Here is a 72,089-nt window from a genome sequence, read left to right as displayed (position 1 = left end):
ACTGCAAAACATATAATTTAAATCGCTGTAAAATGCGTATCATGTAAACATGGAGGTGATATCATTAAAAAAATTTAAACTTACAGACTTGAGGCTCGAAGACTGAGCTGCAGAAGCTGGCGATGACACAACCCTATACAAGACCCTTGCTCTGATACCAACTGTAATGTCCCAGATTCGATGATTGTCCCCACTATACTAAGACTAGTCTTTCCAGCGTTCTTATGTTCTCACTCACATGCATCCTAAAAAACTTTTCAGGGGGTCACCGATCCCAGAATTGCCTCAAGTCAAAAACGCTTAACTTTGGAGTTCTTATGTGATGAGCTAACGAAAAGAAGATGCAATTTCTTGATATGAGTAGTACATATCAAATCTTTTAAGCCTTCCTCAACTGTACAGTCCCATACCTGAACAGTTTTGGAATCCCTCTCCTTCCGGGGTAAGATCGGTTCATTCATGTTCACTCTACCTAGAAGCCTGCCAAGAACCGCTCATTGTTCGTGCAACCTCATGGCACCGGCGGTCACCCCCTCCCCCCGCCCTCTTCGACTCCGGTCTCACATGCCCACCAGCTTCCGCTTGGTTTGTTCCCGAACCACACTGTACTAGGAGAGGTTGGCTCTAATACCAACTGAGACGTCTACTACTTAAAATACTGCTAGAATTTTTTTGAAAGATAATCTCGAAAATTAAATCTAAATGCATGCATGCAATACCGCTGAAAATTTACATTTATAAAATAATAGCCATCAACAAATAGGTAAAAATATTGTAGTTTAAAAATAGACAAATCGTCAACTCTCAACATGCGTTTTAAAAATAAATCAAGTATGAAGCATGTAAAAATCCCGATAACCAATAACGTAATAAACTGAACGAGCAAAAATATTCATGTCCACTCCTATCTCATAAACATGATTAGCGGAAAATATGGTCCTCGGGTTCACGTGCGCACATGCAACTCCTCTTACTCAGTCTTCGGCACCTCCAGTCTCCTAATCAAAATGTGTTGTAACTTTTCAAGTTCGCAATCTTGATTTTGTTGTTAACAAAACTTGTTAATTTGTATTACTATTAATCTACCTTAGTGTGCATAAGCTAGGATCAGTCACGAGCTGTTTACATCGCAAACTGAGGACTCAACTGATCGCACAAACTGAATCAGTCTAACCGTTACGTCAATTGAGCAGTCTGGCTGATTGTTCAGTTGATAGGTGGTTCAGCAGGAGAACCTCGAAAGCCTGGCCATCCGAAGGAGTGTTCAACTGATGAAGAAACCCAGCTGATCAGTTCAACTGAACGAGAGTGAAATCAGTTCAACTGGCAAGTCAACTGATTTGACCAGCCCAACTGAAGATCAGTTCAGCTGACCAGTTCGCAGCATCAGTCAGAATCTTTGAGTTGTATATGAAGACAACTCTTTCAGTGGATTCCACCTATGCGTGAAGGTACAAAGCCATTGTCCAATCAAAGGACAATAATGGACGTTGCGTCAGAACATTAAATACAAAAAGTTTCAGAAAGAAAGTCGGAAATTCGAGACACAAAGTCCAAGAAACGAATTCAAGATGCAACAGATACAATAAATGAGTCTTACTGATATCTGTTGTTGTTTAAAATATGCTATTGTTGTAACAATTTTTCCTTTTCAACTGATGTATGTACTCAGACGTAAATACAAGGAAATTTATTTTAATAAACATCATGCTTGTTAAGCTTTGTTTCGTTGTGATTGAATTGATATTTCCAGATTTCTTGTCTATATTGCATGAATGATTATAACCTCTGAATGAATGATTATATAAATATTTTTCAAATACGGGCGTTTATTCAGTCTCTGAGGGGGAGTTTTTTTTACCCTCAAACTGAAATTGTTTTCAATCAGTTTTTAAAATTTAGTTGTTGAGAAAAATTCTTCATTTTTCATCAACCGAAATGTATTTTCTTAACTATGTTTATTTTTATTTTTTATTTTGTTTTCAATTCAGTTTTGGAGGAGGATTTTTTTCCTAAAAAATAGTTTTCAAAACTTCTTTAAATTCAGTTATAAAGGAGGAGCTTTTAACAATGTTTGAATGTACTAACCCTTGAACTAAATATATTGCGCTTAACTGCTCAAGTTTTGTAATCATAAAAAAGGGGGAGATTGTTGGAACTTTTCAAGTTTGCAATCTTGATTTGGATGTTAACAAAACTTGTTAATTTGTATTACTAATAATCTACCTAGCGTTCAGAAGCTAGGATCAGTCATGAGCTGTTTACATCGCAAACTGAGGACCCAACTGATCGCACAAACTGAATCAGTCTAACTATTACGTCAATTGAGCAGTCCAGCTAATTGTCCAGTTGATAGGTGGTTCAGCTAGAGAAACACGGAAGCCTGACCAGCCACATGAGTGTTCAACTGATTAAGAAACCTAGCTGATCAATTCAACTGAACGAGAGTGAAATCAGATCAACTGACGAGTCAAATGATTTCACCAGCCTAACTGAAGATCATTTTCAGCTTACCAGTTCGGAGCATCAGTAAAAATCTTTCAGTTGTAGATGAAGACAAACTATTTAAGTGGATTCCAGCTGTGCGTGAAGGTACAAAGCCATTGTCCAGCCAAAGGAAAATAATGGACGTTGCATCAGAGCATTAAAGACAAAACATTTCAGAAGGACAGTCAGAAAGTCGAGGCACAAAGTCCAAGAAATGAATTCAAGATGCAACAGATAAATAAATGAGTCTCACTGTACAATCAGTTTTTCCCGCCTATATAAAGAGAAGATCAGTGAAGACTCAACAACAACATAAAGAGACAAGAAGCTTCAACGCAAATAAGAGAGAAAAGAAAGGGCACGCACATTGCACAATCAGCTTACAATAGCAATCAGCCCAGAGGAACACTTCAATGTGTTATCAACTTAGTTTAGAAGCTTATTTCCCTCAGTGCGTGAGAACATCCTTGTTCAGTTCTCACACCCAAACACTCTCAACCACTTAAATATTGTCTTGCACTCTCAACTTGTGTATGTAGTCTTTGACACATAGCCGTAAAAAAGTGTTGGCCGGAAGGTGCTGCCTACAGTCGTAGATAGGAGTTCAGTTTAGGCAGTAGTATATGTCCTAGCTGAGTGGGTTTGTACAAAGTGTTGTAAATCAAAGTCTTCTAACGGATCCTACCCGAGGCGGTAGAAGGGGTGACATAGGAGCAGTTGAAGTCTCCGAACATCCATAAACATATCTTGTGTATTCAACTGATTTACTACTGTTTTCAAACTGTTAAAATCAGTTAGAGTATCCGTCATTTCAATTGTCACTATAACTGAAATGATGAATGCAAAAACTAATCTACTCTATTTTAGTTATTCAGTTTATATTAGTTAAAAAATTTTCTAGTATAACAGTCTTCTTCACTAAGGATTACTTCGAGTTTCTTCCGCTTGGTTTTACACCAAAGTAGATTTAATTCATCGTTGTTAACATTCTTAGAACACGAGCTATTGAAGCTCATTGGAGAATATAGTGTTTGAAATGCCTTCAAAGGCACTAGCACAGTCGATCCTTCAAAATGTTCACTGCATCATTCACACCTAGTGAGTCTAAAGACTCAACACACCTGTAACATTATAACGTACATATACATAACAAACAACAGTGAAATGTACCGAATAAATTACAATTCATGATCTTAAAAGTCATATGCATAATAATGACATGTCAAAGCATAATCATTTTCATAACATATATAATTATATCAAGATATATGTGTTTGTTTTCTTAATTTCAAAATCGTTCATTAGTTGTGACTTTTGTATCATCGTATTAGGCGATTGATCCATCTACGTTTAATCGCGATACCCGACGGTGGGACATCAGCGACAATATTACCCATCCACTGAGCCTTGGCCTTATATATCATCGTATTATCATGTCATCATATTAGTCACAACCAACTCTCATCCTTCAAAACATGTCATCATATTCATCACTTAATAAAATCATGCATGTACGTAAATTTTCCTTGGAACCAAGCATTCAACATATTTTTCATGTTTACATAAAAATTCGTATTCTTGATAAAATAAACATTTAAAAAGATGACAATTCATGTTTAGGGCGCTGCCAGGACTGCTAATTTGACCAGGGTGCAAAATGACCATTTTGCTACTGGGAACCCAAAATGACCCTTTTACCCCTGGACCTCTAAATTTCGACCCGAAGCCTACCAAAGTCCTTTAAAAACCTCAAAACGTAATAGAAAGCATTTATTAGACGTAAAATCGAGCATGTTTCAAAACTTATATGATTAGTTTTAAAACTTGGACCGAGGTCCCGGTTTTAACCCGAATCAACCCAAAACTTAACCAAATTTTTCCCAAATTTTTACCACACCTTATACACATCCTACCAGCCCCTAGACCACCGATACCAGTCCACTTAAGCCCCTCGAACCACCATACAAGTTGCTGGATTTTTCGGCCCTTTGATAATCCACAAATCCTAATGCACCAAGCCTTCAAACCTTCGACCCTAGACCCAACCAACTCGAACCAACCTGGAACCAATGTTAACTTGGACCAAGATCAAGCCAAGGACAGCCTTCTGGACCTATCTTAACCTCATCTACAGCCCCATGCACGCGCCTTGTCGATCTTGCCAAAGAGTGACACAACTAGCCCTTAACCCTACCTGTTCCTTATACCTTCACATCCAGTTGCACATGCACATTTCCCAGCCTAGTCGACCCAATAAGGTCTGATACACGGCTGGAATCAATCCATGCATGGCTGCACCAACCATTTCCCTTGATCAAGCCACGAAAACCCTATTTCCTTCACCCAAAACCAATCGGCCCTCCCTCAAGCTGACCATATCTCGACTCCAGCCCGTTGTAACCTTCAATCTCATCATATGCAGCCCCCTAACATCTCAAAATCTGTAGCCCCTTACACAAACACAAGGAATCATGAGTTATGAGTCAAGAAATTGCATATTTCATGCCAAACCTTTGCAAAAATGGCACCACATGATAAATCAAAGGAGTTCTCATGAAAATACATATATATCAGCATATAAATGGTGTAAATGATGAGAAAAAGAGATACATGGCGTGCCTTAACGTTTACGTGCTAAAAAACTCGAAGATATGCGCGTAGGACTTGCACCGGAGAGGCGGAGTTTTTACTTGAAAACTATGGAGGCCGATGGTTTTGCTGCTGAAAATGAGAGGAGGCTGCTGTTGGGAGGGGAGGGAACGCTGCTAGGAAAATTTAGGTTTAGGGTTTGCTTAATGTTGGGTTTAAGTAGAAAGCTTTAGCATAAATGGGCCTTAATTAAAATTAAATGGATAGAAATGGTTTTGGGCCCATTAAGCAAAAAATTAAACACATCAAGCTCAATAACACTCCAAAAAAATATTTTGTTTTGGTACGTTTTTCAATATATTACTCGAATCCTCAAAAAGTCCCCTGAATCGCTAAAATTTGTGTACCGGTTAAAAATATGCCTTGACGAGTAAAAATATCCAAACACGGCCCATATTGGAAAATTACCTTTAAATACACCATATATTAAATAATTAAAATTAATTACTTAATAAAAATATTTTTCCTGATTAATCCTGGTCTCCGTTACTCGTTCGAGAGCGAAATGAAACTTAAACCCTAACACATGAAACTTTAAAATACGCATGAAATAACACATATCCATGCAATATTAATGCATTAAAAATGCATAAAAATAATTAAACACATATTTTAAATAAAACCCTAGATTGCATGCAGTTAGGTTACATAGTTCGAATTTCCTAGACTTTACACAGTTATTATTTAATAAATTTAAAATCAACTAATTATATTATAGTGTTAGTAGTGGTGACTTTAAATATGTACAAGATTCTAATAGAATATTCTAGAGGAGTCTAGAATTGATAAATTAACTAACATTTAATTAAAAATTAAATAATGTTTATATATATAATGCATTAGCAAGATACGAATTTGCGTGATATATAAACATGAGAATAATTAATTACTTTAAATAAATTAGTTCTAATGGGATTAGGATTATGAATAATAATAAGAGTGAGATCGGTAGACCTAAATTAATTGTGGCGATGAAAATAATAACCAGCAGCATTCGTTAAGAACGGTAGACAATATGAAAAACACTGTGTCAAAAACAGAAGCAGTAGAACAGATAGAATATCAGAAACAGAAGAAGATGTTTTCTAACGGAACTAATATTAAATGTTACCGTTAAGGGTCACCTAGTACTAGTATTAATTGTAGCATTAATTACTGTACGAAGTCATTTAATTCGCTTTACCGATTTTAGTATAAAACAGGACTGATTGTTTTATAGCTTTTTTGCAGGAACCTATTTCGGTAATAAAGCTGATTCTATCAGAAGTCAGAAGACATATTCTGATTATAGACGTTGAACTCTGTCACCTATATATATGGAACAAACCCATATAGAAGAATGCGATAAATCTTTCTCAAGAATCAATTGTATTTCACAAAACAAAAAAACCACGAATCTTTGACATCTTCGAGTTCAACATAAAGAAAAGTAGCACACGCTTCATAGCAGATATCTGATCTATTGAGATCATTTTGTGCTACTGTTTCTTACACTCTTCATAATTATTCACAGTACTCATATTTTATCAAGAAGAGTTTGTAATTTGAAAAGAGTCTTTTCAGAACTTTGTTGTATCGTATTTTCACTGTGTTGAGTAACTAAGAGTTTCAGTAGGCAAAGGGTAAGCCCTGCTAAAGTGGGTGTGTACAAGAGTTGTACCGTAAAATCCAAAGTCTTTTAGTGATACCTTCTGGAAACAGAAGAAGGGGAGAGGTAGAAGACTTTATCTTCGAACTTCCATAAACAATTGCTGTCTATTGATATTACTATTTTCATTCACTCCATCGGATTGTTTCCGAACTTAATATTGTAATCTGTTGGAAGTATTCTCGACAAGATCAGCTACTATCTCTAACAGGATTCTAGCACCTTCTTTATCCGAGAAAGAAAAGAAGAGATTGGAGAAGAGTTCATTTACCCCCCTCTAAACTCTTCCTCGATCCCCAACAATTGGTATCAGAGCAGGTTATTCTTGTCCCTGAAAATACATACAGATGGCACACTTCAGCAAGGTTCTCATATTCTCGAAAGAAGATTTTGATGATTGGAAGATCCGTATGCAAGCTCACCTTGCAGCGCAGGATGATGACATGTGGTATGTCATCACAGACGGACCATTAAAGATCTTAAAGCCAAATACAGCTATTGCTGTTACTGAGGGTGCACCTCAAATGGTTGAAAAGCCACGAAACGAATGGACTGACGAAGATAAGAAGAAAGCCAATCTTGATAATGTCGCGAAGGACATTCTTTACAAAACTCTTGATAAGAACACATTCAGCAAAATCAAGATGTGTTCTACTGCTAAAGAAATCTGGGAAAAGCTCATTCAGATATGTGAAGGAAATGAGCAAACAAAAGAAAATAAACTGTCTGTAGCAATGCAGAAGTTTGAGAATTTAAAGATGAAGGCTGGTGAAACTCTAAACTAGTTTGATGAACGTTTTAGTAGCCTAGTCAATGAGCTAGCAGCTCTGGGCAAAGAGCACGGCAATCGAGAAATAGCGCTCAAAGTAATGAGAGCATTACCCAGGGAATGGGACGTGAAAACAATGGCTATGAGAGTCTGTAAAGATCTAAACAAGTTGGAATTACATGACTTGTTTGCTGACTTAAAAGTCTATGAGTTCGAACTAGAACTAAAAGGTGGAGAAGATCCCTTAACAAATCTGCCAACCAAGGTCCTTGCTGCTACTACTGCTATTACTTCTACTGCCGCTGCTGCAGTCATTTCACAAGCAGTACCTGTTACCCTTACTGAAAGTACTTCTGAAAAGACTGCTGAAAAAATCAGCAATGAAGCTATGTCCTTATTTGTGAAAAAGTTCTCTAGATTCATGAGAAAGAATCACCGAGCCTACCAAAACCCTAATCGCAACTTCAAGAAAGATTCACCATCTGGTGATATGACGTGCTTCAACTGTGGAAAGATTGGTCACTTTATTGCTGACTGTCCAAAGCCCAAGAAAGATGACCAGAAGAAGAAAGAGTACAAAAGGAATGACAAAAAGTTCAGAAAAGATCGCAAAGCGATGATTGCTGAAGAAAGCAAATCTAAATGGGCGGATTCCAGCTCTGAGTCATCTGACTCAGAAAGTCATTCTAGTGAAAGTGATGCAGAAGAGATTAAATGTCTTATGGCAGATGTTGAATCAAACTCAACATCTGAAGAGGTATTCGACTTCGACTCTGACGAATTTACACGAACTGATTTAATTAAAGCATTACATGACATGGTAGGGGAGTACTCAAGACTTTCTCAATCATTCGAGAAAGTTAAGATTGAAAATCTAAACTTAAGAAATCAAGTCAGTAGATTCACTTGCTTGCAAGAGAATAGCTGCGATGATTTGAAAGTGGAGATGAGTAAGTTGAAAACCGAGAATGAGAGAGTAAAAGCAGATTACCAGAAAATGAAATCTGAAAATCTGAAACTGTCTGTTCTGGTAAATGCTTGGAATAAGTCTTCCATTTCATTGGAAAAGATGCAAGAATTACAGAAGCAATCCGGAGATAGAAGTGGTCTCGGATTCAGCAATGATGAAAGCACTTCTGAAATCAGTACTCAACCAGAACTGGATACCAGCAAAACAAAATAAATTCGATTTTTAAATCCAGTGTGGCATATGAACCGGAAGTACCGACTGTTCAAGTTGAAAGAAATGTAAATCAGATGAACAGAAGAAAGAATTATGATCTTGGTTATATTGAACCTAAGGGGAGAGTTGACCAAAGTTCTGGATCCAGTAGAGGATTCAACTCAGGAAGACAACCCCCTATGAAGGTTAAAAACTACCAGTACTATAATTATAGACCTGTTCAGAAGAGATACAGGCTAGACAACAGGAACAGAATGGAAGAACAACATTCTGAGATGCATAAAAATAATAGACCCTCTGATGCACACACCTCTATGGATACCCGAAGTACAAAATCACCAAAAATTGTACAAATATGGATTCCTAAGGGAATAATAAGGTTGGACCCAAGTAGATTGTGTACCAGATACTAAAATTTGTGTTTGCAGGAACAGGTAAAGAAAGCTAAAGTAAGTAGCTCCACATGGTATCTGGACAGTGGATGTTCCAGACACATGACTGGACAGAAAAATCTACTTTCAGAAGTAATGAGTTGTATTGGACCAAAGATAACTTTTGGGACAACTCAAAAGGCAAAACCATGGGTAAGGGTAAGATTATCTATGGTAACATAACTATCAATGACGTACTACTGGTTGAGAATCTCTGTTATAATTTAATAAGCATTAGTCAACTGTGTGATAATGGTTATTCTGTAGTTTTTCAGAAGCACACATGCATAGTTAAAGATTCTGCTGAGTCTACTGTATTAACTGGAAAGAGAGAGGGTAACACCTACAGAGTTCTTGGAACTTAGATCATGTTAATACTCCTACATGTTTAGTTGCCTCTCTTAGTGATAAATATTGGCTCTGGCACAAGAGGTTGAATCATCTGAATTTCAAATCTATCAACAATCTCAAAAAGCATAATATAGTCGATGGTTTTCCTGGCATTAATTTTGTTAAGATTCATGTTTGTTCTGCTTGTCAGCTTGGGAAACAGATAAGATCCAGCTTCAAGAACAAAGGTAGCAAATCAACTTCAAGATGTTTGGAATTGCTGCATATGGACTTATTTGGTCCAATCCCTATCATGAGCTTAGGGGAATGAAATATACCCTTGTTGTTATTGATGATTTTTCTAGATTTACTTGGGTAATATTTCTTGCTGGAAAAGATCAAACCAGTAGCCTCCTGATCAATCTTCTGCAAAAAGATTCAAAATGAAAAATCCTTTTCTATCATTAAAATCAAAAGTGATCGGGGTACTGAGTTCACTAACAGAATTCTTGAGTTGTACTTAGATAAACAGATGATTCATCATGAATATTCAACTGCCAGAACGCCTCAACAAAACGGAGTAGATGAGAGGAGAAACAGAACCCTTAAAGAAGCTGCTAGAACAATGCTAGCAGATGCGGACATTTGTCAGCGCTTCTGGGCAGAAGCAATCAACACTGCATGATATACGCAAAACAGAACAATGATCAACAAAAGGCATAACCAGACTCCTTATGAGATATGGAAAGGGAGTAAGCCTAATATAACTTATTTTCATGTTTTCGGCTGCAAATGCTTTGTACTCAATAATGGCAAAAACTATTTAACTGCATTTGATTCAAAATCAGATGCTGGACTATTCCTTGGTTACTCTGCTGTGAGCAAAGCTTTCAGAATCTTCAATAATAGAACTCTTACTGTTGAAGAATCGGTTCATATTGTCTTTGACTAGGACAGCAGTGCTCCTGAAATATCTAATATGTCAAATTTGAGTAACAGGTTAAACAAAATTCAATTGGAACTGGATAGTGAAGATGATGCAGAAGCTAGTATAAAAGATGTTCAAAATCCAGAACTAGACATTCCATTAGCAGAACCAGAAGTACAAATATTAGACATACCAGTACCAGCAGCTGATAATCCAGAACCTGCTACTGGTTCAGAAGAGATCAATCCAAATATATCAAATCAGGAAGAAATCCCTTTAAACCCTTTTATTTGGAGAAAATCTCATCCTCCCTCTTTGGTTATTGGAAATCCAGCAGCGCCTTTGAGAACCAGAAGGCAAATGATTAATGAATATATGCATGCTGCTTTCATTTCTCAGGATGAACCAAAGAAAATTGAAGAAGCCCTTATGGATCCTAGTTGGATTGAAGCTATGCAAGAAGAGCTGAACCAATTCAAAAGAAACAAAGTTTGGTTTCTAGTACCTAGACCATCTCACCAAGCTGTCATTGGAACCCGGTGGGTATTCAGAAACAAACTAAATGAAGAAGGCACAGTGATCAGAAATAAAGCAAGACTGGTGGCTCAAGGTTTTAGACAAGAAGAAGGAATAGACTATGATGAAACCTACGCACCAGTAGCAAGGCTCGAAGCTATCAGAATATTTTTGGCCTTTGCTGCTTTCAAAAATTTCAAAGTCTATCAAATGGATGTAAAGAGTGCTTTTCTAAATGGTCTACTACAAGAAGAGGTCTACGTCGAACAACCTCCAGGTTTAATTGATCATTTCTCACCTCATCATGTCTTCAAATTACACAAAGCCTTGTATGGTCTAAAACAGGCACCTAGAGCGTGGTATGATACTCTATCACAATTTCTTGTCAATCATGATTTTACAATTGGGACAGTAGACAAAACTTTTTTCACTCTAATCAAGAATAAACATATCCTATTAGTACAGATTTACGTTGATGATATTATTTTTGAGTCAACTAACCCCAAACTATGTGCAAAGTTTGCTAAGTTGATGCAGGATCAATTCGAAATGAGCATGATGGGAGGATTAACATTCTTCCTAGGATTACAGATCAAACAACTTGATATTGGAATTTTCATAAATCAAGCCAAGTATACTAAGGAGCTTCTGAAAAAGTTTGGTATGGAAGCATGCTCTGCTGCTTCCACTCCAATGAGCTCATCTACCAAGCTTGATAAAGATGAAAGTGGAATTCAAGTAGAGGTAACTCAGTATCGTGGTCTTATTGGCTCATTGTTATATCTTACTGCCAGTAGACCAGATATTCTGTTTGCTGTTTGTATTAGTGCAAGATTTCAATCTAACCCTAAACAATCTCATTATATTGCTGCTAAACGTATTTTGAAGTACTTGAAAGGAACTCAAAATGTCGGCTTATGGTATCCCAATGATTCATCGTTCAATCTTATTGGATATTCAGATGCTGATTATGCAGGTTGCAAATTAGACAAGAAAAGCACAAGTGGTTTCTGTCAATTCCTTGGTGATAGGCTGATCTCCTGGTTTAGTAAAAAGCAGACTTCTATAACCACATCTACTGCAGAAGCAGAATATCTGGCTGCTGGAAGCTGCTGTTCTCAAATACTATGGATGCAACAACAATTAAAAGACTACGGAATTCAGGCCTCCGAATCACCTATCTTATGTGACAATACCAGTGTCATTGCAATCACACAAAATCCAGTACTTCATTCCAGAACGGAGCACATAGATATCAGACATCATTTCATCAGAGATCACGTGCAGAAGAAGGACATTCGTCTGGAATATGTCCCTACTGATCAACAAACAGCAAATACCTTTACGAAACCTCTGCCTGAGAATAATTTTTCTTATTTTCGAAATACACTTGGATTGATAGACTTAAATTAATTATTTGTTATCTTCATTCCATTGATGTATTGTGATTTAGTCCTCTCTTGTGATTGTTCAGTTTTAGTTTGCAGACAATAAAAGCTATGCGAAAGAGACAATCAGTAAACAAAATATAAAAATTTCATTAATGATAGAAGCGGGGGCGTACATTCTTTATTTCTTTTTTAACGTACGCTCTCCAGATTGCCAACCAAGTGGACAGCTCTCCGGTAGAGGTACGCAGAAACTCCTCTGAAAAAGCAATCTTTTTCAGAGTCCTCTGCTTCTTTAAGAGCATGAGGATGTAGACGCCATCTTTAGAAAAGACGTCTGCGCTATCAGCACTATGAAGACGTCGATAATACTTCTCCATTGCTAACAGCTCCTTGGAAGACTACACCAGCCCACCTTCAAAGGCGGACTGAAGCTCCTGGACCTTAGTCCAGGTAGCAAGTGCCTTTTCCAGCACCTTGTCTTCAATTGCCTCCTTCCTTGCAGCTATCACTTCCTTCATGAACTCCTCGGCTAAATCAGGACTATTCTCTCTTGCCATATTCTTTCTGTTTAAAAGTGACTATATGGCTAACCTCTATGCCTGTATTAATAGATGACAAACCAGGTACAAAAGATGGAGGCAATCATGACTGCAGTAGGAAATGTGAAGCGTTCTGTGTCAAGCTATCGACGATTCAATTACCATGAATTATCATTTAATAATTGCATTAATTTAGGGGGAACTTTATTCTGATTATACTTGATTTTATGTCAGATGCAGAAGGTGATTTGTCTTTTCGATAAAACAAGACATTCTTTTCTTTCTTCCAGTAGAAGGTATCATAAGACGACAAATTCTCTTCTGAATTATTTTTTTATTTTTATCATTTATCAGTTATATATTATTCAGTTGACATTGAGTTATTTGCAAAAAAAAATACAAAAAAAAAATATAAAGAAACATCAAGTACTTCAACTGAAATTTTATTAAGGAACCATTTCGGTACATTAAACGATGAAGAAGTGGAAAAGTCTCAAGTCAACCGAAACGTCTTCTGATTTACCAGACTAAGATTTTCTTACTCAAACTATTTTATTATTCAATGAAAGCAGTAGAAAAACAAAAAGATGTCAAAATATTCTTTAACCAGAAGCTTTACATTGAGTTTATCTACTACATTTGTTGATATCAGCAGCTTGAAGTACTTTTCTTGTTGCAAAGTACTTCAGCAGGAAAATGATGGTCTTCTTCGAAAAGATTCCAGCAAGCTTGGGTCTTATAAGACTATGGCAAGCTTGGGTCTTGTCAGCACTAATGTATTTGAAAAATATGTCTTCAAATATCTGCTTACGAGAGACTGAAAGTTGACTTTGGAATTCCTCTGCTGATTCTGACTCTGGAGAAGACTCCGAGAGATCACTTGCACCTATCATGTGTATTGGTTTGATAAAATAAATCTTAAATGAATTAGTTTGTGAACTTGCAGGCACTTATATAGAGTCCCATGAAGCTGAAGAGACGGCAATTTGGTTACACGAATACCAAGATTCATCCCTCTTGTCCTCAGATATCACATCTTTGCATTTATTGGTCGCATTTATCGAGGGGGAACAGTATCTTAGTCAGACTAAGATTTTCGTATCTTTTTCCGAAAACAGATAAAATGTTTGTCCTTTTGAAAAAACAACAAGTCTACTTGTTTTATCAAAGTGCTCAATTATTTCAGTACTTTAAAAACTTCCAGTAGACGTTATCATAAAACGACAACTTCTCTTCTGATTATTTCAAAAGTAACCGCTTGGACAGCCCGCTATTTTCACTGAGATTCAAAATTTTTAAAATCATTGGTCAGTCTGACATGATCTGGCTATCATTTCAAAATACTCAACTGTAAACATATTGACACGTGTCCTTGTATTTACATTGACAGCTGTACATTCTTTTAATATATCATCTTCTTACTTTTCACCGTTACTGCTTCAAAACTTTTGCTACTGCTTTCTCTTAAATATTTCTTCTCTACTGCAAAATATATATGATTCATTTCTACAGAAATGGCCGGAGCATATACTTTAATGCCTATCAAGTCAACTTTACTTCAGTTCTCAATATCAAAATTGAGAATCTTGTCAAAATGTTCCAAGCCCTAGAAAAATCAGGACTCCGAAAATTCTTGGAAGCACCTGCAGTGATTTACAAAACTGCCCTTCTGGATTTCTATGCTAGGGCAACTATTCAAGAAGGAAAGATCATTCATTCTCAAGGAGACGCATCCATCTCCATTGATGCCTCACTATTGGGATCAATCCTTTTCTTCCCATGTTCAGGTACTTCTGAACTCTCCGATATTTCTAAGCAAGAGATGTCTACTGCTCTCAGCACCTTCTCAGCTTCTGGAGACGAACTGTCTCCATCTTGCTTCAAGAAGCTTCTCAAAATAGAGTATCAAGTGCTTGCTGACATTGTGGCAAAGGCCTTATTGGTCAAAGCTGGCACGTTTGATAAACTGACAAAGGAGAAAGTCCAAGTGATGGTTGCCATCACTTCAGGAATTAAAATGGATTGGAGTCATTTCTTGTTTCGAATGTTGATAGGCTTATAATAGTTTGTATTTTTTGTTGTCATATCTCTCATTGTTACCACTTTCAACGTGCTTAATTGACACATTTTGTGTGATTTATTGTAGGATGAAATTTTCTGTTCATGCGATAAAATTGGGCTAAAAAGGTGATTTTATATCACAATTAAAGTTGTCGATATGATCGTAGTAGAAGACTTGAACAGAAAAATTCAGAACTTGTTTTTGGATAAGGCGTGATCACGCCTTATGAATGCTCATCGGCTGCTTAGTGAGAATTGAAGAATTTTCATATCAAAGAAGAAGTAAAAGATAGAGTTTTTTTTCCATAAAAAAACTCTATATTTTTTAGTAGATATTTCATATTATCTTTTAATTTTTTAGTGATTAGGTTTTAATTTGGATTAATGGGCTTTTTAGCTTTAGACCCAAAAAGACTACCCCAATCTCACGTGAAAACAAAGAGAGAAAGGAGGCAGCAGATTTTTCATCATTCAACTCACAATTCTCCAACCTCTCATCCAAAATCTCACGAGAAGGGAAGAAGAAAAAGGGCGCAGAAATTTTCTCTCCAACTCTCTCCCTATTTGGCTAAGTTTTATTTCTGATTTAAGAGATATTTTTACTGTTTAATTTATCACTGTGAGGCATTTGTTCTTAGAGTTAATATTCTTTTTATTCCAAGTATTTGTTGATTTATGATTTAATAATATGAACATTATATATCGTTTAATCTGACGATTTAATTTGATGTATAAATAGTAGAATTCCCTTAAATCAGATATTTCTCATATTAAATTCTTCATTTTATTCTAGTTGGTTAATTATCATTTTAATTTATTGTTTTCCTTTCTTGGATAAATTTAGTTTAATATTTTATTAAATTCTTATCAAACAAATCCCTCCTTTATTTGCATTTTACTCGAAAGGAATAAATCTACTGTTCCCTGTGGATTCGACCCTACTCACCATTACACTCGTTTTTATATAAAAGAGTAGGAATTAATTTGGTGGTCAACGACAGCACACCAAATTTTGGCGCCGTTGCCGGGGAACGGTGCAAGGTTAGTTTTTTTTCGAGTTTTTGTTTTTTTTAATGCTTTGTTCTTCTCTTACAGGTGATTCATCAAGAGAAGAAGAATTTGAGAATTTTTTGTTGTGAAATACTTCGAGATGTTTCATCGACAAGTATTCACAAGTTTTGCCCAACAAAACGGAGAGCCATTCTACGCAGCATGGGAGAGATTCAATAATTTAGTAATAACATTCAGGAATCATGATTTTTCTAACTATGTTCTTATTCGACTTTTTCTTAAAGGTTTGGATACAGTTACACGAAGATGGATATTTAATGGAGCAATAACAACTGGTAGTCCACTGCTTAGTCGACGTGAAGACAGTGTGATACATTTGCTAAATGATATGGCCGACTTTGACTACCATCAGTATTGGGATCCTTCACTGCAGAGTTGGAGCCACCAATACACTCCAGAAATTAGCCAATCTGATTTTACAGACCAACCTTTCGAGCATCAAGAAGATGGGGGATATAGTCTTGAAATAATCATAAGTCGATTGAATGATATGGTAAACAAGCGCGTGGCATTGAATAAGGAAACTGTTGAGCCTCAGTCTAAAGAAGTTTTGGAAGAAATATCAAACGAAGATGAGGCACCATTGAAGTTGAGAGATGAACAAGCTCCTGAGACTATCGATTTGAGCTCATCGATAATATTATCATACATACATCTAGGAGATCCTTGTCTTTCTCCATTGCCGATTTCAACAGATTTTGTTCTTCAAGAGCCAACGATGATACTCTCATCTCATGCCTATTATTTAAAGTCACGTTTTGTTGAGGAGACGAGCTTACATTGTATACATCAAGCCAAACTTGAGGGCACATGGACACAAGACCCATTTATGGTGTCATATGACACGTACTTTGGGCGTCAGCCGCTTTTTGAATGAGTGCTTTTGAATGTCGAGCATAACGACATTAAAAAAAAATTGCGCTTTTGGGAGGCAACCCAAATTATAGTTCTTGTTATTTTTTATTTTGTTCCAGTAGAGGTCTTGGCACAAGGCGTGGGAACGTCTTGTTGAAACACATCTACTGTTATTTTTTTTTAAAAAAAAATTTACAGCAGAGGTCTTCGCATAAGGCGTGGCCACGCCTTGTTGAAACACCTCTACTGTTAAAAAAAAAATTAAAAAAAAAAAATTTTGTTTACAGCAAAGGTCTTCGCACAAGGCGTGGCCACGCCTTGTTGAAACACCTCTACTGTTTAAAAAAAAAAATTTAATAATAAAAAAAAATTAACCTATTTTTTTTTCTCTCTCACAGCAGCGTCCACCACAGCAATAGGACACATTGCTCTATGATGCCCAACAATTTTCAGGGGAGTTCTCTAACTTCCTTTGCTTGCTTTTACTGTCTATGTTGTGCATCTAATTTTGTGTCATTGAGGACATTGCCACATTTAGGTGTGGGAGGGTATATTGCCTTATTTCTCATTTTAATTTCCTTTTTCTTCTCATTTTTTGCATAAAAGTAAAAACAATATTGGCGTTGTTAGTTCCTAGCATCTAGTTCATTTGTTATCTCTTTCTTCTGAATCCTGATTGCCTCCGATGCGAATAAATAAAAAAAATGACGTTTTCTTTGCGTGCAAATTGTTTTTGCATTCTCACTTTTGCATTATGAATAAATTGCTCTTGATGATAGTTAGAGAGGACAAGTGTATGGGTTTAACACAATTGCTATATTTTTTCTTTAGTGAGCTTTGAGCATATGAGCAATCATGATATCATGCTCCATTTTCTTTGATTGTGTATCGTCATTGCATTGTTAATTTTTCTAGAACTTGCATTGTTATACATGTCTTTGTCAACACTTTGTGGTGAATTAGGTGCATAGACAACAGGATAAGGGCATTAGATTTAAACCAATTTTTTTTTTTTCGCATCATCTGAGCCGTTCTTTGAGCCTACCCTGATTCATAGACCCCTAGTGAACCAAGTTTGAGCCTCAGCCTTTTTCTTTGAATAAAAATAACCACATTACAAGCCCTGATAAATTTTTTTTGTTGGTTATCCTCTTTTTGAACCTTGAATTGGAGAATCATATAAACTTTTCACAAATAACATCATTCAATCCAAAATAGTGTGAATTGTTGGGATTTAGTCAATCTCGAATCCTTATCGTCACCGTCTACGAAAAAAAACAAAAAAACAAAAAAACGAAAAAAAAAGAGAAAGAAGAGAAGTAGACGAAGTGAGAAAGAAGAAAAAGAGCCGAAAAAAAAAACAAAAAAAAAAATTCTCTTGATTGTTATAATGAGATATAATAGTTTTTGAATACATTTTTATTTGTGTGAGAAAAGTTTATTATGGTTTCTCCAATTTCATAGCTTATTGTTTCCTTTTATCCTACATCACCCCCTAGCCACGTTACAACCCATTTATAGCCCTTTTTGTTTGTGTATTTTAGTTCATTCATTTAGTGGAATGATGTGATATATTTGCAAGCCTATGGTAAAAAATTTCAATGCATTTGACATGAGAGTTTGTTGATATATATCCTAGACACTGATGAGCGGAATGAGCGAATCTTGTGAGGAGTTGTTAAATCCCATACATTTTAATCTCTACACATTCTGATTGCAGTGATGGTTCATGGTGTTATTTTGTGGGATGCTCTGAAATTAAAATGTCTTGTTGCATGAAAAATGTTTTGGATAAGTAGAGGAAGCGGAAGGAGGACGAAAAATTGAGATAATGAGTTGATCTGTTTTATGCTTGAGGACAAACATCGTTTAGGTGTGGGAGATTTTGATAGGCTCGTAATAGTTACTATTTTATTTTCATATTTCCCGTTATTTTAACCTCCGATATGTTTAATTGATACATTTTTGTGTAATTTTATTGTAGGAGGAACTTTTACGGTCTTGGAGCAAATTTGAGTAAAAAAGGTGATGTTTATCACATTTGAAGTTTCCAAGATAGAGTTTGAAAGAGCATGGCCAAACCAGAAGAGATCTAAGAACAAGGCGTGGCCACGCCTTGTGATGATATTTCAGCTGCCAAAAATTACAAGGAGGAAAATCTAGATAAAATAATATCTATTATTTTATATTTTAGGAATTGATTAGGGTTAATTTAAATTAGTGGGCTTTTTAGCTCAATTTTGGACCCAAAGAATACTTCCCTTCTTGCCTACACTATTCATGTAAGAGGAGGCGGCTGAATTATAAAACAAGAATTCATTCTCCTCTCCAAGCATCTCACGAGAAGGGAAGAAGAAAAAGGGCGCAGAAATTTTCTCTCCAACTCTCTCCCTATTTGGCTAAGTTTTATTTCTGATTTAAGAGATATTTTTACTGTTTAATTTATCACTGTGAGGCATTTTTTCTTAGAGTTAATATTCTTTTTATTCCAAGTATTTGTTGATTTATGATTTAATAATATGAACATTATATATCGTTTAATCTGACAATTTAATTCGATGTATGATTTTCTAATGCTAATCATGAATTCAGTGATCCGTAATTGTCATGAACGATTGGTACGTAAGTAGCAATAGGTTAGATGTGTTGTGCTATCATAACGTGTGTAATCTAAATAATCGGCGGAACTAGATCTTCCAATTGCAGCTATCTCGGTTGTTAGAATTTAGGATTAACTGTTTTCACGAAACTAAAATGCTATCTTTAATTAATATGGAACGCTATCGTGCCCAGTTGATTATTGGTAAGTTTTGACTGGATGCTGGGTTTGGTCAATTAATTTAGGAAAACACAAGAATTTTAGCGGCTATCCCTATTATTCTAAGGTTAATTGCTTGGAACAACTTGAATAAATTATTTGTTTGCCGATGACCAGTGATATAATTAAATAGTAGAATTCCCTTAAATCAGATATTTCTCATATTAAATTCTTCATTTTATTCTCTGTGTGCAACTGATTTTGCATTCTTACTGCTACATTTATGGGAAATTGCTCTTGATGATGTGTTGAAATGACAAGTGTATGGGGTCTAACACACATACCATTTTTTTGTTTGAGCTTTGGGCCTATGAGCAATCATCATATCATGCTCCAATAAATGTAGCAGTAACTTGTTGATTACATCCTCTGCAATCATGATTGTGTGTTAGTCATACATTGTTGATTTTTCTAGAACTTGCATTGTTATACATGTCTTTGTTGATACCTTGTGATGGATTAGGTCCATAAACAAAGTAAAGGGCATTAGGTTCAAACCTTTTTTTTCAAATCATCAGTGTCATTCTTTTTGAGCCTACCTTGATTCATTTACCCTTAGTGAGCCAAGTTCGAGCCTGAGCCTATTTGTTGGAAAATAACCACGTTACAAGCCATGATAAATCCTTTTTGTTGGTTATTCCTCTATTTGAACCTTGAATTGGAGAATTATACAAACTTTTCGTATTTAACATCGCTTTGAGCCAAGAAAGTGTAAATTGTGGAGATCGAGTGATTCATGCTCGAAATCGTTGTCTCAAAAAAACAAACTCCTTATGAAAAAAAAATGAAAAAAAAAGAGAAAAAATATATATTTATAATGAAAAAAAATATGATGGAAAAAAAAGGAGAGTGAGAAGAAAAATAAGAGCAACGAAGAAAAAAATGTTCTTGGATGTTATAATGAGATTGAAGATATTATTGATAGTTGGACGCACTTGTCTTTGTGAAAAGTGTGTATGATTTCTCCAATTCCGTAAACCCATTGTGCCTTCTTTCCTACCTGACCTCTAGCCACAGTACAACCCATTTATAGCCCTTGTTTGTGCTTTTTAATTCATTCATTTGGTAGAGGATGTGATATTTTTGCAAGCTTATGGTAAAAAAAATTCAGTGTTTTGACATGAGAGATCCTTGATACATACCTAGACACTTACGAGTGAAATGATCGAATCCTGTGAGGAGTGTTTGGACTCTATGCATTTTTATTTCTACACATTCGGATGGAAGTACTTGCACGTGATGTTGGTAGTTAGATGCTTAACAACTAAATTGCTTTGGTGCATAAAAAAAAAATATTTTACGGACAAGTAAATGAAGCAGAATGAGGATAATGAGTTGAGATAATAAATTGAACTCCTTTATGCTTGAGGACAAGCATGGTTTAGGTGTGGGAGATTTGATAGGCTTATAATAGTTTGTATTTTTTGTTGTCATATCTCTCATTGTTACCACTTCAACGTGCTTAATTGACACATTTTGTGTGATTTATTGTAGGATGAAATTTTCTGTTCATGCGATAAAATTGGGCTAAAAAGCTGATTTTATATCACAATTAAAGTTGTCGATATGATCGTAGTAGAAGACTTGAACAGAAAAATTCAGAACTGATTTTTGGATAAGGCGTGATCACGCCTTATGAATGCTCCTCGACTGCTTAGTGAGAATTGAAGAATTTTCATATCAAAGAAGAAGTAAAAGATAGAGTTTTTTTTCCATAAAAAAAACTCTATATTTTTTAGTAGATATTTCATATTATCTTTTAATTTTTTAGTGATTAGGTTTTAATTTGGATTAATGGGCTTTTTAGCTTTAGACCCAAAAAGACTACCCCAATCTCACGTGAAAACAAAGAGAGAAAGGAGGCAGCAGATTTTTCATCATTCAACTCACAATTCTCCAACCTCTCATCCAAAATCTCACGAGAAGGGAAGAAGAAAAAGGGCGCAGAAATTTTCTCTCCAACTCTCTCCCTATTTGGCTAAGTTTTATTTCTGATTTAAGAGATATTTTTACTGTTTAATTTATCACTGTGAGGCATTTGTTCTTAGAGTTAATATTCTTTTTATTCCAAGTATTTGTTGATTTATGATTTAATAATATGAACATTATATATCGTTTAATCTGACGATTTAATTTGATGTATGATTTTCTAATGCTAACCATGAATTCAGTTATCCGTAATTGTCATGAACGATTGTTACACGAGTAGCATAGATTAGATGTGTTGTGCTATCATAGCATATTTAGTCTAATAAATCAACGAAACTCGATCTATCAATTGCAGCTATCTCGGTTGTTAGATTTTAGGATTATCTGTTTTCACAAAACTGAAATGCTATTTTTAATTAATATGGAACGCTATCGTGCCCAGTTAATTATCAATAAGTTTTGACTGGATGCTGGGTTCGGTCAATTATTTTAGGAAAACACAAGAATTTTAGTGGCTATCCCTATAATTCTAAGGTTAATTGTTTGGAACAATTTGAATAAATTATTTGTTAGCCAATGAACAGTGATATAATTAAATAGTAGAACTCCCTTGAATCAGATCTTTCTCATATTAATTCTGCATTTTATTCTAGTTGATTAATTACCATTTTAACTTATTATTTTACTTTCTTAGATAAATTTAGTTTAGCGTTTTATTTAATTCATATCCAAAATCCCCCTTTTATTTACATTTTACTCGAAAGAAATAAATCTACCGTTCCCTGTGGATTCGACCCTACTCATCATTACACTAGTTTTTATTAAAAAGAGTAGGAATTAATTTGGTGATCAACGACAGCACACCAAATTTTTAAAATTTGGTGTGCTGTCGTTGACCACCAAATTAATTCCTACTCTTTTAAATAAAAACGAGTGTAATGGTGAGTAGGGTCGAATCCACAGGGAACGGTAGATTTATTCCTTTCGAGTAAAATGCAAATAAAGGAGGGATTTGTTTGATAAGAATTTAATAAAATATTAAACTAAATTTATCCAAGAAAGGAAAACAATAAATTAAAATGATAATTAACCAACTAGAATAAAATGAAGAATTTAATATGAGAAATATCTGATTTAAGGGAATTCTACTATTTAATTATATCACTGGTCATCGGCAAACAAATAATTTATTCAAGTTGTTCCAAGCAATTAACCTTAGAATTATAGGGATAGCCGCTAAAATTCTTGTGTTTTCCTAAATTAATTGACTGAACCCAGCATCCCGTCAAAACTTATCAATAACTAACTGGGCACGATAGCGTTCCATATTAATTAAAAATAGCATTTTCGTTTTGTGAAAACAGTTAATCCTAAAATCTAACAACCGAGATAGCTGCAATTGATAGATCGAGTTTCGTTGATTTATTTAGATTAAATATGCTATGATAGCACAACACACCTAATCTATCGCTACTCATGTACCAATCATTCATGACAATTACGGATCAATGAAATTATGGTTAGCAGTAGAAAATCATACATCGAATTAAATTGTCAGATTAAACGATATATAATGTTCATATTATTAAATCATAAATCAACAAATACTTGGAATAAAAAGAATATTAACTCTAAGAACAAATGCCTCACAGTGATAAATTAAACAGTAAAAATATCTCTTAAATCAAAAATAAAACTTAGCCAAATAGGGAGAGAGTTGGAGAGAAAATTTCTGCGCCCTTTTTCTTCTTCCCTTCTCGTAAGATGCTTGGAGAGGAGAATGAATTCTTGTTTTATAATTCAGCCGCCTCCTCTTACATGAATAGTGTAGGCAAGAAGGGAAGTATTCTTTGGGTCCAAAATTAAGCTAAAAAGCCCACTAATTTAAATTAACCCTAATCAATTCCTAAAATATAAAATAATAGATATTATTTTATCTAGATTTTCCTCCTTGTAATTTTTGGCAGCTGAAATATCATCACAAGGCGTGGCCACGACTTGTTCTTAGATCTCTTCTGGTTTGGCCATGCTCTTTCAAACTCTATCTTGGAAACTTCAAATGTGATAAACATCATCTTTTTTACTCAAATTTGCTCCAAGACCGTAAAAGTTCCTCCTACAATAAAATTACACAAAAATGTATCAATTAAGCATATCGGAGGTTAAAATAACGGGAAATATGAAAATAAAATAGTAACTATTACGAGCCTATCAAAATCTCCCACACCTAAACGATGCTTGTCCTCAAGCATAAAACAGATCAACTCATTATCTCAATTTTTCGTCCTCCTTCCGCTTCCTCTACTTATCCAAAACATTTTTCATGCAACAAGACATTTTAATTTCAGAGCATCCCACAAAATAACACCATGAACCATCACTGCAATCAGAATGTGTAGAGATTAAAATGTATGGGATTTAACAACTCCTCACAAGATCCGCTCATCAGTGTCTAGGATATATATCAACAAACTCTCATGTCAAATGCATTGAAATTTTTTACCATAGGCTTGCAAATATATCACATCATTCCACTAAATGAATGAACTAAAATACACAAACAAAAAGGGCTATAAATGGGTTGTAACGTGGCTAGGGGGTGAGGTAGGATAAAAGGAAACAATAAGCTATGAAATTGGAGAAACCATAATAAACTTTTCTCACACAAATAAAAATGTATTCAAAAACTATTATATCTCATTATAACAATCAAGAGAATTTTTTTTTTGTTTTTTTTTTCGGCTCTTTTTTTTCTTTCTCACTTCGTCTACTTCTCTTCTTTCTCTTTTTTTTTCGTTTTTTTGTTTTTTTTCGTAGACGGTGACGATAAGGATTCGAGATTGACTAAATCCCAAAAATTCACACTATTTTGGATTGAATGATGTTATTTGTGAAAAGTTTATATGATTCTCCAATTCAAGGTTCAAAAAGAGGATAACCAACAAAAAAGATTTATCAGGGCTTGTAATGTGGTTATTTTATTCAAAGAAAAAGGCTGAGGCTCAAACTTGGTTCACTAGGGGTCTATGAATCAGGGTAGGCTCAAAGAACGGCTCAGATGATGCGAAAAAAAAAAATTTGGTTTGAATCTAATGCCCTTATCCTGTTGTCTATGCACCTAATTCACCACAAAGTGTTGACAAAGACATGTATAACAATGCAAGTTCTAGAAAAATTAACAATGCAATGACGATACACAATCAAAGAAAATGGAGCATGATATCATGATTGCTCATAGGCTCAAAGCTCACTAAAGAAAAAATATAGCAATTGTGTTAAACCCATACACTTGTCCTCTCTAACTATCATCAAGAGCAATTTATTCATAATGCAAAAGTGAGAATGCAAAAACAATTTGCACGCAAAGAAAACGTCATTTTTTTATTTATTCGCATCGGAGGCAATCAGGATTCAGAAGAAAGAGATAACAAATGAACTAGATGCTAGGAACTAACAACGCCAATATTTTTTTTACTTTTATGCAAAAAATGAGAAGAAAAAGGAAATTAAAATGAGAAATAAGGCAATATACCCTCCCACACCTAAATGTGGCAATGTCCTCAATGACACAAAATTAGATGCACAACATAGACAGTAAAAGCAAGCAAAGGAAGTTAGAGAACTCCCCTGAAAATTGTTGGGCATCATAGAGCAAGGTGTCCTATTGCTGTGGTGGACGCTGCTGTGAGAGAGAAAAAAAAAATAGGTTAATTTTTTTTTATTATTAATTTTTTTTTTTTTAAACAGTAGAGGTGTTTCAACAAGGCGTGGCCACGCCTTGTGCGAAGACCTTTGCTGTAAACAAAATTTTTTTTTTTAATTTTTTTTTAACAGTAGAGGTGTTTCAACAAGGCGTGGCCACGCCTTATGCGAAGACCTCTGCTGTAAATTTTTTTTTTTAAAAAAATAACAGTAGATGTGTTTCAACAAGACGTTCCCACGCCTTGTGCCAAGACCTCTACTGGAACAAAATAAAAAATAACAAGAACTAAAATTTGGGTTGCCTCCCAAAAGCGCAATTTTTTTTTAATGTCGTTATGCTCGACATTCAAAAGCACTCATTCAAAAAGCGGCTGACGCCCAAAGTACGTGTCATATGACACCATAAATGGGTCTTGTGTCCATGTGCCCTCAAGTTTGGCTTGATGTATACAATGTAAGCTCGTCTCCTCAACAAAACGTGACTTTAAATAATAGGCATGAGATGAGAGTATCATCGTTGGCTCTTGAAGAACAAAATCTGTTGAAATCGGCAATGGAGAAAGACAAGGATCTCCTAGATGTATGTATGATAATATTATCGATGAGCTCAAATCGATAGTCTCAGGAGCTTGTTCATCTCTCAACTTCAATGGTGCCTCATCTTCGTTTGATATTTCTTCCAAAACTTCTTTAGACTGAGGCTCAACAGTTTCCTTATTCAATGCCACGCGCTTGTTTACCATATCATTCAATCGACTTATGATTATTTCAAGACTATATCCCCCATCTTCTTGATGCTCGAAAGGTTGGTCTATAAAATCAGATTGGCTAATTTCTGGAGTGTATTGGTGGCTCCAACTCTGCAGTGAAGGATCCCAATACTGATGGTAGTCAAAGTCGGCCATATCATTTAGCAAATGTATCACACTGTCTTCACGTCGACTAAGCCGTGGACTACCAGTTGTTAGTGCTCCATTAAATATCCATCTTCGTGTAACTGTATCCAAACCTTTAAGAAAAAGTCGAATAAGAACATAGTTAGAAAAATCATGATTCCTGAATGTTATTACTAAATTATTGAATCTCTCCCATGCTGCGTAGAATGGCTCTCCGTTTTGTTGGGCAAAACTTGTGAATACTTGTCGATGAAACATCTCGAAGTATTTCACAACAAAAAATTCTCAAATTCTTCTTCTCTTGATGAATCACCTGTAAGAGAAGAACAAAGCATTAAAAAAAACAAAAACTCGAAAAAAAACTAACCTTGCACCGTTCCCCGGCAACGGCGCCAAAATTTGGTGTGCTGTCGTTGACCACCAAATTAATTCCTACTCTTTTAAATAAAAACGAGTGTAATGGTGAGTAGGGTCGAATCCACAGGGAACGGTAGATTTATTCCTTTCGAGTAAAATGCAAATAAAGGAGGGATTTGTTTGATAAGAATTTAATAAAATATTAAACTAAATTTATCCAAGAAAGGAAAATAATAAGTTAAAATGGTAATTAATCAACTAGAATAAAATGCAGAATTAATATGAGAAAGATCTGATTCAAGGGAGTTCTACTATTTAATTATATCACTGTTCATTGGCTAACAAATAATTTATTCAAATTGTTCCAAACAATTAACCTTAGAATTATAGGGATAGCCACTAAAATTCTTGTGTTTTCCTAAAATAATTGACCGAACCCAGCATCCAGTCAAAACTTATTGATAATTAACTGGGCACGATAGCGTTCCATATTAATTAAAAATAGCATTTCAGTTTTGTGAAAACATTTAATCCTAAAATCTAACAACCGAGATAGCTGCAATTGATAGATCGAGTTTCGTTGATTTATTAGACTAAATATGCTATGATAGCACAACACATCTAATCTATGCTACTCGTGTACCAATCGTTCATGACAATTACGGATAACTGAATTCATGGTTAGCATTAGAAAATCATACATCAAATTAAATTGTCAGATTAAACGATATATAATGTTCATATTATTAAATCATAAATCAACAAATACTTGGAATAAAAAGAATATTAACTCTAAGAACAAATGCCTCACAGTGATAAATTAAACAGTAAAAATATCTCTTAAATCAGAAATAAAACTTAGCCAAATAGGGAGAGAGTTGGAGAGAAAATTTCTGCGCCCTTTTTCTTCTTCCCTTCTCGTGAGATTTTGGATGAGAGGTTGGAGAATTGTGAGTTGAATGATGAAAAATCTGCTGCCTCCTTTCTCTCTTTGTTTTCACGTGAGATTGGGGTAGTCTTTTTGGGTCTAAAGCTAAAAAGCCCATTAATCCAAATTAAAACCTAATCACTAAAAAATTAAAAGATAATATGAAATATCTACTAAAAAATATAGAGTTTTTTTTATGGAAAAAAAACTCTATCTTTTACTTCTTCTTTGATATGAAAATTCTTCAATTCTCACTAAGCAGCCGAGGAGCATTCATAAGGCGTGATCACGCCTTATCCAAAAACTAGTTCTGAATTTTTCTGTTCAAGTCTTCTACTACGATCATATCGACAACTTTAATTGTGATATAAAATCACTTTTTTAGCCCAATTTTATCGCATGAACAGAAAATTTCATCCTACAATAAATCACACAAAATGTGTCAATTAAGCACGTTGAAAGTGGTAACAATGAGAGATATGACAACAAAAAATACAAACTATTATAAGCCTATCAAATGTTGAAAGATATGGTTACAAGGAAAAGCTCTGGATTTGCTGTTCAGATCAGCACAATGCTAAAAGATGCTGGTTTTGCCTTTACAAGTGAACATGATGATGTTTCTGTGACAATGATTGACGCTGACAATGTACTTGCTTTATGGCCCAAGCCAACTGTGGTTGAATTTGTTGCTTTAAAAAGGGAGATTGGAGACACCATTTCTAAGGATCAAGGATTTCAAAAGAAGATTAAAAGAAAGAGAGTGGTTATCTCTACTGATTCTGACATGACAGTGTCCGAGGAGTCTGTTGCTCCCATTCAACCATATCTGCCCCATACTCCCAGCAAAAAGAAAGCTCGAACTGTTCTTCGGATCAAGAAGACAGCAGCAATCTCTGAATTAGATAGTGTTCCGATAAGGCAAGTGTTTCCAGAAGTTGTTTCTTCTGCACGACCCACTGCTCCTATTTCACTACAAACTTCTATCTCTGTTCCAACAACATCTACTGCTTCAACTTTCAGACCTGTGTCTGGAATTGTTATTCGAGAATCAACTACGGGGTCTTCTGCTTTTTGACCCGTATTGCCTGTCTCATCATCTGCTAAAGGGAAAGAAAAACTGACTGAAGAACCACAATCTCTTGAACCCAAGACATTTGTGACAACTGGTGTTGATCTTCACTTAGCAGAAATAGAAAGTTCTGCTAGTGACGACATAAATTTCTTTGATGAATGGCACAAAGTTCGAGTTTTTCATTCTTTCTCATACTTCAAGAAGAAAGGCTCTTATGCGAAAATGATGAACACTGAAAGGAAAGTTTTTTAGTTAGCCAAAACTGAAAATGTGATTGAAGACATGCGTAGACGAGGCTACATCTTTAAACAGCTAAAATGTCAGAAGTTAGAATCTGTTCTGAAAACTCTCGAATCAAATTTTGATCCTACAATTCCTACTGCTGCTCAAGATAAACATGTTATTCATGTTCTGACTGCAAGATTGAGACAGATGAGCGAGCAACTTCTTGCTCAAGAACAAGCCTTTGGAGAGCCCATTCAATATCATGTAGGCTTTGTTCCAGACTTTACTCAGATTCAGACAGTTGAGGAACAGACTCCAGCTTCACCAAAAGCTCCTGCTCTCAGTACTCCTGCATCACCAAAGAAGCCTATTCAATCCTCATCTCTCCTATCTGTGCGTGAACTAGCTTCGTTGGAAGAAGTCATTGAATCCATAGTTCCTACGCTCTCTACTGCTCCTGAAACCGATCTAAATACTGATTTAGATCAATCATCTTCTCCAACAGCAGACCAACTGATAAGTGCAAGATTTGTACTTAATTTATATTGGAATCCATTTGTGAATTATGCTTGTTTCGAACAGAATTATGCGTTTTTGGTTTGTTTTTGTTGTCATTACAGGAATGGAGAAAATAGCGGCCACGAAGTCAAGTAGAGACAAGGATACATAGCGCTATGAAGCACTCGGACAGAACCTCGCGCGCGCCCGTGCGAGATCACGCGCAGCCGCGCGCGCACAGATACAACTTGAAGACCCGAGAGGCGCGCGCCATCGCGCCACTTTACGCGCAGGCACGCGCGCGCCCATACAAGCAGATGACCAGACGCTTACGCGCGGCCGTGCGACTTCATGCGCGACCGTGCGCGCACATGCACGGGCCAGACGAGCAGCAGCTTGCGCGCCACCGCGCGCACGGCGTTCCAGAAAGTTATAAAATGTGCGCCGCTAGGTCAGATGAAGAGTAACACGCCGTTTTACACGAAAATAGAGAGGGAAGACTCGGAGAGAAGGCGAGACGAAGGCACGACACGCGAAGATCGATTACAAAAACGAAGAGCGACGAATCTGGTGACAGAGATGACACTTCGGATTTGTTATCTATCCTTTGCATTTCTATTTTCTCATATGTCAATGTCTAAAACTTTGAATATGCGTCGTTTTTATTTCGATTTCGTGATGAACTAATCTCCCATTCTAGAGAATGATGTAGCTTTGTGGACACGATGATTTGACATGGTTATTTTATAGGATTGAATTCCATTTTATGTTTACTTGTGTTCTCTGTGTTTACTGCACTGCAATTTACTGGCCATAAATTGTTTGTTTTTGATTAATTCTACAACTCGGGAGAGGGACTAGGATTATAGATCATTAGAACACATCGTTAAATGTTTATAGCGTTCGGAAGGCATATAACTTTAGCCAGGCTTAGTAAGAACATTGTTTGCACTTATCTATGAAACTTAGAATCTAATTAGGAATAATTGAATCGAAGTTGATAGGTACAGTTTTTCGTCACTTGGGAAAGGGGGAATAACATAACCTAAGTGTTCTTGGCCAGTAAATAATGGGAATTCAGGAATGTAAATTTAACTGTGAATATTTATCGTGGAAACTTTGTGAAATCATTTCTCTAGATATTTTCTCTCATTATTATTTCTCAATTCGGTGATTTAATTAATTCATTGTGTTCAATCAATTCGTTCAAACAAACCAACCTTTTATTTGATTTTCTAAATAAAGTCTTGACTATTTTAATTACGAGCATTGATATACATTTTTATACACACTCCTCGTGGGATCGATATCTGTACTCTAACCAGTACTAAAACTTGACACCGTACACTTGCGGTAGTGAAATCACGCAACACCAACCCATACCAGACTCAGATGCTGCCCCATCCTCTTTATTGCCAAATCTAGAGAACTTTTCTGCTGAACATCAAGCACAAATGGAAGCTCGTTTGAAATAGCAATCTGAAGCTGTGTCTGCGGAACAACCATTTGGAACTACTGAAGTTGTTCCATCTGAAGAGAATATGGTTCCTGCATCTATTGCTCATGTTGAAGAGATTGTTCCTAAGAACACTACAGCAGAACCACTTGTTACTACTGTTCCAGATGCAAGTTCTGCTGAACCTGGCCACTCTACTGATCCAACGGATGCTATTCCTCCTACAAAATTTCAAGACTATACTGCATTAGTTGTCGCCAATCCTGTACCAACTGACATTGATACCAGACTTGCCGAGATAAGGCAACGCTTGCTTGCACGAACTCCATCACCAGAATCGGAACCATTTAATTTAGAATTTTAGATTGATATTCTACAAAAGGAGCTCCAGAATCTTTCTGATATAGTCAAGCGGTTATCTCTTGAAAACACCGTAGAAATCAGTGGTGCTCAGTTCTTCTGAGACCGTATGTCCAAGGAAATATATAAAACAGCGGAATCTATGCATAAAATATATGCTGAAACCATTTTTTTTTTTGACAAGCTATATCCAGAAGTTCTAGTCAACTCACGCTCGCTCAATCTGACATACTTGACCGACTCACCAAGCATGATGACCTTATTCGCTCAGTTTCCACCACCATGGAATTAATGGATGCCAAGATTGATTTTCAATCTCAATCTCTCACCATTCTTAATGATCAAGTTTCTACTCAGGCTTCATATCTGGAGATCTTGACTAATGGCATTCAAAACTTGTCTAGATGAAAAGACGATTTCATTGCTCGTGTTATTGCCACTGATGCCAAAAAGGGGGAAGTAGAACAAAGAAGAGGAAGAAATCAAACTGAAGCAGAACAAAGAAGAACAGGAGACCATACGGAATCATCAGCTAGAAGAGATCAGGATATTGGAACTAATGATTGACAATCTTTGTTCCTTAATTTCACTAATATTATCTTCTGGTTGTTATCTGTTTTATAATGCTTTTATGCTTTTATATTGTTCAGGTTTTGGCATCACCACAAAGGGAGAAATTGATAGACCTAAATTATGAAAATAAAAACCAGCAGCATTCGTTAAGAACAGTAACAATATGAAAAGCACTGTGTCAAAAACAGAAGCAGTAGAACGGATAGAATATCAGAAACAGAAGAAGATGTTTTCTAACGGAACTAATCTTAAATGTTACCGTTAAGGGTCACCTAGTACTAGTATTAATTGTAGCATTAATTACTGTAGTGACCCGTTCCAGAATCACCTACTAGTCAAGAACTAAGCATACAACTAACTTAATTAATTATAATCAGAGATAACAGCGGAAATATGGCCAACAACAATAGTTATACAACCCAAACGAAATCGAAGTCTAGACTAACTCAAAATGAAATATCCAGTACAACCATATCGAATCAAATGGAAAACACTGAAAACTAAACCAACCAGCTACTCAACGTCCTCCTCCTGCTCCTCCTGAGCCATCCAACCTGAGGCCTGCCCCGTGGGAATGGGGTGTCCAAGAATAAATAAAACCGAGGACGTGAGCGATAACAACGCCCAGTACAAAAATATGAGTATACAAACCTATATGAAATGCACATGCTATGATATGATACCAGGGTAGTCAAGAAACAGGAATCACAAAGGATCTCAAAATGCTCAGTCTAGAGGCGCCAAGTGGATAGTGCCGCGCGGTCCAACCTCTGGGTCACTGCATCCACTACAAGACAGACGTGGACCTAAAATGTCCCGGACCACCGAAGCCCTCCCGACCCATCGGCCACTGTGTACTCTCGGTGTCCATGCGTCCACAAGACAGGGCTGAGCGGCCCCAAGATATAGCTTATCTCGAAAGATATACAGCTCAACAGTAAAGGCTATCTCGAAGGAGATACGGCTCAACATGATATGCAATATGCATCATAACTCGTGACATAATAACATGCATCATATGACATATAACAATGCAGCAAATACTCATGCAACACATATATGAATGTATACTCAACCAGGATATCTCGGATAGTACTTTCGTACCTCTATCACAGCAAGCCTAGCCTTACGCAACACCGCTAATCAGGTTTAGCACAAGCCTACGCATCAAAAGCATACTCAATCAATACTACCATGCTCGACTAGCAAAACCAGTACTCCCTAGTACTACCAAAGGTTTAGGGTTTACCTTCGTCCGTCGACAGCCCTTTGATGTCGATTGCCTTGAAACTCAGGCGCCGCTACGCTACTACTCCTGGCAGCTCTTGGCTATCGCTCGACCAACAACTAACCCTAGAAACCTTCCAAACTCTCCAAAATGAGAGAAAACTCAAGAAATTGGCAAGTCAAAATGAGGAAATCCGAGCACTATTTATAGGCCATGTTCGGATCCTCCGAACAACACTTCGGAACGTCCGAACGCTACGTGTCCATTGGCTCTTGACAGCTCATGATCGGATCCTACGATCATACACTTCGGACCGTCCGAACATGCATGGAAAATGACGTGTCGATCAACACTTGACACCTATGATCGGATTCACCGAACTACACTTCGGATCGTCCGAACTCTTCGGTGCTTCCGAACCCTCTTCGGTCCGTCCGATCATGACCATAGCCAAAATTACATCTTAAACCTTCTTAATCACCATTACTCCGTTAATTACCCAATTTGGAATTCGGGCTACTACATTCTCCCCCCCTTAAAAGATTTCGTCCTCGAAATCAGGCTTAGAGAATGAACAAAACGAAATAACAACATCATTAATACATCTCAATTGTTGTTGAATACAACTGATACTATGATTACAACTGAAAACACAAACTTATACAAAGCACAACTCAAAAGAGCTCTGGATGCTCCGAACGCATACGACTCTCTAACTCCCAAGTGGCTTCTTCAGTGCCTCGACGCTGCCACTGCACTAAGACAAGAGGAATGATCTTATTCCGCAACACCTTATCTTTGCGATCTAGAATCTGAACTGGTCGCTCCACGTAAGACAAATCCGTATCAAGTTGAACTTCAGATGGATGTAAGATGTGCAACTCATCTGCTACATAACGTCTCAACAAGGATACGTGGAACACATCATGAATACTTGATAGGTACGGCGGCAACGCCAGTCTGTAAGCTAAATCTCCCACGCATTCTAAGATCTCAAAAGGACCAATGAATCTCGGAGATAGCTTACCCTTAAGTCCAAATCTCAGAATCCTCCGAAAAGGCGAAACTCGGAGAAACACTTTCTCACCTGGCTGAAATTGCAGAGGTCGACGCTTGGTGTTCGTATAACTCGCTTGTCGATCCTGAGCAGTCTTAATCCGCTTCTTGATTACTGCAACCTTATCTATAGCCTGCTGGACTAACTCCGGTCCCTCTACCTGTCGTTCCCCGACTTCATCCCAGAATAATGGAGTACGACAACGTCGCCCGTACAACGCCTCAAATGGTGCCATACCAATACTACGATGATAGCTGTTGTTGTACGCGAACTCAATCAAAGGCAAATGATCCTGCCAAGCGGGTCCGAAATCCATAACACAGGCTCGCAACATATCCTCAAGCGTACGGATAGTCCTCTCTGATTGACCGTCAGTCTCCGGATGATAAGCAGTACTCAGACTCAGTGTAGTACCCAAAGCTGACTGGAAACTACCCCAAAACCGTGAGGTAAAACGAGGATCTCTGTCACTAACAATACTGACAGGCACTCCATGCAAACGTACAATCTCCTGAATGTACAATCGAGCCATACGATCGAAAGTGAAATCACGATTATACGGCAGAAAATGAGCAGACTTGGTGAGTCGATCCACCACTACCCAGATAGCATCGCTGTTCCTCGAAGATAATGGCAAGTGAGTAATGAAATCCATCGTAATATGCTCCCACTTCCATTTTGGAATAGGTAAGTTCAACAACAATCCTCCCGGTCGACGGTGCTCTGCCTTAACCTGCTGGCAAACTAGACACTTGGAGACAAACTGATACACGCTGCGCTTCATCCCTTTCCACCAAAACCGCAGCCTCAAGTCTCTATACATCTTGTTGCTTCCTGGATGAACACTTAACTTGCTTCGATGCGCCTGAGACAATATCTCGTCCCTCAAAGTGTCATCCTCTGGTACTACAACCCGATTAGATAAGCACAGAAGACCATTGGACTGATAATGGAAATTACTATCACCACCAACTAACCGAGCTAATCTCTGAGTCTTGAGATCAGACATCTGAGCTTCTCGAATCCGAGTGAACAAATTGGGCTCAGATAAAATGGTAGCAACACGAATGCTCTCCATACCTTTCCGATGCTTGAAGTTAAACCCCAACGAGCAACTATCCTGGATGGCACTAGTCATAGCACAAGTCTGAAGTGCAGAGGCTCTCACCTTGCGACTAAGCGCATCAGCTGTGAGATTCGCAGAACCTGGATGGTACTTGATCTCGCAATCATAATCCTTCAGCAAATCCATCCAACGACGTTGCCTCATGTTCAACTCAGCCTGAGTGAACAGATATTTCAGACTCTTATGATCAGTAAAGATTTCAAACTGAACACCGTACAAATAATGACGCCAAATCTTCAGCGCAAACACAATAGCTGCCAATTCCAGATCATGAATGGGATACTTTTCCTCGTGAGATTTCAGCTGTCTGGAAGCATAAGCAATCACATGACCGTTTTGCGTCAACACACACCCTAAGCCTTGAGTGGAGGCATCGGTGTAAACACTGAAACCATCAGATCCTGACGGTAACGCCAAAACAGGTGCGGAAGTCAGAAGTCGACGAAGCTCTCTGAAACTATCTTCGCACTCGGATGACCACTCAAATGGAACATCCTTCCGAGTAAGTTGCGTCAATGGTCTGGCTATCTGAGAGAAATTCACGATGAAGCGACGATAATACCCTGCCAGACCTAGAAAACTACGGATCTCAGCCACCGTCGTCGGACGTGACCAATTCAGCACTGCTTCAATCTTGCTGGGATCCATAGAAACTCCTTCCTTGGAAATCACGTGACCAAGGAATACCACACGATCAATCCAGAACTCGCACTTACTCAGCTTAGCATACAATTGCTTCTCGCGAAGAATCTTCAACACAATCCTCAAGTGTTGGGCATGCTCTTCCACACTGTGGGAATAGATCAAGATATCGTCAATGAAAACCACCACAAACTGATCCAGAAAATCTCGGAAGACTCGGTTCATCAGATCCATGAACACCGCTGGCGCATTCGTCAATCCGAATGGCATAACTAGAAACTCGTAATGCCCATAACGAGTACGAAATGCAGTCTTGGAAATATCATCATCTCTGACTCTCATCTGATGATAACCCGATCGCAAGTCGATCTTGGAGTAAACAGAAGTACCCTGAAGCTGATCGAACAAGTCATCAATACGGGGTAAAGGGTACTTGTTTTTGATCGTCACCCGATTCAGCTGGCGATAATCAATGCACAACCGCATCGATCCATCCTTCTTCTTGACAAACAAGACTGGAGCTCCCCAAGGCGAAACACTCGGGCGAATATAACCCTTATCAAGAAGATCCTGCAATTGCTGCTTCAGCTCTCTCATCTCTGACGGAGCAAGACGATAGGGGGCACGAGAAATCGGTGCAGTCCCTGGCATTAAATCTATGCCAAATTCCACCTCTCTAACCGGAGGAAAACCAGGAATCTCATCTGGGAAAACATCAGGAAATTCACAAACCACTGGAATATCCTCTAGACCAACACTACCTGTGGATGAATCAATCGCATAGATAAGGTAGCCTTCCCCGCCCGACTCTAAAGCACGACAGGCTTTCAGAGCAGATACCACTGGCATCGGAGGTCGCGCTCCCTCACCATAGAAAAACCAACTAGAGCTTTCAGTCGTACGAAACTGAACAAGCTTCTGGTAACAATCCACAGTAGCTCGGTAGGTAGTCAATAAGTCTATACCCAAGATACAATCAAAATCTTCCATCTCTAGGATCATAAGATTCGCAGTCAACTCGTTACCCTCAAAATCTAAGGGACAACCCATCACTAGACGCTTTGCTAACACCGAATGACCCATCGGAGTAGAAACAGAAAGAATGACGTCTAGAGAAACATAGGGTAACTTATGACGCTTAACAAATCGTGCAGAAATGAAGGAATGAGAGGCTCCTGTATCAATAAGAACAAAAGCAGGAATACCGCATAAATGAAAAGTACCTGCTATGACTCTCTCCGTCTCATCTGCAGCCTGATCCTGGTTCAGCGCAAAAACCTGACCTTGGGCACGAGGTCGAAGATTCGAACTACCCACTGCCTGACCCTGCCTCCTCTGCTGAACAGTCGTCTGAGATCCAGAACCGGATCCTGCTCCACCTCGCAACTGAGGACAATTCTTCTTAATATGCCCCATCTCTCCGCACTGATAACAAGCTCCTGCGGCTACTCGGCATTGCTCCGATGGATGGTTCTTCCCACAATGCGCACAAGACTCCTTCTTCTTACCAAAGCGGAAAACACCACTAGATCGAGATCCAGATCCAGAAGAAGATGAACCAGATTTCTTGAATGACTGAGATCGAGGCCTCAAAGTACTCGGAGGTCTAGAAGAAGAAAGAATAGCCCTACCACGCTGGAGACTGATCTCTGCCTGGCGACACCGGTTCACTAACCCATCATAAGAAGTAGGATTATCACAGACAGTGACTCGATCAAAGATCTCCTGATTAAGACCCTGGAGGAAATGATCATACTTGGCCTCAGAACTGCCACTGATATGAGGAGCGAAGGGTAACAACTCAAAGAATTTCTGCTGATACTCATCAACAGACATACTCCCCTGCTTAAGGTTCAGGAGCTCAATCGTCTTGGCTTGGCGAAGGGCTGGAGGAAAGTACAGCTGCATGAAAGCTGCACGGAAATCGACCCAAGTCACCCTACCTTGGGACTGGACTATCGGCGCAGAAGTTGATCGCCACCACTTGCGCGCACGGCCCTCGAGAAGAAAGCTAAGGGTCTCTATCTTCTGCTCCTCGGTGCACTGAAATGCACGGAAACAACTCTCCATGCGCTCTAACCAGTCCTCAGCATCATCGGGAGTCTCACCACCAACTAAAGGCTTAGGCCCCATCTGAATAAAACGATGCAAATCGAAACGCCTAGGACCATCCCGACGATGACGATGCTCACGATGACGTCTATGATCGTCCTGGTCACCCCATCGACCTACACTCCCCTGACTACTCCCGTCATCAAAATGGTCAGCCATCGCTACAAGATAGAATAGGGAAAATGGTAAAATGGTCAACGGAAATCCCAAAACAGAATCTATATCCCAAAATCATACGCATGCTCTGATACCATAAATGTAGTGACCCGTTCCAGAATCACCTACTAGTCAAGAACTAAGCATACAACTAACTTAATTAATTATAATCAGAGATAACAGCGGAAATATGGCCAACAACAATAGTTATACAACCCAAACGAAATCAAAGTCTAGACTAACTCAAAATGAAATATCCAGTACAACCATATCGAATCAAATGGAAAACACTGAAAACTAAACCAACCAGCTACTCAACGTCCTCCTCCTGCTCCTCCTGAGCCATCCAACCTGAGGCCTGCCCCGTGGGAATGGGGTGTCCAAGAATAAATAAAACCGAGGACGTGAGCGATAAGAACGCCCAGTACAAAAATATGAGTATACAAACCTATATGAAATGCACATGCTATGATATGATACCAGGGTAGTCAAGAAACAGGAATCACAAAGGATCTCAAAATGCTCAGTCTAGAGGCGCCAAGTGGATAGTGCCGCGCGGTCCAACCTCTGGGTCACTGCATCCACTACAAGACAGACGTGGACCTAAAATGTCCCGGACCACCGAAGCCCTCCCGACCCGTCGGCCACTGTGTACTCTCGGTGTCCATGCGTCCACAAGACAGGGCTGAGCGGCCCCAAGATATAGCTTATCTCGAAAGAGATACAGCTCAACAGTAAAGGCTATCTCGAAGGAGATACGGCTCAACATGATATGCAATATGCATCATAACTCGTAACATAATAGCATGCATCATATGACATATAACAATGCAGCAAATACTCATGCAACACATATATGAATGTATACTCAACCAGGATATCTCGGATAGTACTTTCGTACCTCTATCACAGCAAGCCTAGCCTTACGCAACACCGCTAATCAGGTTTAGCACAAGCCTACGCATCAAAAGCATACTCAATCAATACTACCATGCTCGACTAGCAAAACCAGTACTCCCTAGTACTACCAAAGGTTTAGGGTTTACCTTCGTCCGTCGACAGCCCTTTGATGTCGATTGCCTTGAAACTCAGGCGCCGCTACGCTACTACTCCTGGCAGCTCTTGGCTATCGCTCGACCAACAACTAACCCTAGAAACCTTCCAAACTCTCCAAAATGAGAGAAAACTCAAGAAATTGGCAAGTCAAAATGAGGAAATCCGAGCACAATTTATAGGCCATGTTCGGATCCTCCGAACAACACTTCGGAACGTCCGAACGCTACGTGTCCATTGGCTCTTGACAGCTCATGATCGGATCCTACGATCATACACTTCGGACCGTCCGAACATGCATGGAAAATGACGTGTCGATCAACACTTGACACCTATGATCGGATTCACCGAACTACACTTCGGATCGTCCGAACTCTTCGGTGCTTCCGAACCCTCTTCGGTCCGTCCGATCATGACCATAGCCAAAATTACATCTTAAACCTTCTTAATCACCATTACTCCGTTAATTACCCAATTTGGAATTCGGGCTACTACAATTACTGTACGAAGTCAGTTAATTCGCTTTACCGATTTTAGTATAAAACAGGACTGATTGTTTTATAGCTTTTCTGCAGGAACCTATTTCGGTAATAAAGCTGATTCTATCAGAAATCAGAAGACATTTTCTGATTATAGACGTTGAACTCAGTCATCTATATATATGGAACAAACCCATATAGAAGAATGCTGAATCTTTCTCAAGAATCAATTGTATTTCCCAAAACAAGAATACCACGAATCTTTGACATCTTCGAGTTCAACATAAAGAAAAGTAGCACACGCTTCATAGCAGATATCTGATCTATTGAGATCATTTTGTGCTACTGTTTCTTACACTCTTCATAATTATTCACAGTACTCATATTTTATCAAGAAGAGTTTGTAATCTTAAAATAGTCTTTTCAGAACTTTGTTGTATAGTATTTTCACTGTGATGAGTAACTAAGAGTTTCAGTAGACAAAGGGTAAGCCCTGCTGAGTGGGTGTGTACAAGAGTTGTACTGTAAATCCAAAGTCTTTTAGTGATACCTTCTGGAAACAGAAGAAGGAGAGACGCAGAAGACTTTATCTTCGAACTTCCATAAACAATTGTTGTATACTGATATTACTATTTTCATTCACTTCATCGGATTGTTTCCGCACTTAATATTGCAATCTGTTGGAAGTATTCACGACAAGATCAGCTACTATCTCTAACAGGATTCTAGCACCTTCTTTATCCGAGAAAGAAAAGAAGAGATTGGAGAAGAGTTCATTCACCCTCCCCCCCCCCCCTCTAAACTCTTCCTCGATCGCCAACAGAGATTTTTGATTTGCTCTGGAATTAAAGTCTATAAATATTTCATTAAGGATTATATGAAATGAGATAATTTTTGCACCAGAATTTTTCTCCTTCTCTTTTCCTTGCAAAATTTCGGCCACCACACAAATTTTAAAGAAAAATTTCGGCCACTTCCACTGCCGCCGGATTTCTAAAATTCAGGCAATCTGATCTCAACGCAAATTTGGTTTAGATCTGTATTGTGATCTTACGAGGAATCCAGTCTCTGATAATGGACCTTTTTTGACGATCAAAGAAGAAGTAATATCTGTTTGTAGAGATTTACAAGAAAGAAAAACTACGCTAATCACGGAATGGTTTGGTGTCCAGCGTTAAATGCGCAAAGGTAAATAGAATTAAACACTTTATGAATGTTTAAAATTATACAACGCCCAAGAATGTTTTCAACGTCAAAACTAAAATTTTTAAACTTCTGTTGCATCTTGTGTGGGAGAAAACAGTACTACAACAATGATGACCATTAATGAGAGAGAGATGAGATAGGGGTACTAAATTTTCAATCAACTTAGAGATATTTAAAATCGATGGCACGAGGTTATTATATTTTTCTTTTATAAGTTGGGTAAGATGGCATAAAATCTAATAAATTAGAACATTAGTTGTGGGATCCCTCATGTAATTGTATGATAATCTCCTTCATTTAGTGTGGAGTTGATGTGGAGCCTATGCTATTTTCCAATTATCGAGTAGAGGACACCCATGATGTTTAACTTTAAACAGCTCATTTATTCATCAGCATTGGGTCTTTGTTCCAGTAGAAAACGTGGATATGGGCTACACTACCAACACTGACCTAACATATCGCATTTTCAGTTTCGTCAATTAAAGTTGCTAATTGACTATACATCACAAAGGAGAGAGCACAAATGTGAGACCATGTTATCTTAATCACGATTAATTAACATAAAATCGTAATTAGTTAATAACAGCGGAAAAGTTAGTTAAAAATTTGTGTTTGGTTCTATGAACTTTTGTCACGACCTCCCTCTAAATAGGACATACTAAAAAGTCAATTACTCAAAATAATTAACATACGTCCTCAAAAAATATAATCAAAATAAACAAGTGTCTGTCAGGCACAATTAAAGTATTAAAAAACCGAAAATATCATATAACCTGCAAGGCTCGATAATAACATAATATGACCCTCATAATACTCTAAATAAAATAGTAAAACTACTCAAGGCATCTTCCGATAAAAGTATAACTCTATGTGATATCCGTGTAATATATGAGACTACATCACGATAAAGTACTTCAATATGATCGAGCGCACTATCATGGAGCTCTGGTACTTCCTGATACTTTCTCTCGAGCAACTGAAGTCGAACCATCAGTGTAACCTATAATGTACACAGCCAAAACACACGAAAACCTCCTCAGGACTCAGAACCCCAATACAAGATATCAAGAAACCACGATATATTACATAGAAATGAAACTATTCTATGCATGATGCAATGCATGAACAATTGCAAGATATCAAGATATCTGAAATTAAAGAAACGATATCAAAAATCATATATAATATACTCGAGCTGGTCCACAACTCAGTGAACTGTGTCTATGGATATGGCTCCACTCTCGAATCTAGCAACTACCTAAGCCAGATGGGTGTTCAAAAATCTTCACAACACAATACCACATCATTTATAATGTATCTCAACCGAAATATAACCGGATCTCAATGACATAAATGTTCAATATGATATGTTCATTGGTATTGATGTGTCTAACCAAAATAAAAATATCCAATTTAAGTTTAAAATCGTAAGTTCTGTATTCCATTACATTCGCTCTTAATTCCAATTACAGGTCAATTGAGGTATTTTCCAGTTTATTCATAGAAACAAATAGGAACACAAAATATGTTAGGTTTTCAAAGTTGAACCAATTAGGACAATATATATTAATCTCTCCTATGTTCTTTCTAACAACTCATACGTATGTTACTTTTGTATTACATAATATGATTCTTCATTAGTCTTAGTATTCACAAGTTTCTTGCTACTTTAAGTGAGGCAAAACGAGAGTTCTATTTCCCCATTCCTTGAATCAGTAACTAAATCTACAGTAGGAAGTAATTTTATTAATCTTGCACTCATTATTAACCAAGATACAGTCATGCAATCCATATTAACTTGGACTTTCTGAACAAGTCTATAATTTGTTCACGGGCTGAATAACCTCCTTATAAACATCAAAATGACTATATAAATCATCAAGGTGTCAAGAGAACTTACAATAATTAATGTGTAGTTCACATCTTGAGGAATGTGATTCCACATAAAATCAGTTTAAATTTTAGGTAGTGTAATCGATTTAGAGTTTAGGTAGTGTTTGCAACCTCTAAAATTAAGTGATAAAAAAATTTTTTTGCAACCTCTAAAATTAAATCATTATTATTTTTTCTTAACAAAATATTAAACGAATCATAAGAAAGAAATCAAGAGCTTACATTCATCATTTTCGAAAGAAAGATCGCCCATACTTCCCTATTGAAGTCAAGAAAATATCTATTCTTATTTGATTCACGACCCCCCTCAAACAGATATTTTTTTTGTTTCCCTAAGCAAGTTCGCCATCAACCATAGCAGTAATTTGCTAAAATCTAGCATGAGCGAACACTTTCGGAACTAATGTCGAATGGACGATTCTGTAGTAGCGAAGAGCGAAATGGTTGATCCTCAACGATATGGATTGGATTTGATCGACTAAATAAAAACATTAAACTAAAATACATGAGATCTTATAGCACTTATCAATGAAATGACTTCCTCATCTATAAAAAAAAAAAAAAAACTGAGATGCCCCTTAGTATTTTCTTTCTTACCTATCCTAGAAAACTCATAAAGAAAAAAAAATCAATAATCACTTAACTTTAGAGGTTGCAAACGTTACTGGAATCGATTTCGAAAATAATATAATGGAATGAGAGTTTTTTATTTGCTTTATTTGAAGGTTTCCATAAAACCGAGATATAGTATAAGCATTTTTTTACACCTCTGATAATTGTTAAGGCAGTTATTATTATTATCACTTTGTCTAATTCATTTTTGAAATGCATAGAAATCAAAAGGCTCACTGACTGATCCATATTATAACTTCAAACTGACGGAACCAATTAGAGTTCCTCTCTTAATGATTTTTTTTTGTCCAGTGTTTCGTTTCTTTTCTCTACTTTTGAAAATGATTCTTAACCGTTGGAGATCACGTGTACATGCATGCCTCAACATTGGATCTGAGATTTCATTTCTTTCAAGTTAATCATCATATATATAATAAATTTTTAAGGACAGTGCCACTACTTGTAAAAATATTAATTTTGACAAAATATAGATATTTTTCTTCCATGGACGTAGTTAAAAATTTTAGTTTTTAGGACAAATTTACAAGTAAATTATAAATTCATTTTGAAACTCAAGATCCTATAATTAACAATAATCTGATTATGGGACCTCAAAACATGTTTTATAATCAAGCATAAATCAAATTCAAGTAATTAAAATTTACATGCAGATGTTCATATTTATGTTTACATTCTGATAACATCTTTGAATTCCCCATGCTCCTATGCCTAGAGATACTAATGCAATTACAATTTCAGCAACTGAGATCCAAAATGTATATGCGGTGGAGTTGGACGTAGGGGTCGCAGGAGGGGCAGATGCCATGTCCAGCTTGGATGACAGGAAAACACAAGATCCATCACCTGTGTTTTAAACATTAAACGTCATCTAAATTCCACCCTATAGCAAATTAAAAAAAATAATAACAATAAACTTACTTGGATCTACTATTGATAGAAAACCAAGGCCCCCAAAGGTGCAATTATCAGGGGACGGATCTCTCTGAAAAACTGAATTGAAGACGTACTAAGCATGTCTATAATAATCCCCTTCTAAGAAACATTGGTCATTCTGTTGGATATCAAAACTAGAACTTTCTTTGCCATTGATGCATATATTCTGCAGTTTTAAGAAAACCATCTGTAGCGGGATAGGAGGCATTGTAACACACCAATGTGGCTCTTCTGCAATTGAGAAGGAATAAACTAATGGGCGAAGAATAAACCAATCGTCCAAGAAGGTAACTGTACAAACCCATAAATTACCTGAAGTAGTATGCACATTCAAGAAAACATTCTGCACAAGGAACACAATGAACAAAAATTTGCAAGATACCATGGGAATCTGAAAAAAAAAATTCAAGTTTTGAAACAGTATTAGCCTAGGAAAAACTAGTTTTGCATCATTTTGCCATCTCTGGCCCCTGTGTGTGTAGGATGAGTGAGGAGAAAAGAGACTTCTCTTTTCTAAAAGAGCAAAATTTATCTGGTATTATACTCTTTTATTTTTTTTTATATTACAAATTTTTATAAAAGGTTATTATTAATAAAAAAATCATCCTCAAACCCAACAAAAAAATATGACAAGAAATCTTAGCAATCCCACTGCCTCATCTTGTTTCTTAAACAGAGTATATCTATATCTATACTAATATAAATATATTAGTATAGATAAGGACATTTACGTAAATTCACAATTCAAACTTATATATTTATATTAGTATAGATTAGTATAGATATACTCTGTTTAAAAACAAGATGAGGCAGTGGGATTGCGAAGATTTCTTGTGATATTTTTTGTTGGGTTGGAGGATGATATTTTATTAATAATAACCTTGTATAAAAATTTGTAATATAAAAAAAAACAGAAGAGCAGAATACCAGATAAATTTTGCTCCTTTAGAAAAGAGAAGTCTCTTCTCCCCTCCCTCATCCTACACACACCGGAGTCAGAGATGGCAAAATGATGCAAAACTAGTTTTTCCTAGGCTAATATTATTTCAAAACTTGAATTTTTTTCAGATTCCCATGGCATCTTGCAAATTTTTGTTCATTGTGTTCCTTGTGCAGAATATTTTCTTGAATGTGCATACTACTTCAGGTAATTTATGGGTTTGTACAGTTACCTTCTTGGAATGGTTTATTCTTCGTCCATTAGTTAATTCCTTCTCAATTGCAGGAGAGCCACATTGGTGTGTTACAATGCCTCCTATCCCGATACAGGCGGTTCTCTTAGAACTGCAAAATATATGCATCAATGGCAAAGAAAGTTCTTGTTTTTATATCCAACAGAATTGCCGATGTTTCTTAGAAGGGGATGATTATAGACGTGCTTCGTACATCTTCAATTCAATTTTTCAGAGGGATCCGTCCCCTGAAAATTGCAACTTTGGGGGCCTTGGTTTTCTATCAATAGTAGATCCAAGTAAGTTTATTGTTATTATTTTTAATAATTTGCTGTAGGGTGGAATTTAGATTACGTTTAATGTTTAAAACGCAGGTGATGGATCTTGTTTTTCCCGTCATCCAAGCTGGACGTGGCATCTGCCCCTCCTGCCACCCCCACCTCCAACTCCACCGCATATACATTTTGGATCTCAGTTGCTGAAATTGTCACTGCATTAATATCTCTAGGCATAGGAGCATGGGGAATTCAAAGATGTTATCAAAATGTAAACATAAATATGAACATCTGCATGTAAATTTTAATTATTTGAATTTGATTTATGCTTGATTATAAAACATGTTGTGAGATCCCATAATCAGATTATTGTTAATTATAGGATCATGAGTTTCAAAATAAATTTATAATTTACTTGTAAATTTGTCCTCAAAACTAAAATGTTTAACTACGTCCATGGAAGAAAAATATCTATATTTCGTCAAATTTAATATTTTTACAAGTAGTGGCACTGTCCTTAAAAATTTATTATATATATCATGATTAACTTGAAAGAAATGAAATCTCAGATCCAATGTTGAGGCATGCATGTACACGTGATCTCCAACGGTTAAGAATCATTTTCAAAAGTAGAGAAAAGAAACGAAACAATAGACAAAAAAAATCATTAAGAGAGGAAGTCTAATTGGTTCCGTCAGTTTGAAGTTATAATATGGATCATTCAGTGAGCCTTTTATTTCTATGTAGTACAAAAATGAATTAGATAAAGTGATAATAATAATAACTGCCTTAACAATTATCAGAGGTGTAAAAAGATGCTTATACTATATCTCGGTTTTATGGAACCTTCAAATAAAGCAAATAAAAAACTCTCATTCCATTATATTATTTTCGAAACCGATTCCAGTAATGTTTGCAACCTCTAAACTTAAGTGATATTGATTTTTTTTCTTTATGAGTTTTCTAGGATAGGTAGGAAAGAAAATACTATGGGGCATCTCTTTCTTTTTTTATATAGATGAGGAAGTAATTTCATTGGTAAGTGATATAAGATCTCGCGTATTTTAGTTTAATGTTTCTATTTAGTGGATCAAATCCAATCCATATCGTTGAGGATCAACCATTTCGCTCGTCGCTACTACGGAATCGTCCATTCGACATTAGTTCCTAAAGTGTTCGCTCATGCTAGATTTTAGCATATTACTGCTATGGTTGATGGCGAACTTGCTTAGGGAAACAAAAAAATTATCTGTTTGAGGGGGGCCGTGAATCAAATAATAATGAATACTTTCTTGACTTCAATAGGGAAGTATGGGCGATCTTTATTCCGGAAATGATGAATGGAAGCTTTTGATTTCTTTCTTATGATTCGTTTAATATTTTGTTAAGAAAAAATAATAATGATTTAATTTTAGAGGTTGCAAACAAATTTTTTTATCACTTAATTTTAGAGGTTGCAAACACTACCTAAACTCTAAACCGATTACACTACCTAAACATTAAACCGATTGTATGTGGAATCACATTCCTCAAGATGTGAACTACATATTAATTATTGTAAGTTATCTTGACACCTTGATGCTTTATATAGTCATTTTGATGTTTATAAGGAGGTTATTCAGCCCATGAACAAATTATAGACTTGTTCAGAAAGTCCAAGTTAATATGGATTGCATTACTGTATCTTGGTTAATAATGAGTGCAAGATTAATAAAATTACTTCCTACTGTAGATTTAGTTACTGATTCAAGGAATGGGGAAATAGAACTCTCGTTTTGCCTGACTTGAAGTAGCAAGAAACTTGTGAATACTACGACATGAAGAATCATATTATGTAATACAAAAGTAACATACATATGAGTTGTTAGAAATAACATAGAAGAGATTAATATATATTGTCCTAATTGGTTCTACTTTAAAACCTTTCCTATTTGTTTCTATGAATAAACTGGAAAATATCTCAATTGACTTGTAATTGGAATTAAGAGCAAATGTAATGGAATACAGGACGTATGATTTGAGACTTAAATTGGATGTTTTTATTTTGGTTAGACACATCAATACCTTTGAACATATCATATTAAACATTTATGTCATTGAGATCCGGTTATATTTCGGTTGAGATACATTATAAATGATGTGGTATTGGGTTGTGGAGATTTTTGAACACCCATCTGGCTTAGGTCATTGCTTGATTTGAGAGTGGAGCCATATCCACAGACACGGTTCACTGAGTTGTGGACCAGTTCGAGTATTTTATATATGATTTTTGATATCGTTACTTTAATTTGGGATATCCTGATATCTTGAAATTGTTCATGCATAGCATCATGCATAGAATAGTTTCATTTCTATGTCATATATCGTGGTTTCTTGATATCTTATATTGGGGTTCTAAGTCCTGAGGAGGTTTTCGTGTGTTTTGTCTGTGTACATGATAGGTTACACTGATGGTTCGACTTCAGTTGCTCGAGAGAAAGTATCAGGAAGTACCAGAGCTCCATGATAGTGCGCTTGATCATATTGAAGTACTTTATCGTGATGTAGTCTCATATATTACACGGATATCACATAGAGTTATACTTTTATCGGAAGATGCCTTGAGTAGTTTTACTATTTTATTTAGAGTATTATGAGGGTCGTATTATGTTATTATCGAGCCTTGCAGGTTATATGATATTTTCTGTTTTTTTATACTTTAATTGTGTCTGGCCAACACTTGTTTATTTTGATTATGTTTTTTGAGGACGTATGTTAATTATTTTGAGTAATTGATTTTATAGTATGTCCTATTTAGAGAGAGGTCGTGACAAAAGTTCATAGACCCAAACACAAATTTTTAACTAACTTTTCCGCTGTTATTAACTAATTACGATTTTATGTTAATTAATCGTGATTAAGATAACATGCTCTCACATTTGTGCTCTCTCCTTTGTGATGTATAGTCAATTAACAACTTTAATTGACGAAACTGAAAATGCGATATGTTAGGTCAGTGTTGGTAGTGTAGCCCATATCCACGTTTTCTACTGGAACAAAGACACAATGTTGATGAATAAATGAGCTGTTTAAAGTTAAACATCATGGGTGTCCTCTACTCGATAATTGGAAAATATCATAGGCTCCACATCAACTCCACACTAAATGAAGGAGATTATCATACAAACATGAGGGGATCCCGCAACTAATGTTCTAGTTTATTAGATTTTATGCCATCTTACCCGACTTATAAAAGAAAAATATAATAACCTCGTGCTATCGATTTTAAAGATCTCTAAGTTGATTGAAAATTTAGTACCCCTATCTCATCTATCTCTCATTAATGGTCATCATTGTTGGAGTACTGTTTTCTCCCACACAAGATGCAACAGAAGTTTAAAAATTTTAGTTTTGACGTTGAAAACATTCTTGGGCGTTGTATAATTTTAAACATTCATAAAGTGTTTAATTCTATTTACCTTTGCGCATTTAACGCTGAACACCAAACCATTCCGTGATTAGCGTAGTTTTTCTTTCTTGTAAATCTCTACGAACCGATATTCCTTCTTCTTTGATCGCTAAAGAAGGTCCATTATCAGAGACTGGATTCCTCGTATAGATCAGAATACAGATTTAAACGAAAGTTGCGTTGAGATTAGATTGCCTGAATTTTAGAAATCCGATGGCAATGGAAGTGCCCGAAATTTTTCTTTAAAATTTGTGTGGTGGCCGAAATTTTGCAAGGAAAAGAGAAGGAGAAAAATTTTGGTGCAAATATTATCTCATTTCATATAATCCTTAAGTTTTACAATTAATACTTATAAATTTTCTAGTAATTTATCAATTTTTCTATAAATGTGATTAATATAATTCAGTTTATATATTAAATAATATCATATAAATTCAAAAAAATTATGTTGACAATGTTTCGATAATGATTTAGTAGTTCATCTCTTATTTATGGTCCCCGTTAAGTTAAATTAGGTCATTGATACTGCTTTAACTTACTTTTTCTGTTACTTAAAATCCCTTCCTTGGAGAAGAAAGCAAAAAAAAAAAAATATCTCCTATCAAGCTAAGCAGTAATTGTAGTATGTTCATCTAAATTGAAATGGTGCTGGTAATCGAAATATTTCAACTTAAAATATATGAAGATCAGCTAGTATATATATATATATATATATATATATATATATATATATATATATATATGAAACAAATTATGTAAATATATTAATATATAACAGCATGCATGCGAGCGCTACAAGAGATCTTACCAGACGAAGAAGTGAAAACCAAATTATGGGTGAACTACTCACGGTAGTATAAGTGATCGAGAGCCAAGTATTATATAATGTTGGTGATCAAGAGCCAGGTATTATATAATGGTGGTGATTGAGAGCCAAGTACTATATAAATAATACATATATGGCTATAGCTATATATATGTATATGGATATATATATAGCTATAGCCATATATGTATATCTACATATATGTATATGGCTATATATATATATGGCTATATATGTATGGCTATACTATATATATGTATATGGATATATATATATGGATATATATATAGCTATAGCCATATATGTATATCTACATATATATGTATATGGCTATATATATATATGGCTATATATGTATGGCTATACTATATATATGTATATGGATATATATATAGCTATAGCCATATATGTATACAGGGGCGGAGGGAGACTAGTGGCCACCTGGGCTGTAGCCCGGGTGGCCCAAAAAAAAATTTTTTTTTAGTATGTGAAAATTTTTGTCCAGCCCAGGTAGCCCAGGTGGCCCAATAAAATTTTTTTAGCATGCAATAGTTTTTGTCCAGCCCATTCCAAAGTCCAATTGTGTTTGATATTGTCAAAATTAAAAAAAAAACTGATTACGTTTACAAAAGTGAGAATCAAACCCTCCCAACACATCGTGTCGCCTCTCTCCCAACATCAGCCTGTTTTCTTTTGTTTTTCCTCAACCACGCCTACTTGAAGGAGTATCGAGTGCAATTCAATCTTTGGTTGGAATTGCTGTTAAAAAAGGTTTGTTTGGGCTTCCGTTGTGCATTTGATTTTTGGTGTTTATTTGTTCTTCTGGCTATAGTTTCATGCTTCTGAGTCTTTGTTGCTCTTTCTTTTTTTTCCCACAATATTGGTTTTGATTTATGAGAATGTGGGATATTTATTAGTTGATATGAGATGGATTTATGGTGTTTATTAGTTGATTTTTTCCCACAATATTGGTTGATCGATTAATTAGTTGATATGAGATGGATTAATTAGTATTTAGTACAGTACGATATTCTTGAATGATGGATTAATTAGTTGGTTTAAAGAAACTCATGTCTATGTTCGAGACACATTTATACATGCTTGTGTAGTTGTAGAAGAAAATGTTCTTAAATTGCATTTCAAGTATTCACTCATGCAAAATGATGCACATGTCTTCGCATCAGTTGATATAAATGTAATAGATAATATGATTGAGTTTTGTGGACTGGTGAATTGGGTGCTTGATTATTCTGTGTTAGAGTTATTCTAGAAATATTGAGTGCTTAATTATAGAGATATATTTTTTGAAATAAATATAGAGATATATTAAGATCATATATTATTTGTTTATCGAGTATTGTCATGTTATTAACATTAAATTTATCTATGCACTCTATATTATTTGGTTCTAATCTAAATTTAATAATTTTGTTTATATTAGGTTATTTTAATGTCAAATCAAGAGAGAAAGAGGAAAAAAAATATTTTATCATTCTTTCAGCCAACAATTGATAATCCTTCATCATCCGAGAGGATCGAGACTCATGCATCCATTCATATTGAGGAGCCCGAGCCTCCTTCTAAATCTAAAAGCGTTGTGTTTGATGAAACTTCCCTTGAACGGGATCCTGGATTGCGTATTCCGATGTTGCAACATCCTGTTAATCATCGTGATGAAATTAGACGAGCTTATATCAAAATGGGACCTTATCAACCTAAATTGTCGGAATACCCACGGTCTGAATCAGGAAAGCAGCATCGTCGATTTCAATATACATGGTTTAAAAAGTTTCCATGGTTAGAGTACTCTCCTTCGAAGGATGCAGTATTTTGTTTTCCGTGCTATCTTTTTGAATTAAGTGAAGCACAACAATCTACATTTACAATTGAAGGGTTTAAAAGTTGGAAACGCGTTAATGATGGAGCAAAGTGTGCTTTTTTGTCTCACATGGGAAGTTCTAACTCGACACACAATAAATCTTCAAAATCTGTTGTTGATTTGATGAATGTCACTAGGCATATAGATGTAGTTATGAATCGAGAAACTTCTGAACATATTCAAAAAAATGGGTTAAGGCTTGCAGCAACAATTGAGTGTGTCCATTGGCTTAGTTTGCAAGGATGTGGATTGAGAGGTCATGATGAATCTTCATATTCCCTAAATCGTGGTAATTTCATTGAGATGTTAAAACTATTGGGGAAATGGAATGCTAGTATTGAAGATGTTATCTTAGACAAGGCTCCGGGAAATGCAAGATATACCTCACCAGAAGTTCAAGAGTGGTGCTTTTAATGGATTGCAAGCTTTATTTCTTAAAGATTGCCCCTATGCATATTATGTACATTGTTTTGCCCATCGACTCCAACTAGCATTAGTTGGAGCAGCTGAAAAAGAGATCTCTATATGGCTTTTCTTTTCAAATCTGACGACTATTGTCAATCTTGTTACATCTTCTTCCAAGCGCAATGCTGAGTTACAATCTAATCAAGTTAATGAAATTGCACGTTCTGTTGTTGCCGGTGAACGCGAGACTGGGCGAGGAGCTAATCAGATTGGTACTTTGCATCGAGCAGGTACTACTCGTTGGAGCTCCCATTTTGATTCTATTTGCAGCTTGATAGATATGTATGATGCAACTATTAATGTGCTCGAAAACATTATCATTGATGGCACCTCTACTTCAATGCGCGGGGAAGCTGGTGGTTCATTAATAGTGATGAAGTCTTTTGATTTCATTTTTATTTTGCATTTGATGCAAAAAATTATGGGGATCACAAATTTGCTTTGCCGAGCCTTGCAACAAAAATCTCTTGATATCATAAGTGCAATGGATTTGGTCTCTACGACTAAAGAACTTTTCCTGAGATTGAGAAATGATGGTTTTGATATTCTTCTTTCGTATGTAAAATCATTTTGCACAAGATTGGATGTCGATATACCGGAGATGAGTTCTCATTATAAGCATTCTACTCGTTCATGCAAGAAAAAGGATACCATCACAGTTGAACATCACTTTCATTATGATATATTTAATGTTGCAATAGATTTTCAGTTGGAAGAGTTAAACTCTAGATTCAGTGATGAGACAGTTGAACTTCTAATTCTCAGTTCTGCTTTGGATCCAAAAGATAATTTTAAATGGTTCAACATTGACAAGATTTGTACTCTCGCTGAGAAGTATTATCCCGAGGACTTCACTGAACAGGAAAGGCATCATTTGAGGTGTCAGCTACAACATTTTGAGCTCGATGTAGTTTGTCATGAACATTTTGAGCTCGATGTAGCTTCAAATATAGACTCAGATTCTATAATTGATGAATATTATACTTCAAAGAATCGTAGATCACAGCTTCAATAGTAAGATTATGTTTATACAGATTATCTTTGTATATTTTAGCTTACAAATATTTAATTTAATCATCTAACATTAAATGAATGATTTTAGAGATATTTATTTTATTTGATCTTCATTAATTTTTCTTGCAGGATGATGGAGATATAATATTACATTATCAATGTTTTGTCGGTTTCTGAATCTTACGAGTTCAATAACCAAAATATTGAAGATCTTGTTAATGAGAAATGTTTGAGACTACGATGAACAGGTATCATAGTTATGATTTTAATTGTTATGGATTATTTTGTTTTTTGTTAAAAAAAATTTAGCCCGGGTAGATCTCAATTCCTGGCTCCGCCACTGTATGTATATCTACATATATGTATATGGCTATATATATATATGGCTATATATGTATGGCTATACTATATATGTATATGGATATATATATAGCTATAGCCATATATGTATATGGCTATATATATATATGGCTATATATGTATGGCTATACTATATATATGTATATGGATATATATAGCTATAGCCATATATGTATATCTACATATATGTATATGGCTATATATATATATATGGCTATATATGTATGGCTATACTATATAGCCATATATATATATAGCCATATACATATATGTATATAGCTACGATATATATAGCTATACACATATATGGCAATTTGGAGTTTTTTAAGGTAATAATAATTTAACATATTATATCAAAAGTAAGAATAAAATGATAATGTCCAATTTATATATGACTAGATTATTAATTTTATTTTTTTGAAAAATAAAAATTAAGAGAGTCACGTTGAAAAAGGTTTAACTAAAATGTGAAGGAATAATGCATATATATTTTTTAAGATCCAAACTAGAGGAAAAAATATCATGCGCTAAATTTGCATACCCGAGTGTTAAGAGAATTGTATGTACGTGGCAGCTGACCGGAATCGGATTCATTATTTGGTGAATTTACTGGTCCATTCCTCTATCGACGTTCGAGTAAACTCCGCTGCATTGATTGAGAGTGTCGTGGCAGGGATAAGGTTGCCTGAGCTCCGAGCACAAATAAGCGGCGTCGAAGGAGTTTTTGATGGAATTGTTGGCATTTTGAAATATACCCCATTGCTTTGAAGATCGGAATCAAATCTCTATTCGCATTGTGCCTCGCGAAGCAGCACAGGCACAAGGCTATTGCGGCAGGTGCGGTGGAGGCGCTGGTCCACAGGTTGGTGGAGTTCGATATGTGCGACACCGAGAGAGCACTAGCGACGGTGGAATTTTATGTCGGATCCTATCAGGTTGCGCGGCATTCGTCTCGCACACCATGGTGGTCCCCTTACTGGTGAAAATCATCTTGAAGGTCTCAGATCGCGCCACCGAGTATGCAGCCGGAGCTCTGCTCTCGCTGTTCTCGGCGTCGGAGAAGACCCAGAAGAATGAGTTGGCAGCCGGCGTGTTGACTCAGCTGCTGGTGCTGGTGCTGGTGCAGAGCGATTGCACGGTGAGAGCTAAGCGAAAGGCGCAAGTGCTGCTAAAATGGCTTCGCGACTCGTGGTCCCAGGAGTCTATACATGGAGAATTCACGTGATTTCCATGACAGCGACGTCGTTTTGTTTTGATTAAATATATTATAAATTCGATTTTAGAATTAAAGAATATTATATAAATTATATAAAAAAATAAACCCAAAAAAAAAAATTGACGCTCGGAAATGAGCACATATGTGGGATTTCGCTTGTTGTGCATCTGTTTTTCTATGTAACAATTTTTTTTGTTTAGTGTGTGTGTGTTTTTTTTGGTTAAACGGTTTGTTATAGATCATGATTATATATCGAGTGAAATGATCGATGCTATATTATTATATGACAACGTAGCATAGAAATTGTTTATATTTCGTCGTTTTCCTGTTATTGCATTATCTTTTTGGGTTTAATCTAGAGTGCATAAAAAATAGCAGATGCGGGTTCTTAATGTGTGAAAATAATAATAATAATAATAATAATAATAATGGATTATTTATTATTTGTCATTTGATTTATAAAATTCTTCCAATATAAAAAAAAAAATATTTAAAATTGCAAAATGCAAATTGAAATTGAGAGACGAGTTTTTTTATTAGGGCTATATATATATATATATATATATATATATGGCATGAAGTAATAACCAGCATGAATTAGGGCTATATATATATATATATATATATATATATATATATATATATATATATATATATATATATATATATATATATATATATGGCATGAAGTCATAACCAGCATGAAGTAATAATCATTTCAATTTGCATTTTGCAATTGTCTCTTTAAATAATTTTATTTTCTATATATGATTATTACTTCATGTTGACATGAAGTAATAACCAGCATGAAGTACTAATAATATATAGAAATAACCAACAAGAAGTAATAATCATATATAGAAAACGAAATTAATTAAAGACGATAACCAGCATGAAGTAGGCATGCTTAACGGTTCTATCGAATCGGTTTCGGACCGCATCTGGGTCGGATGAGTTCCGAACCGGTCTGAACCGGTTAGGAACCGGTCCCGAACCGGTTCCGGTTCCAAGTTGAAATACTTGGAACCAATCCAAACCCTTGACCGGTTCGACTGTTAATAAACGGGTTCCGATTCGGGTCGAACAAGTTCCGAACTCTAATTTATTATATTTTACTATATAATTAAAATTAGTAATATTAATGGGCACTTTTTATTTAGTATTTTGATTGCAAATAATTGTCATTACATAAAAAAAACTATAACAAAATAACTTAAACATTTATTTTTACAATTGAACATCTAAAATTCATCACGATTTATTAAAATATATTTTTAATACTCTGGATCTTTGTCGGAGCTTGAGCTTTGAAATTCGTCGATCGCTCCAGCAGTCCTATTCTTTTTTTCTGCTGCAAACCAATTTTGTAGGCATGTTAGCATGGAAAGTGTTTCTGGCTTTAAATTAGTTCTTTGTTTATCAATGATCCTCCACATACTGAAAATGTTGATTCAGAAGCAACACTTGAACTTTGCATGGGTAGGACATCTCTTGCAATTGCAGCTAACACTGGATAAAGTTTAGAATTTACTTTTCACTAATAAAGTGCGACGTCCCGAAAATTTGAATTCCACATGAACCACGTGCGTGCCAGTTATTAAATTCTTTTTTTTTTGTATTTTTCTAAATGGTTTTAATGCATGTTTATTTTAAATAAAAGTGGGTTTTAATTCATGATTTAAGAATTTTCATTATTTTAATATTTATGTTTAATTGATGCACGTTAAAATGTTTTTCGAGTTTCATGTTTCAGGCGATTATTCGAGGCGGAAACGAGGAAAAGACCGGTGACGATTTTTGGCAATTTAAAATGTGGTATTTTATTTTAAGTTGAGGCTGGAGCATTTTTGAATAATTTATTTAGCTTAGCATTTTAAAATCCTAATTTATTTATTTAGTGGATTTAGGGGTTTAAAACTTTTAAAATTTAGTATTTTGTGTGGGTTGTTTTAATTGAGAAGTTTATTTTAAATTAGTATTTTTATGAGATGTTAGTAGTTTGAATCCTAAATTAATTATTTTTGCGAGTTTAGGGTTTTAGAACTTTTAAAGTCTAGTATGGTGTGTGTTATATTTTAACTAAAGTGTTTTATTTAAAAAGGTAGAGGAGAGTTAGTGTTTATTTAGTAGATAATTATTTTAATTAAGCAAAAGTTAGTCTTTTAATTTAATCAAAACTCACGCACACATTACACACTTTTACACACACCTGTCACGCTTAAACATACACACTCTCTATCAATTCTAGTTTTATTATTTTAAAAGAGAAAACTAGGGTTCTTCATTAGCATAGCAGCCGCCCACCCCCTCTTCAAATTCCAGCAAGGTTTTCGTGAATTTTATTGCAAGAAAACGGTGCCACGTTCGTCCCGGATCAACCTCGCTTCTATCTCCGCTTCGGTATCGCCGTCACGGTATTTTTATATCGAAAGGCACGTATATTCTGTTCTTGATGCATCGATCATGTCATATTATGTGTTGCGTTGCTTTTATGCGTAAAATTCATGTGGGTTCGTAGTTTGAGCGGATAATTGATTGGATCAATTTTGAAGGAAAAATTTTAGATCTAATTTACGTTTTTACTGTTCATGTCAAAACTGCGATTTTTCGGTACAGAATTTGAGAAAACTTTCAACACGAAAAATGTAGAACTTTTCGATACCTTCGATTTGATATAAAATTCGAGATTTTTGGACGAAAAATGAGTGAGTTATGATGTTTTTCGTGAGACTGCTCCAACTGTAATTTTCAGAAAATTATGTTATTGATGCGTTTCTTGAAGTTTTATGTTGCAGGCTTCGTTGGGGATCGACGGGCGATTGTTGCTGCGTATAGGTACATTGTTTATGACGTTGGGATAGTTTATTGGTGTCTCTGTTGTGTCGTTAGGCACCAAGTCGAATTAAGCGTTGTAGGAAGGAAATTGGTACCAAAATCCGATTTGTGTTGTTGTTTGTGGATTGTGACTTTTGGGGTTAACTTTAATGCTCACTTGGGTTTGGTATAATACCTTAGTGTTCTAAGAAGTGTCTCGTGGTGACGTTCATAGTCCGAGGAATCGAGTCTAGAAGATTAAGCAAAAACATGTTCAGAATTTCGTAAGTTTCGACCGACAGTAGCTACACGGACCTTTCCACGGACCCTGACACGGGGTCCGTGCCTTTGTTATCTTCATGGTGTCAAATTTGCGCATGGACACGGACCCGTACCCGGACCTAAGCACGGGGTCCGTGCCCCTCTCCTTTCCGAGTATTCCCTTCACAGTATCTTCACGGACCCTGACCCGGACCTATAGACGGGGTCTGTGCCTTTATATCATTCGAAGTGTATTTTTACCGAGTCTACACGGACCCGGAGCCGGACCAGGGCACGGGGTCCGTGTCCCTTCATTTTGTTGGTACTTTCTTTGCGCACACACACGGACCCAGACCCGGGGTCCGTGTTCTTCATGTTTTGGGAAAACTTAAACGTTTGCTTTGGGATTTCTTGTGATGGTTTAGTACATTGATTTAATTGAGGTCAATTCCCGAGCGTTTTAGAACGTCTTAAGTTATTTATGGAGTTTGGTTGTGAGCATGTGTACTCTCGGTTTAGGAAAAGTTTGTTGGTTGTTTTCGGGGATTGATGCCATGGTTTAGTGCAAGGATTTTCAAGGTCATGTCATGGGAAATGTTAGAACGTCCTAAGTATTGATTGAACTTGAGAGTAAGTATGATTTCTACGTTTAAGTTATGCAAATTCATGTTAGTATGTGCAGCAACGGCCCCGATCGAAGTCCAATGAATCCCTCAACGCCAAGTAAGTATGTTGACGTGCAAAGAAAATATTTGAAGTTTTTGAGGTATGCTAAATGTCTTGTGACCAAAAGTGAATGGGTTTGGAAGTCGGTGAACGTGGCCGAGGACCTCTCCACCCCGTTAAATTATGAACGGGTTTGAAGTTAGGATTGGAAAGCGTTAAATTATGAACGGGGACCAATCCGTCCGTTAAATTATGAACGGGTTAGATCGTGGTTGTGAAGCGTTAAATTATGAACGTGGATCAACTAGCCTGTTAAATTATGAACAGGGATCTCATTTATGAGGCAGTGGACACGTCCCTGTCAGCCCAGTACTGTGGTTTGTCTGATCAGGCGTTTATTATGTATGGGTCACTTGCTTTGAAACATCCTCTACGCAAAATGATGAAGTTATGTATGTTCAAGTATGTTCAAGTATGCAAGCATGTTTAAGAAAAGTTTATGATGATGGCACGTCAAAGTATGTATGTACGTATGTTCAAGTTTATTATGCAAGCTCTAGCTTCAAGTTATGTATGTCCTATTTTAAAGTTGCATGCGATTTTATTACGTAGTATTCGTTATTCCAGTTTATACGTGTTGAGTCTTTAGACTCACTAGACTTGATCGATGCAGGTGACTATGTTGAGGAGACAGGAGGTGGCGACCAAGGGGCAGGCTTGGACTGAGTGGCAGGCTAGACCCGAGGACCGCAATGTTTACGTTTTATGCAAAGTTTAAAATACTCTGATTTTATGCCTTGAGGAGTTACGTTTGGAACAAGTGTTTCTTTTTACAAATTTTTATTGGCGATGTCGATTTCAAATATTTTAATGATGGAGGATGTAGTGACGACCGTATTTGATTTCATTTCCGCATTTCCTTTAGTTTAAAAGAAAATTTTTAATTTTTCCGCAAATTTCAAGTAGCAAAAGTACGGTTCGTTACAGTTGGTATCAGAGCGAGGTTCTTGTAAAGGGTTACGCCTACTGCCAGTCGCAAGAAGCTCACGAAGTCACACCTCAAGTCTGTAAGTTTTAAGGTTTTAAATTATTTCATGTATTAAGCACCCAGTCATGATTTCAGCATGTGCATGTTTTAATGATATCACTTGTATGTTTACATTACATACGTTTTAAAGTACAGGTTTATTTGTCGTTATGAATTGAGATTGGATTTTTTTAAAACTTTTATGCATGTTACGACATGAAATGAGAAATTATTTAATTTTCTTGCATGCTGGTGTGGTGGAATTGGACATGAACAAGAATTTTGCTTTTGGGCGTCAGGAAAAGTTGGAAATGATTTGTCTATATTAATTTTTGGTTAGTAGTACTGATGTTATACTTGTGGGTCATAAGTTAAACTTGACAATTACGAATGTTTTTGGGACTTGTAGATGTTCTAAGAAATTACTGATGGTTTGCGGTTGCTAGCTAAGTTGCTTTTTGAGAACTCCATGTAAGGATTAATTATTTGAGACTACGACGATATTTGGAAGTATACAAGCATAGAATTTATTTAGGATGCATGCTCTCCCTAGTTGGATTTAAGGATTTAATTGCACGAATTGAGAATTTTAAGGACCCAGTGGTAATGACCAATAGTTTCAGGACCTAAGTGGAAAGATAAAAATCCTAAGGGACTAGTTTCTAAGTTATCGTTTGGGATTAAATTCCGAGTTTCGAGGATTTTAAGGTTTAATGAGACTAAAATCGAAGATTTTATTGGGGACCGGAAATGCAAATTTTGAAGAGTTGTAGGGCCAAAAATGTAAGTTCGAGAACTTTAAGGGTCAAATTGCAAATTCAAGAAATTTTGTGGATTAAATTCGAATTTTTAAGGAACACTTGGGTTAAATCAGTAAATTTTGAGGCTATGAGAATTGAATTTGGGTCTAATAAGCTTAAAATTTTTGAATTTTATATTGCGAGGAACTTACACAATGGAATTAGGAACACCAAGAACTTATGGGTAAATGTGGAATTTCCGAAATTTAGGACAAACTGGATAATTTTGAGGAAATAATGAACTAATGCTACAATTTTAAGGAATTTGGGGGACTAGTTTAGCAGTAAGTGGGAATTGAATGGTTTAAATGATAAGAATTTTCGATGATTTAAGCTCGAAGGGATCATTAGAACCTTGAAGTATCTGGGTTATAATATTATAAGAAATGATAATCAAGGGGATTGTAAGATGAATCGACATTAGGCTCGAAAAGTTAAGCGCTAGTGAATTAATGTTGCGGCAAATTTAAAATTCAGGGTGATAACGATTTGAGGTAACGTTGATCGGTTAGTTAAGTTATAAGAGTAGACATTGAGTTAACGAAAATTATTTTGGGAACTTAAGTCGATGTGTCATAAGTTTTAGTCATGATTGTAACAGTTAAGCTTGTACCTTTGTTGGAATTTGATTTTTCTAGAAGGTAGGGTATGGTTGATAATTAAGTTATTTGATAGACGACGCATGTAAGAATTGAGGTAGACATCTTGTCTTGAGAAATTTTTGTAGGTTATTAAGAAACTTGAGAATAAGCGAATATGTGTGTTGGAATTATGTTATCCAAAACTGTTTGGGCTGCGTAAGTTTGAATTTCAAATTTATGGGATATTTGCTCATACGGAATTTTTGGGTGAAATAAAAACAAAGGGAATTATTGGTGTTCAACATAAGTTATCAATAAATGAATATTAAGATTTTTATTGAGTAAGAAATCTACAAGCTTGATATAGGGATTCTAGAATTCTAGGGTTATAAGTGGACTTGATTCATTAGAGTTAGTCCATTATTAATAAAGGAAGCTTATTAAGTTTTATACGCTAGAATTAATTGAGTATTGGGGATACGTCTAAGTGGGACATTCGTTCCAATGAGGAAGGCTCAAGCGTCTTAGGCTTTAACTATATTGTAATCGTGAAGAAAATAGTTTAAGCTTGTGATTGATGCTAGAAAGTTTTTATTATTTAAGGAGAGGATCGATATTATATATTTTGGGGTTTTACGGATTTATGTTACTCGAAATTAAAGGTTGGCAACAATTTTATATTTGGGACGTATTCGTAAATAGCTAAGTTATGTAAGTTTGTACCGTAAGGTAAATATTCGATTCAAGGATTGTAGGCCAATATTATTATGGGGATTAAGATAAGATTTAACTTGTAAGTGTATTGCTGAGGATGGAAGTTGATCAGTAACCGTTGGTGCTAAGACCTCTTAGGTTGGACTGCATAAATGCTAATGTAATAGGTCGTTGACATTACATGTATAGATAAAGAAGGTAAGATACGATAAGTTTGAACCTTCATTTATAATATTGAGAACGACGAGAAAAGTCCGAATTCGAGGTAGTAGTAAAGTAAACTAAGTTACCATAAGTCGTTTTAAGTTGGGATTCGCAAACGAAGTTTTTGGTAGGCAATTTAATTAGGATTGAAGAGACGTAAGGACAACATAAGATTTAATATTTATCAGAGTAGCGCAGCGGTAGCGTGGATTGTTGAGATACTAGAATTAAGAATCTAATTTTTGGATTATCGAGGATAAGCGAATTTCGGGGACGAAATTCAAATTAAGGGGGATAGATTGCGACGTCCCGAAAATTTGAATTCCACATGAACCACGTGCGTGCAAGTTATTAAATTCTTTTTTTTTGTATTTTTCTAAATGGTTTTAATGCATGTTTATTTTAAATAAAAGTGGGTTTTAATTCATGATTTAAGAATTTTCATTATTTTAATATTTATGTTTAATTGATGCACGTTAAAATGTTTTTCGAGTTTCATGTTTCAGGCGATTATTCGAAGCGGAAACGAGGAAAAGACCGGTGACGATTTTTGGCAATTTAAAATGTGGTATTTTATTTTAAGTTGAGGCTGGAGCATTTTTGAATAATTTATTTAGCTTAGCATTTTAAAATCCTAATTTATTTATTTAGTGGATTTAGGGGTTTAAAACTTTTAAAATTTAGTATTTTGTGTGGGTTGTTTTAATTTAGAAGTTTATTTTAAATTATTATTTTTATGAGATGTTAGTAGTTTGAATCCTAAATTAATTATTTTTGCGAGTTTAGGGTTTTAGAACTTTTAAAGTCTAGTATGGTGTGTGTTATATTTTAACTAAAGAGTTTTATTTAAAAAGGTAGAGGAGAGTTAGTGTTTATTTAGTACATAATTATCTTAATTAAGCAAAAGTTAGTCTTTTAATTAAATCAAAACTCACGCACACATTACACACTTTTACACACACCTGTCACGCTTAAACACACACACACTCTATCAATTCTAGTTTTATTATTTTAAAAGAGAAAACTAGGGTTCTTCATTAGCATAGCAGCCGCCCACCCCCTCTTCAAATTCCAGCAAGGTTTTCGTGAATTTTATTGCAAGAAAACGGTGCCACGTTCGTCCCGGATCAACCTCGCTTCTATCTCCGCTTCGGTATCGCCGTCACGGTATTTTTATATCGAAAAGGCACGTATATTCTGTTCTTGATGCATCGATCATGTCATATTATGTGTTGCGTTGCTTTTATGCGTAAAATTCATGTGGGATGTTCGTAGTTTGAGCGGATAATTGATTGGATCAATTTTGAAGGAAAAATTTTAGATCTAATTTACGTTTTTACTGTTCATGTCAAAACTGCGATTTTTAGGTACAGAATTTGAGAAAACTTTCAACACAAAAAATGTAGAAATTTTTGATACCTTCGATTTGATATAAAATTCGAGATTTTTGGACGAAAAATGAGTGAGTTATGATGTTTTTCGTGAGACTGCTCAAACTGTAATTTTCAGAAAATTATGTTATTGATGCGTTTCTTGAAGTTTTATGTTGCAGGCTTCGTTGGGGATCGACGGGCGATTGTTGCTGCGTATAGGTACATTGTTTATGACGTTGGGATAGTTTATTGGTGTCTCTGTTGTGTCGTTAGGCACCAAGTCGAATTAAGCGTTGTAGGAAGGAAATTGGTACCAAAATCCGATTTGTGTTGTTGTTTGTGGATTGTGACTTTTGGGGTTAACTTTAATGCTCACTTGGGTTTGGTATAATACCTTAGTGTTCTAAGAAGTGTCTCGTGGTGACGTTCATAGTCCGAGGAATCGAGTCTAGAAGATTATGCAAAAACATGTTCAGAATTTCGTAAGTTTCGACCGACAGTAGCTACACGGACCTTTCCACGGACCCTGACACGGGGTCCGTGCCTTTGTTATCTTCATGGTGTGAAATTTGCGCTTGGACACGGACCCGTACCGGGACCTAAGCACGGGGTCCGTGTCCCTCTCCTTTCCGAGTATTCCCTTCACAGTATCTTCACGGACCCTGACCCGGACCTATAGATGGGGTCCGTGCCTTTATATCATTCGAAGTGTATTTTTACCGAGTCTACACGGACCCGGAGCCGGACCAGGGCACGGGGTCCGTGTCCCTTCATTTTGTTGGTACTTTCTTTGCGCACACACACGGACCTATACACGGACCCAGACCCGGGGTCCGTGTTCTTCATGTTTTGGGAAAACTTAAACGTTTGCTTTGGGATTTCTTGTGATGGTTTAGTACATTGATTTAATTGAGGTCAATTCCCGAGCGTTTTAGAACGTCTTAAGTTATTTATGGAGTTTGGTTGTGAGCATGTGTACTCTCGGTTTAGGAAAAGTTTGTTGGTTGTTTTCGGGGATTGACGTCATGGTTTAGTGCAAGGATTTTCAAGGTCGTGTCATGGAAAATGTTAGAACGTCCTAAGTATTGATTGAACTTGAGAGTAAGTATGATTTCTACGTTTAAGTTATGCAAATTCATGTTAGTATGTGCAGCAACGGCCCCGATCGAAGTCCAATGAATCCCTCAACGCCAAATAAGTATGTTGATGTGCAAAGAAAATATTTGAAGTTTTTGAGGTATGCTAAATGTCTTGTGACCAAAAGTGAATGGGTTTGGAAGTCGGTGAACGTGGCCGAGGACCTCTCCACCCCGTTAAATTATGAACGGGTTTGAAGTTAGGATTGGAAAGCGTTAAATTATGAACGGGGACCAATCCGTCCGTTAAATTATGAACGGGTTAGATCGTGGTTGTGAAGCGTTAAATTATGAACGTGGATCAACTAGCCTGTTAAATTATGAACAGGGATCTCATGTATGTGGCAGTGGACACGTCCCTGTCAGCCCAGTACTGTGGTTTGTCTGATCAGGCGTTTATTATGTATGGGTCACTTGCTTTGAAACATCCTCTACGCAAAATGATGAAGTTATGTATGTTCAAGTATGTTCAAGTATGCAAGCATGTTTAAGAAAAGTTTATGATGATGGCACGTCAAAGTATGTATGTACGTATGTTCAAGTTTATTATGCAAGCTCTAGCTTCAAGTTATGTATGTCCTATTTTAAAGTTGCATGCGATTTTATTACGTAGTATTCATTATTCCAGTTTATACGTGTTGAGTCTTTAGACTCACTAGACTTGATCGATGCAGGTGACTATGTTGAGGAGACAGGAGGTGGCGACCAAGGGGCAGGCTTGGACTGAGTGGCAGGCTAGACCCGAGGACCGCAATGTTTACGTTTTATGCAAAGTTTAAAATACTCTGATTTTATGCCTTGAGGAGTTACGTTTGGAACAAGTGTTTCTTTTTAGCAAATTTTTATTGGCGATGTCGATTTCAAATATTTTAATGATGGAGGATGTAGTGACGACCGTATTTGATTTCATTTCCGCATTTCCTTTAGTTTAAAAGAAAATTTTTAATTTTTCCGCAAATTTCAAGTAGCAAAAGTACGGTTCGTTACATAAAGAACATCGAAATTATCCGTAGTCTCAATATATTGGCTTAGATAAATTTGGATCACATTGTAATTGGTTGTTGTCTTCGATTTTCCTTTGAAATTTTTTCGTTTCAAACTTTGAAAGAAGTTTAGTGCTCCACTTTTGCTTTTATATGTCAGCATCTCCTTCGGCTGCGCACTCGGTTCATCACATTGTTCACTAGCATACAAATCAAAACAATTCTTGGAGAGAATGCATGATTGACTTCTTTTGATCGTCAACATTCTTCCGAAGAAATTTAGCATAATATTCAACAAACATGTATAATCCTCCTTGATTTTTAGTAGGATCAAGTAATGTTGCTAAACCATACACGATTGGGATAGTTTTCCAAAATTTTAAAAATTCGTTTTTCATATTTGAAACAAAATCACGCATAACAAAATCAGCACGATATTCAATAAATTTATAAAACATATTGAAAAGCAAATGTAGAAACATGGTTGAAGTAGGGTAGTTAACGCCAGAAAATATCTCCGTTGCTTCTTTAAAAATTTCTAACAAAGATACATATTTACTCAAAATATTCCAATCATCGTCAGTTAGCATTAAAGATTCTACCACAATATTATTGTAATATGAAGTAACTAAATCTTGATACGATTCATATTTTAAATTTGTCCAAATATCAGTTTTCAAACTAACTCTGCAAGAAATATTTGAAAGATGCGATTTTAGTGTTTCTTTGTATTCTTTATTAATATGAAAAAAATATTTTTTAAGTCTGTGCCTAGAAATATTGTGAAAACCAGGTTGAATAGTATTAGTAAATTCAACAAAACCTTCTTGTACAGCTATTATAAAATGTTAACAACATTTGGTAACAAACTTTACGATGGCTTTTCAATTTCTTTTGTAATTGTAAAATCTTTACCACTTGAAGAATTAATTTGTTGTTGTGTTGGTTCTCTACCAAATAGTTGTAGCGTATCAGGGTCAAGTTTATGTAGCTTAACTAAATCTTTTTTCAAAGTGCCAGTACCACCGGAACCACCACCCGTTTTGTAAGAATATCTCGTTTTGAAAATTTTACATACGACAAAAGAGTTATTCGTACCTTGTTGTTCAATATCGAAGTGATCCCAAACTTTTCTTCGCTTTGCACGGGCTGTCATCATGCTGGATGACATTGTGTTGCTTTCTCGGGTAGACGATGTCGTCCCTACATCTTTGTTGGGGATTTCCATGGCTTCTTCATCCTCGTGGCCAGGTTCGACTTCATCAAAGTCGGGGATGTAGCCAAAATGTTCACCAAAGTCGGAAGCGTATTCACCTCCACCACCACCAAGGTTTGAAGATGATGCCATTGAAATTTAAATTATTTATATGAGTAAATTGCGAATAGTAAATAAATAACAATAAAAAGAATACTGATTATAGATAAAATTATAATATAATTATTGAATATATTTGGAGAAATTAGAGCAAAGAAGGATATTGATTATAGAGAAATGTAAAATCGAGAGGAAGTTGATGTATGAAATATAAAAATTGACATGTATTTATAAGTGATTTTTGAGGTTAAAATATATATATATATATATATATATAAATATATTTGCAATAAGGCCCCCAATTTCGCAAAATAAAATCTGCAGATTTACGGCTACTGAAATCTGCAAAGGCTTTTTTATTTTATTTTTAAAAAAATTTTGGAATTGCATCCGTTGGCCGAAAGGGGTTTTTTTTAAAAAAAAATCGAGTTCTGGGTCCCGTTCCGGGTCGGATCCGATTACAGACCGGAACCGGTTCGAAACCGGATCCGGAACCGATTGAACTGGTTCAGAACATACAGAACCGGTTCAAACCACCAAACAATGAATTGTACATGATTTCGGGTCGGTTCGTCCTTACCGGATTCGGTTCCGGGCTTAACGGACCGATTCCGGTCAAAACCGGTCCGTTAAGCATGCCTAGCATGAAGTAATAATCATATATATATATAATTTAATTAAAGAAACATGGCATGAAGTAATAATCATATATAGAACTCGCAAGCGGCAGTGTGGGAGTTTAATTCCCTCCAATGAGGGGGAGCTCCTTGTGCGCGGCGTAGCATAAGGTCTAGCTGCTGCTGGTTGGCTGAGTCACCACGATTTACCTCCTCTCACATTCCTGTCGGGCCGGGGGTGAGGGGCGCCTAAGGTGAGCGATTTCACCTTTTGGAGCAATAATCATATATAGAAAACGAAATTAATAAAAGAGACAATTGCATCTGAACCAAAAAATTCAATTTAAACGTAGAAGTAAAGAAGAATTGAGTCATGATCAGAATGCTAGATCCTACGATGAATTTCAATTTCACTAAATTGCTTGGATGAGAAAAATCACTGAATTTCAAATTTACTCTGATCAAGTTATTCAATTTCAATAATATATAATTGTGATGGATTTCAATTACACATAAGGTAAGATAAAATATTGAGCAAGCAAAAAGATTGAGAATCTTTAATTTATCACCACATTATTAAGTTACACTTTTGTTGAGTTATGGGCTGTCGTAGGATTTGTCGAGGAAGCTGTATAGCTACTTTTCTTCAAAACAGGTGACTCGAAAGAAAAAGGCCGAGAACTTCGAAGATTTGACGGTTTGATTCCATTAATATTACCAAATAATTACTTTTAGAAAAAATTATTACCATTCATTAATTTATTAAACCAGTAAAATAAAATAAAATAAACATTATATGCAATTATGCATGTTAAAGAATGTCAAAAAACTAGTTCTGTTTTCCATTTCATTAAACTTTTCCCATTGTGTGATCATATGCCATTGCTGATGTATTTTGATGTAGTTTTTCGATAATAACTTATTAGTTCATTTTCACATTTTTGTGGAAAAAATTGTTTTTTCCCGTCTTTATGTTTAGTTTTTTTGCAATTTTGATGTTCTATATTATCAAAATTGAGATCTAATATTATATAGTAATTTCTGCAATTTCGATCATTTTTTATATGGAAGAGGATACATGAAAAATTATTAAAACTGCAAAAAAAAACTAAATATTATGCTAAAACTTAAACTTGACAACACAAAGAAGCAACATCGCAAAGAGATAAACACAAAAAACCAAATTTATTGTTTTTCTGATTTTGGTGATACATTTATCTTTCCCCAACACCACCTCCTGTATACTCTTCAAACTCAACTTCCAATTTTATCATGTTTTCGCCTTCTCGAGAACTTTACTACAAGATTGTCTTCTCCATGTTGTTTTTCAGCCTCTTCCAAGAAAAATTAATAATACGAATAAATGAATGGCATCAGAAATCATGGAATAAATGGAAAATTATATAAAGAATGGATAAACCAAGAGTAATATGAAATATGTATTTCTTACTTCTTCAGACATTGTGTCGTTATTTTCATTTTATATACTATCAACCTCGCCAATTTCAACAGCACAATCATCTTGTTCATCATATTCTTCTAATGTGTCGTCTTCAAAAACATCATCATCAACTACAAAATCACCTATGTTGTGCAACAAAAGATCGATATTCATAACCTCGGCTGGTTCAACATCATCACGATGGAAGCTGACATTCTCTAACTCCGGTAATTCTACCACCAATTGCATTGATTGTGAATTAATCTCTTGCACTACGTGAGAATATATACTAGTAGTTGTGTCAACATTATTTTCAACTTCAACATTTGGATAGTCCCACATATTACGTGGGGTATAAGCATGCACAAATTACCAATTCTTTTAGGAGAAAATGTTAGAAATAAAATTAGGAAATCATATGAAAAACAAATAATTCCTTATGATGAATTTACTTATAGTCAATTAATTAGTTTAACTCAATGAGAAAGTTTAAAAATATATGAAGAATTAAAATTACAAAAACATTTAAAATGGAAAATAAAAAGAACAAAACAATAATTAGGAACTTTCTGTCAACAATTCTATATAAATCCTAATAAGCCATCGCATTCTAAATTCCTATTAAACTGTAGTGAATCTTGTAAAAAACCATATGGAAATTTTTTTAAATACAATAAGAAAAATTCTAAATCAAAAGAAAATTTTGTAAGAAACCTTATAAGAAAATTAAAAATTCCAAACAATGTCATAAAAAATCCTTTAAAGATTTTGAATGTTATAAATGTCATAAAAAGGGTATACTAATAATTATTGTAGATTAAATAAACCATTAAATAAATGAGAATTAAATGAAAAAATATTAAATAAAATTTCTAATCTCTTAATTGATTTTTCTGAGTCTTATGATTCATAATTTGAAAAAGTTTATTCTAAATCTAAATATGAAAATAAATATTTACAAATAGATGAATTAATTACATCTAGTAACGAATCTGAAAAACACATTAATATGCTTTCAAAATATCAAAAATTCTTTTTTGATATTCTAAAAAACATAAATGATCTCAATATTCAAAAGGATTATCTTGATAAAATTTTAAAATCTATCAAAGAAAATAAAGAAGAAAAATCAAATATAAAAAATATAAATTTATCAAATACTTCTAAAAATACTTACGACTTAAGCAATATTTTAGAAAAAAAAGAAAGAAAATAAAAAATATGGAGATAACAATCCAAAATTTACAAAAAGATATAAAACTAGAGCTAAAAGAATTAAAACAAAAACAAAAGAAATATTCGGAAATAATAAAAAAAAATATTAGATAATATTAATACTGAAAATTCTGAATAATCTAAAGATAATGAAACTAAAAACATTTAAATCTTGACAAAATTCCAAAAGACTTTCTCTTTGTATTAAGAGAAATATCTCTTAGAAAATAAATGCTAAAAATAAATCTAGTATTTTCAGAAAATTTTAAAATTAATACAATATCCATTTTGATACTAGTGCTGATTTAAATTTTATAAAATCAAGAATAGTACCTAAATTTTTTTAAGAAAATAACAACGAAAAATATTTAGCTGCTAACAATTCTAAATTAAATGTTAATTGAAAAACAAAAACATCAATATTAAACAATTGATTTTTTAATTAAAATTACATTTGTCCAAGTTAATTATATACATCATACTGTAATCCTACGAGCACCTTTTATAGGATTAATTATTACATATATAATAAATAATAATTCCATCTCTTTTAAAATTAATTACAAGAAATTAAAATTTGAATTCTTAGAAAAATCTCGTACAAGAAATTTAAATTTAATAAAAGCATATTCTATATTTGAAAATAGTATTAATGTAATAATCCAATGAAAAATTTTTCATCTAAATAATCTTAAAAATGATATTTTTCCAAAAAGAATAGAAACTTATGGATATTAAAAGGATTATAAAAGAATTCTAACAAATTTATTTGATCCATCTAGGAAAATGGCATCATTAAGAAAATTTGATTATTCCCTACAAAAATCCCCCACAGAATTATTTTTTTTTTGGAGATATCAATCTATTTGTTTATCCAGAAAACTCACAAAAATGTTTCAGGATTCAAGAGCATTTAATCTAGAATAATCCGAAAAAATTAAATTCAATATGAAACGTCCAACCAAACGATTCCAATCAAAAAATCATATTCCTAAATGCCTGGACCTATTATTCCAGTCAAATAAATCTTTCTTCCCAACCAACACATGAAGCTGATTCAAATAATTTATCATATTATGTTGTTTATCAAGGGAAGATGATAGGAATCTACAACCACTGGACGCGAGTGGATGAAGTAATTAAAAATGAACAAAATCATTTATATAAAAGTTTTAAAACCCTTCCTGAAGTTCTAGAATCAGCCAACTATTATATTAATCCAAATTACTTTATTGTTTATCCAGTTAGAAAAGAAATAAATATCCAAAAGAATTATGGCAAACAAATAGGCAATGAAAATAGTTTTCCAAAAAAAAGTTTTTATGAAATTCCTAAAAATTAATTTAAAACTGATATTCAATTTTGTAACCATTTAAAAGACTAAATGATTCTAAATCATTAATGTCTGATAAAATTAAGGAACTGATGGAAAAATTACAAGAAACAGAAGCAGCCCTTAAGGTGAACCTTATTAACTTGGACCTTCTTAAAAAGATCCAAGATTTTGAAATAGACAAACCCAGTCTGTTAGACAAACCTAGTCTATTTAATTCCAATAAAAAACTGAGACCAACAATGTAAGGTCTAGGAAATTCGAACTACTTAACCTGACTGCATGCAATCTAGGGTTTTATTTAAATATGTGTATTTTTATGCATTTTATTGCATGATTATTAAATGATTAAGTGTTTATTTCATTGGTTGTTTAAGTTTCATGAATTAGGATTTTAATTGTATTTCACGCTCGAACGAGTAACGGAGATCGAAGATAATCAGGAAAAATATTTTGTTATTGAATATTTATTCTTAATTATTTAATATAAGGTGTATTTAAGGGAGAATTTCGAAAATGTGCCTTGGTTGAATATTTTACTTGCCGGGCCGTATTTTAAACCGGTACGTAAATTTTATCAATTTGGAGGACTTGTTGAGGGTTCGGACAATATTTTCAAAAATGTACCTAAACAAAATATTTTTCGAGAGTGCTATTGGGCTTGATGGGTTTATTTTAGTACTTAATGGGCCCAAAATCTTTTTAAATTTTAATTAGCGCCCATTAGTGTGTTAATTTTCTACTTAAACAATTCTAAACTA

At 35.5% G+C, this 72,089-nt stretch overlaps 1 protein-coding gene and 1 pseudogene across 1 annotated transcript; both read left to right on the top strand.

Annotated features, from left to right (window-relative positions):
- The first annotated feature begins 51,364 nt into the window (after positions 1-51,364).
- LOC140804070 (uncharacterized) lies at positions 51,365-53,273 on the top strand. The gene is made up of 2 exons (XM_073159961.1): positions 51,365-52,127; positions 52,234-53,273. Exons 1-2 carry the CDS (start codon positions 51,365-51,367, stop codon positions 53,271-53,273), a joined length of 1,803 nt encoding a protein of 600 aa, XP_073016062.1.
- A 788-nt stretch (positions 53,274-54,061) lies between these two features.
- On the top strand, positions 54,062-54,981 carry LOC140811335 (U-box domain-containing protein 26-like; annotated as a pseudogene).
- Positions 54,982-72,089: the final 17,108 nt, after the last annotated feature.

The sequence above is a fragment of the Primulina eburnea genome, chromosome 1, assembly GCF_022965805.1.
Source record: "Primulina eburnea isolate SZY01 chromosome 1, ASM2296580v1, whole genome shotgun sequence".
Lineage (NCBI taxonomy): Eukaryota > Viridiplantae > Streptophyta > Magnoliopsida > Lamiales > Gesneriaceae > Primulina > Primulina eburnea.
Note: the sequence above shows the minus strand (reverse complement) of the source record. Positions and strands in the feature narration are given on the sequence as shown.

Bases quoted from the DNA above. Each gene is read 5' to 3' on its own strand.
- LOC140804070 (XM_073159961.1), top strand. From the start codon at position 51,365: ATGTCAAATCAAGAGAGAAAGAGGAAAAAAAATATTTTATCATTCTTT. The intron at 52,128-52,233 runs GTATTGAAGATG...TATTTCTTAAAG, and splicing joins ATTGGGGAAATGGAATGCTA to ATTGCCCCTATGCATATTAT.